Here is a 72,089-nt window from a genome sequence, read left to right on the forward strand (position 1 = left end):
TCTATACTGACCTCCATCAGGTTGCAAATTAAAACTAATTTTTATCTGCATCTACAGTACCTCTGAAAAAATATTTGGGCTTCTAGCAGTGTGTGGGACTTGTTCTATTAGTCCATCTATACTGACCTCCATCAGGTTGCAAACTGAATATATTTTTTTCTGCATCTACCTCTGAAAAAATATTGGGCTTCTAGCTGTGTGTGGGTCTTGTTCTATTAATCCATCTATACTGACCTCCATCAGGTTGCAAACTGAATATAATTTTTTTCTGCATCTAGCTCTGAAAAAATATTTGGCCTTCTAGTAGTGTGTCGGACTTTCTCTATTAGTCCATCTATACTGACCTCCATCAGGTTGCAAATTAAAACTAATTTTTATCTGCATCTACAGTACCTCTGAAAAAATATTTGGGCTTCTAGCAGTGTGTGGGACTTGTTCTATTAGTCCATCTAAACTGACCTCCATCAGGTTGCAAACTGAATATATTTTTTTCTGCATCTACCTCTGAAAAAATATTGGGCTTCTAGCTGTGTGTGGGTCTTGTTCTATTAATAAATCTATACTGACCTCCATCAGGTTGCAAACTGAATATATTTTTTTCTTCATCTAACTCTGAACAAATATTTGGCCTTCTAGTAGTGTGTCGGACTTTCTCTATTAGTCCATCTATACTGACCTCCATCAGGTTGCAAATTAAAACTAATTTTTATCTGCATCTACAGTACCTCTGAAAAAATATTTGGGCTTCTAGCAGTGTGTGGGACTTGTTCTATTAGTCCATCTATACTGACCTCCATCAGGTTGCAAACTGAATATAGTTTTTTCTGCATCTACCTCTGAAAAAATATTGGGCTTCTAGCTGTGTGTGGGTCTTGTTCTATTAATCCATCTATACTGACCTCCATCAGGTTGCAAACTGAATATATTTTTTTCTGCATCTACCTCTGAAAAAATATTTGGCCTTCTAGTAGTGTGTCGGACTTTCTCTATTAGTCCATCTATACTGATCTCCATCAGGTTGCAAACTGAATATAATTTTTTTCTGCATCTAGCTCTGAACAAATATTTGGCCTTCTAGTAGTGTGTCAGACTTTCTCTATTAGTCCATCTATACTGACCTCCATCAGGTTGCAAATTAAAACTAATTTTTATCTGCATCTACAGTACCTCTGAAAAAATATTTGGGCTTCTAGCAGTGTGTGGGACTTGTTCTATTAGTCCATCTATACTGACCTCCATCAGGTTGCAAACTGAATATAGTTTTTTCTGCATCTACCTCTGAAAAAATATTGGGCTTCTAGCTGTGTGTGGGTCTTGTTCTATTAATCCATCTATACTGACCTCCATCAGGTTGCAAACTGAATATATTTTTTTCTGCATCTACCTCTGAAAAAATATTTGGCCTTCTAGTAGTGTGTCGGACTTTCTCTATTAGTCCATCTATACTGACCTCCATCAGGTTGCAAACTGAATATAATTTTTTTCTGCATCTAGCTCTGAAAAAATATTTGGCCTTCTAGTAGTGTGTCTGACTTTCTCTATTAGTCCATCTATACTGACCTCCATCAGGTTGCAAATTAAAACTAATTTTTATCTGCATCTACAGTACCTCTGAAAAAATATTTGGGCTTCTAGCCGTGTGTGGGACTTGTTCTATTAGTCCATCTATACTGACCTCCATCAGGTTGCAAACTGAATATATTTTTTTCTGCATCTACCTCTGAAAAAATATTGGGCTTCTAGCTGTGTGTGGGTCTTGTTCTATTAATCCATCTATACTGACCTCCATCAGGTTGCAAACTGAATATAATTTTTTTCTGCATCTAGCTCTGAAAAAATATTTGGCCTTCTAGTAGTGTGTCGGACTTTCTCTATTAGTCCATCTATACTGACCTCCATCAGGTTGCAAATTAAAACTAATTTTTATCTGCATCTACAGTACCTCTGAAAAAATATTTGGGCTTCTAGCTGTGTGTGGGACTTGTTGTATTAGTCCATCTATACTGACCTCCATCAGGTTGCAAACTGAATATAGTTTTTTCTGCATCTACCTCTGAAAAAATATTGGGCTTCTAGCTGTGTGTGGGTCTTGTTCTATTAATCCATCTATACTGACCTCCATCAGGTTGCAAACTGAATATATTTTTTTCTGCATCTACCTCTGAAAAAATATTTGGCCTTCTAGTAGTGTGTCGGACTTTCTCTATTAGTCCATCTATACTGACCTCCATCAGGTTGCAAACTGAATATAATTTTTTTCTGCATCTAGGTCTGAAAAAATATTTGGCCTTCTAGTATTGTGTCGGACTTTCTCTATTAGTCCATCTATACTGACCTCCATCAGGTTGCAAATTAAAACTAATTTTTATCTGCATCTACAGTACCTCTGAAAAAATATTTGGGCTTCTAGCAGTGTGTGGGACTTGTTCTATTAGTCCATCTATACTGACCTCCATCAGGTTGCAAACTGAATATATTTTTTTCTGCATCTACCTCTGAAAAAATATTGGGCTTCTAGCTGTGTGTGGGTCTTGTTCTATTAATCCATCTATACTGACCTCCATCAGGTTGCAAACTGAATATAATTTTTTTCTGCATCTAGCTCTGAAAAAATATTTGGCCTTCTAGTAGTGTGTCGGACTTTCTCTATTAGTCCATCTATACTGACCTCCATCAGGTTGCAAATTAAAACTAATTTTTATCTGCATCTACAGTACCTCTGAAAAAATATTTGGGCTTCTAGCAGTGTGTGGGACTTGTTCTATTAGTCCATCTATACTGACCTCCATCAGGTTGCAAATTAAAACTAATTTTTATCTGCATCTACAGTACCTCTGAAAAAATATTTGGGCTTCTAGCAGTGTGTGGGACTTGTTCTATTAGTCCATCTATACTGACCTCCATCAGGTTGCAAACTGAATATATTTTTTTCTGCATCTACCTCTGAAAAAATATTGGGCCTTCTAGTAGTGTGTCGGACTTTCTCTATTAGTCCATCTATACTGACCTCCATCAGGTTGCAAATTCAAAATAATTTTTTTCTGCATCTAACCCAGCCAATAGTTTTGGCCTAATACCACAGTTTGGCCACTCAGGTCTGCTCGGTTACCATCCATTGTTTTTTTGTGCAAACAACTCCAGAGTTGTGAATTAGTTAACCACCAAAATGAGTGGAAAAAGGCCTGCTGCTGGTGGAAAGGGGAATAGGCGTGTTGGGAAGGGGAAAAAAGGTTGTGTCCGTGGGGTAGGTGTTAAAGCAACAGTAACATCTGCAGAAGAAAGACCATCTTCCAGCCAAACTAAAATGTCTACTTCTTTTAGCGGACAATGTGATAAGATCCCTTTCTTACGGCCACGCCAATCGCTACAAATTCCAGATGAGGCACAAAAACAGCAGGTGCTTCAACGGATATCAAGTGCTCCTTTAAGTGGGCTCTCCTCCACATCAACTTCAACATCACAAATACTCCAGTCCTCAAAGGTGTCACCCAAATCGCACTTGCTTCCTCACAGCTCCCAAATCTCCAGCTGCCCGTCTGAGTATGAGGTAGAACAGATGGTTGAGTCTGCAGAGCTGTTTACTCATACTATAGCCTGGGAATCAGAGGTCGACTCCAGCGCTTCTGTGAATCCAGACGAGGAAATGATCTGCACTGATGCCCAGAATCTTTATGAGTCGGATCCAGGACCAGACGCAGAAGGTTCTGACCATAATGTAGACCCTCATTCCCAAACTGTAACTCCTGTTGGTGAAGACAATGAGGAAGACGATGATAAGACTCAAATACCTGATTGGAGCGACAACTTTAGTTTTTTGTCAGGGCAGGAACAGGTTGGCTCTGAGGACGACGGGTGTGATAACGCACAGGGTGATGATGATGAGGTCGGAGATCCCACTTACTGTCAACCCACAGTCAGCCAAGAGATGAGGTCAGCAGAGGAGGTGGAGGAAGATGCTAGTGACGACGAGGTCAGGTTGCGCCTTCCTGGACAGAGACGTAGTACTGGAAGCACGTCAACAACTGCATCCTCAAACACAACTCTGCCTCTCACCACAAGTCGTGGTGGCTCTTCAGGTCGCATGGGTGCTAAGCCTTGCATAGCCTGGGCATTTTTTCAGATCGATAAAGATGACCCAACTCGTGTTATCTGTAACATTTGTCAGCAAAAGCTAAGTAGAGGCCAAAAAATACATAGTTTGAGTACTTCATGCATGAACCGGCACATGGACATGAAGCATAAGTTGCAGTGGGAAGCTCAGTGTGCTACAATGCGGCCTAGCCGGCCGGGCCAACCACCGTCTGCCATATCTTGTGCATCCGCGGCCTCTTCATCCTCTGTGACTGGGGGGACAGCAGTCACACCTGTTTTGGGGCGCAGACCTGCCACCTCTTTACCCGCAACAGCCAGCGTGATTGGCAGGTCATCATTTTCTTTGGAGGTGGTAACACCAGCTGGTGTTGAGCGCTGTCCGACATCGATAGCACCACCTTTGGATGAAGGCAACCTAACATGTCCGCCTGCATCTTCCTCACAGACCGGCAGTTTGCCGGGGACACCCTTATCAACCCCGTCTAAGCACAATAGCCAGCCCTCGGTCCCTCAGATGTGGACAAGTAAAAGACCATTTCCTCCTAGCCATGAGAAAGCTAAGAGGTTGAATTTCACCATCTGCAAGCTCTTGGCTACAGAAATGCTGCCTTTCCGCCTGGTGGACACAGAGGATTTTCGAGACCTTATGTCCGTCGCAGTGCCCCAGTACCAGATGCCCAGTCGGCACTACTTCTCAAAGAAAGGTGTGCCTGCGCTCCACCAGCATGTCGCACACAACATCACCGCTTCTTTGAGAAACTCTGTGTGTGACAGGGTGCATTTCACCACAGACACTTGGACGAGTAGGCATGGACAGGGGCGTTACATGTCGCTGACTGGGCACTGGGTAACTATGGTGACAGCAGGACAAGGAGCTGCTGTCCAAGTCTTGCCGTCCCCACGAGTTGTGCGTCAATCCTCTTTATGTCAAAGTTCCTCCACTGCTTCTGCCTCCTCAACCTCCTCTCGGTCTTCCACCTGCACCCAAAGCCTGTCTGGTCATGCCACAAGCTTTCTAACTGCGCAGAAGGGATCCTGCAGACCTCCTTACTATGCTGGCAGTAGGGCTCAACGTCATCAGGCGGTTTTTACATTGAAATGTCTGGGAAATGTGAGTCACACAGCTGAGGAGTTGTGGTCAGCTCTGGAGAACCAATTTCATGAATGGTTGTCTCCACTGGACCTGAAACCAGGGAAGGCCGTGTGCGACAATGCTGCAAACCTGGGTGCGGCCCTTCGCCGGGGCAATGTCACACACGTGCCTTGTATGGCTCACGTGTTGAACCTGGTTGTCCAGCAATTTTTAGCCCACTATCCCAGACTAGATGGCCTTCTGCAGAGGGCACGGTCGCTGTGTGCTCACTTCCGCCGTTCGCATCCCGCAGCTCAGCGACTTACATCTCTACAGAAGTCGTTGGGTCTGCCACTTCACCGGCTAAAATGCGATGTGCCTACCCGGTGGAATTCAACTCTGCACATGTTGCAGCGACTGTGGCAGCACCGACAAGCCCTGGTGCAGTACGTTCTGACGTATAGCCTGGGCCAACGAGATTCAGAGGTGGGGCAAATCACGCTGGAGGAGTGGTCTCAGATCAGGGACCTATGCACCCTTCTGCACAGTTTTGAAATGGCGACGAAGATGTTTAGTGCTGACGATGCCATGATCAGCATGACTATTCCGGTGATTTACATGCTGGAGCACATGTTAAACAGAATTCGGAGTCAGGTGGTGGCACAAGAGGAGGTGGAGGAAGTAGAGGAGGAGGAGTTGTATGCGGAAGGGCTAACATCTGCAAGGTCCAGAAGGTCGGCAGCACCAAGGCGGCAGGCATGTGAGGGTGGGGGAGATGGTTTAACCAGGGCGCATGGTAGCAGCCAAACTAGTGAGGAAGGTGCAGGAGCCCAGGAAGAAGTGGAGGACGAACTGATGGAAGACTCATCAGATGAGGGAGACCTTGATCACATTTCTGTTGTGCGAGGTTGGGGGGAGAGGACAGAGGAAGGAAGCATGATTGTTACCTCGCCACCAACACAACAGGGACTTGGTGCTCCTGGATGCGCAACACACATGAGTGCCTTCTTGCTGCACTACCTGCAACATGACCCTCGAATTGTGAGAATTAGAAATAATCCTGACTACTGGGTTGCCACACTGTTAGATCCCCGGTACAAAAGTAAATTTGCAGAAATTATTCCTGCCATAGAAAGGGATGCACGCATGCAGGAGTATCAGCAGAGACTGTTGCAGAATCTTACATGTGCTTTTCCACAAAACACCAGTGGTGCACGTAGTGAATCTCACAGTTCCAACTTGCCAAACGTGGGACCGTCAAGTGTTCAGCACTCAAACCGTAACAGAACCACAGTATCTGCTAGTAACATCAATTTTGCGGAATCATTTCACCACTTTTTTAGCCCATCCTTTGCAAGGCCACAGGAGACAAGAAGTCTGACACATAGTCAACGCCTAGAGACGATGGTACAGGAGTATCTCCAAGTAAACATTGAAGCCACGACTGTGTCACTGGACCCTTGCTCTTTTTGGGCTTCCAATCTGGATAAATGGCCGGAGCTAGCCACTTACGCCTTGGAGATCTTGTCATGCCCCGCAGCCAGCGTTCTGTCTGAACGTGTGTTCAGCGCTGCTGGTGGTGTGCTGACAGATAAGCGCACGCGGCTCTCCACTGATAATGTAGACAGACTCACGTTCATAAAGATGAACAAATCATGGATCCGAAACGACTTTTCTACCCCTGTGTCATCCTGGGGAGAGTAAAAGCTTGATGATTGGTTAAAATCACCCTACCAAACATTTTAAGCTTTCAAATTACTAATCATGTTTATCTGTATCTTGACTGGAAAATAATTTGGGCTTTGTAGCAGTGTGCAGCACTGATCCTATTAGGCCATCTATAATAAGCTCCACCAGATTTAAAATTAAAAATAATTTTTAGCTGCATCTAGCCCGGAAAATAATTTTGGGGCTCCGAGATGCGCAAGACACATAAGTGCCTTCTTGCTGCACTACCTGCAGCATGACCCTCATATTGTCAGAATTCGAAGTAATCATGACTACTGGGTTGCCACACTCTTAGATCCCCCAAACTTTTCGATCAACCTTTTCATTTTAATAAAGACCAAAAAAATGGTCATTTTTGAAATTATAAGCATTAGCAGGTTGTTAGAACTGAAATCAAACAGTTTTCAACTCAAAACTTTATTCTAGGTGATGTTACATTTTCACATAGGACCCCTTGTTCGAAAGGAGCTTCTGAACTCTCTCGTCCATTGAATTTGTCAGGTTTTGGATGGTTTCTGCTTCAATTGTTTTGCATGAGGACAGAATACCCTCCCAGAGCTGTTGCTTAGATGTGAACTGCCTCCCGCTATCATAGACACTCCTTTTAATGATGCCCCCAAGGTTCGGAATGGGGTAGAGGTCAGGGGAGCATGGGGGTCACACCATAAGTTTGTCCCCTTTTATGTCCATATCAGCCAGAGATGCAGATGTTTTATGTGCAGCATGAGATGGTGCATTATCATGCAGAAAAATGATCTTGCTGTGAAATACACGGTTCTTCTTCTTGAACCATGGCAGGAAGTGCTGTTTGAGAAAATCCACATACATTATGGAGTTCATCTTTAGCGCCTTCAGGGATCCTAAAGGGGCCGACAATCTCTCTCCCCATGATTCCAGCCCAAAACATTACTCCACCTCCTCCTTGTTGGCGCTGTAGCCGTGTTTGCGTGGGGTGTCCATCAACCAGCCATCCTCCACTCCATCCATCTGGACCATCGAGCGCTGCACGGCACTCATCCGTGAACAAAACAGTTTTGAAATCAGTCTTCATGTAATGTTTGGCCCACTGGAGCCGTTTCTGCTTGTGTATAGTGGATAGAGGAGGTCGACAGGATGGCGTATGCACAGCTGCAAACCTCTGAAGGACCCTGCATCTTGTTGTTCGGGGGACGTTGGAGGCACAAGCAGCTTCAAAAACTTGTCTGCTGCTATGACAAGGCTTTTTTGCCGCTGCTCTTTCAACCTGACGTAATTGCCTGTAGGAAAGAGTCCTCAATTTGCCCTTATCAGCACGCACACGTGTGTACTGTGAATCAGCTACATACTTCTTGATTGCCAAGACACTTCATCCTGATCATCGCACAATGTTGATTGTAGTCATGCCTTGACCTAAACACTCCACAATTTGTTGCTTCTCAGCAGCCGACACATCCTTTTTCTTTCCCATTTTGGCAGAAAATGTAGGCTGCTTAATAATGTGAGAGAGCCTTCTTAAGTAGTCTTGCCTTTCATTGGACACACCTGCCAAACTAATTAGCACAGGTGTCTGCAATTGCTTACAGTGATATAAAGAGCCCTGACACACATCACCATCAATGAGTTTAACTGACAAACAAACAAATTCTTCCCTTATCACTCCTAAACACTTTTTGCATAATAATTTGGAACGCGGTGTACATGTGCTTTTCCACAAAACACCAGCGGTTCACGTAGTGAATCTTACAGTTCTAACTTGCCAACCGTGGTCTGTATGGAATTGTTCAATAAAGGGCCCAAAATTAAGATAACATAGATGGGAGAGGTCTCTATGAATAGGAATTCCTAAGTATTTGATACCCTGTGAGGGCCAGGCAAAGGGAAAGTTGGACTGGATGGAATCCTATATGGATTTGGGGAGGGAGACATCGAGGGCCTCAGACTTCGCTGCATTGATTTTAAAATTTTACCATGTAACAAAGTGATCTATTTCAGCCATAACAGCATGGATGGATATATGTGATTGAGTGATATATACTAGGACATCATCAGCAAATAGAGAGCACTTGTACTCGGTGCCTCCCACCTGAATCCACCTAATATTGGGGTTATGGCGAATTGATGAGAGCAGGTGCTCCGTCACTAGGATGTATAAGAGAGGGGACAGAGGACATCCCTGCCTTGTCCCATTGGTGATTGTGAAAGGTGATGAAAATGTTCTGACGCACCCCCTGGGCCTTGGGACACCCGGAGCCGGACCCTTTTTGGTGGATGCTGGTGGTTGTAGTCTTCGTGGCGGCGACCCGGTTCCGTGGCTCAGGGCGGTCAAACCAGTGGCGGAACTATTTATGTGGTTTTGATGTTTAAATGTCCGACTACGCCACCCGTGGATTGCGGTCTGAGTGAACCGCCGCTACAGGGCAGACCGCTGAGGCTGGTGTTGTGGGTGCAGCAGAGCGTAGCATAACTCCCCACGGGAGGAGTATAGCCTCAGGGCAGTGTATGCGGAGGATGGGGGTGATGGTGCAGGGCAGCAGCAGTAACGACACGGAGTCAGTGATGCAGTCCAGGGCCTTTACTCACAGTTCTTATTATCCAGACCACGTCTGCAGGTAACGGCTGCCCACGTCGTACTGTGCTCACCAGGTGAGGGGCTCAGACAACTCCCAGATAAGTTTGGAGCACTTCACAGGACCCCCTTTGTGTGTCCTTTGTCTGGCCTTTCTTACCAACACATCTGTCCGGCTGCCTCGGGCCTCCTCTTGGTAAACTTGGCGCCAGTTTCCCTGACCCTATGTGGTGCCTTCCTAGCGGGTGTAGCGAGGGGCTGCGCCACATAAAATGTCAGAGCCTCCGGTTTCTAGCTGAGGGTCGTTTCCTGCCTCCACTAGTTCGGGGACCGGTCTCCCCCTTTGGCCTGACCCCTCCACGCAGGTGGATTCGGGCGTGCGGTGGCGACTCGCCCGTCCGCACCCCTGGGATCCCTTCATTCCTCGTTCCTGGAGCCTTCTCCGCTCCTCTTCCTTCCTTCTCCCTCTTCCAGGCCTGGTCCTCTGTTACTAGGCCCGCCTCCGGAGCAGAGCTCATGCAGAGCCCCTGCTCCCTGCCACTTCTGCTCAGACTTCTCTGCACTGAACTAAGATGGTGCCCACCTTTTATACTCCCTTCTCAATGCACCCAGGAACTGCTTCCTCCCTGCTCCTGCACTACAGGGTTCCCCTTCCTCAGTGTTCCCTCCCCCCACTCCAGCCAGGGACAGGGACTGTCGTGCCCATCTCAGGGGCATATTGGTCGCCCTGCCCCACGGCAATGTGGTGTAATGCATGCAGGTGTCGGGTCCTGATCCACACTCCATCCTTACCTGAGAGTGAGATATCACACCTCTGGGTGAGGTGCAATACGTCTGTAGCAACCGAGCCCTCAGGGTGCTACAGTTCCATTTATCTTCAGCCTAGGTGACGTATTGCGATACAGGGCCGTGATTTTGGCTATAAAAGGGTCCCCTAGACCCCTACCCCAAGCTTTTTAAGAGAATCATATATGGCGTGCCAGGAGACTCTATGGAATGCTTTCTCAGCATCCAACGAGAGTATCTAATTACAAATTTTTAACTGCATCTAGCCCAGGAAATACTTTGTGCCTAGTAGCAGTGTCTGCTAGTCAGCGGATTATCCCGGCTGTTAAGCAAGCTACACCACCTGTAGTTTAGACACTTAATTTTTTCAAAGGAAATACTTCGGGACCATGGGATACTCAGTGAAGAGCATCAGGAGGCACCCCAAGGCATAGGGGCTGGGACTGGCAGTAGGATGCCTTGCGGTGGACAGCCGAGCTCAATCCTTATAAAAGCTTTTTAACTGCAGCAGCTTTAGTGGACGCTACTGGAGCTGGAATTACGCGGCTGCTGGCATGAGACTTGCCCTCCAATAGATCCTTGTAAATGGATTTAAAGTGTATTCATTCAAATTAGAGAGACAATTTAAATTAAAAAGCTTAGAGCTGCCTCCACCACAGGGGGGCTCGCTCGACCCACCAGCAGACAGGCACCAGTATTGGGAGAGGGGGGCTGGCCATCAGGGTTCACCGCGGCTCTGGCACAAACCCGGCAACACGGAGGTGGCACGGGCAGGAGCGGACTGGCCATATCGGCTTCTCACTTTTTGGATTTTAGAAGGGCATGACATGCCTATATCTGTGTCTCCCCCTCCTTTTACTCCTCCACCTCTTTTATTTTCGCATGACTATATGTACTTGTCACTTTTCCATGTGTTAGTTGTGTCTTCTGAGCAGTTTGTCAGCTTTTGGACACCTTTGAAGGTGTTTTCTATGTGTTTCTATGTGTTTTTGTTTGCCTGCCATTGGTTTTAACGGTGTTCGAAGGTGTTCGACGAACCGAACCGAACTCGAACACTACGGGGGTGGCTCAACACTAATTAAGTGTTCATAAAGAACAAGATGTCATCATACGCTGTATAGATTGGCATTAAGAATAATATAGTGAAACCAATGGATATCTTTTTTAGCTTACCTTTTAGCGATTCAATGTTCACTGCCCTTCTTGACATCACGCTAATTATGTGTTGTTCCATTGGCGTACTGGGTTAATGCACCTGTCTTGGAAATAGGCATTCATGATTTTGAATCCACAAAACCCTTTTTTTCATTTACTTACTAACAAGCTTCCTATATAGGAAATGGAAATTTGCATTGATTTTGGGCTTGAGAAAGTGCAATTGTAAGATATAGAATCTGTATTAAGTATTCATAAAGAACAAGATGTCATCATGCGCTGTATAGATTGGGATTTAGTATAACATAGTGAAACCAATGGATGTCTTTTTTAACTTACCTATAAGTGATTCAATGTTCACTGCCCTTCTTGACATCACATTAAACATGTGATGTTCCAGTGGCTTACTGGGTTAATGCACTTGTTTTGTAAACAGGCATTCATGAGTTCGCATCCACAGAGAGGTTTTTTCATTTACGTACTAATAAGCTTCCTATAGAGCCAATGGAAATTTGCATTGATTTTGGGCTTGAGATAGTGCAATTGTGAGATATAGAATAAGTATTAAATGTTTATAAAGAACAAGATGTCATCATACGCTGTATAGATTGGCATTAAGAATAACATAGTAAAACCAATGGATTTCTTTTTTAACTTACCAATTAGCGATTCAATGTTCACTGCCCTTCTTGACATTGCTTTACACCAGTGATGTTCCAGTGGCTCACTGGGTTAGTTCCCCTGTCTTGTAAACAGGCATTCATGAGTAGAGGTTTTTTTAAATTTTCATACTAATAAGCTTCCTATAGAGCCAGTGGAAATTTGCATTGATTTTGGGCTTGAGATTGTGCAATTGTGAGATATAGAATCTGTATTAAGTGTTCATAAAGAACAAGATGTCATCATACGTTGTATAGATTGGCATTAAGAATAACATAGTGAAACCAATGGATATCTTTTTAACTTACCTATTAGCGATTCAATGTTCACTGCTCTTCTCGACTTCACATTGCACCTGACGTGTTCCAGTGGCTTACTGGGTTGATGCACCTGTGTTGTAAACAGGAATTCATGAGTTCAAATCCACGTGGAGTTTTTTTTAAATTACGTACTAATAAGCTTCCTATAGAGGCAATGGAAATTTGCATTGATTTTGGGCTTGAGATAGTGCAATTGTGAGATATAGAATTTGTATTAATTGTTCATAAAGAACAAAATGTCATCATACACTGTATAGATTGGCATTAAGAATAACATAGTGAAAGCAATGGATTTCTTTTTTAACCTTTGTCCGGCTGAGTAGGTACAATTGTAACTATTCCGTTTTAAAATTGCAATAACTTTTTTTCGAAATGCCGTAGAGGGCTGAAATTTCGTGACATCTCTGTAGTTTTGGTCCAGAATATATTGGCCAAATTTTAATAAAATATCTCCACCCCCTTCCGAGATAAGGTGTCGAGATACTTTTGCATCCATAACAAGCTGCATAGGTACAAATGTACCCTCATATATTTTGAATGAAGATAATGCAAGGAAAAAAGAATAATATTTTTTTTAATGATAATGCTATTTTATTATTATAAACATGTAAAAAAAACTGATCATTTACATTATAAAAGAAAATGTAAGAAACTTTTTTTATTGATTTTCTTCGCAAGTAATGCATGTTGTCTTTGTTACCGAGTGTTCATCGCAAATGGGTTTCACACAAACCACTCAAGACTTTCTAGTCTTACGTTGTTTTCGCCTCAGGTCTCGGCAGACATAGCAACTACCAACAACAGGGGAGGGTCCACGACTACCATGAGGTATTTGAGGGCCAGCTGCTGCTTGCGATGCTACCAGAATGCATTGTCCTAGCACCATTTCTACTGCACCTCGAAGAAAATGGTTTCTCATCATCATTCGGTTTGTATTACGATCTTCAATTGCAGGCATACACAGCTGATTTGCGAGATCTTTCAGGAACATTCTTTGTTGATCCTTTGTCCTGAAGCTTGGATTGTGTTCTCTGTAGATGATGTAGGATGCTAACACAGTGACGTCAATCATATTGTAGAAAAATGCCAGAGGCCAACATAATGTTCGTCGCTTCACAGTGTACTCTCCCAACATTTTATCCATAACATCAACTCCGCCTTTTGTTTTGTTGTAGTATTTTATTATCTCTGGCTTGGCTGCTAGTGTCTCTTCAACTTCTCCAGTCATGTGCATAGATGATAGAAGCACGACTGATTTGTTCTTCTTTGGTACATATGAATTGACTGTTGCATCATGATTGTAGGCAAAATTTGTCGAGTTTACAGGCCTTTCTTTGGCAGGCTGCATGTTGCTTGGTAGGAACCTTTTGTTTTTTCTCACTGTACCAACTAGTGTCATGTTCCAGGAGTTCAATACCTTAGCTAGTTCCATGGTTGTAAAGAAGTTATCGGTGGTGACATTTCTTCCAGAGCCTTTATACGAGCTCACTAGGTACAATACTGTTCATTCACCAATGTTTACTTGTCGAGGACCATCAGTTGGTTTCCCAGTGTAGAGCTGACCTTGTAATGGGTAGGAGTTTGACGAGTCACAAGCCCATAAAATCTTTATGCCATATTTAGCTGGTTTTGAAGGTATATACTGGGTAGATTTAGTATGGCCTCTAAATGGAAATAATTGCTCGTCGACGGTGATACAATTATATGGCTTGTAGGCTCTCTCCAGATTTCTGTTCAGCATTGTCCAGATGTCCCGTATTGGTGCAGCTTTATCTGTTTGCACACGTTCTGCACGTGTATTTTCATTGTCAAATCTGATAAATCTGAGTATCATCTTGAAGCGGTCACGAGACATGGCTGCACGTATAAGAGGCAGAGCAGCAACATTCCACATTTCCTCCAGATTCTCTTTGTTGTCTCTGTGCACACCAGCAGCAATCAGTATGCCCAAAAATGCATGGAGTTCAGTTTCAGTAAATTGCTTGAATGTTTTTTGTGGTGGCCGTTCAGAAGAATCAGGAAAACGTTGTACCAGTTCGTTGTTGTAAGCATCACAAACTCTCTTGGCCTTTCGATTCGTTTCTCGTAATATGATGTCACACATCTCGGGAGTCATGATTGACTTGAATAGCTCTTTTGCTGTATACAGGTTGCTGATTGCTGCAGGGCCACCTCTTTGTCGTAGGACATTACAAGATTTTGTTTGTGCATTTGGCAGTGGATCACTACACCATTGAGTTTTATCCTTAGCAGTCCAAATGTCGCCTGCACTTTGAGGCACAGACTCATCCTCAACACTTTCGTCTGAGTCGTATTCTTTTTCCTGCTCTATGACCATTTCTTGTTCAATGTCTGAATCTTCTTCAGTAACATCCACTTGTGGTACATAGTTTTCATCATTAGATGCAACATATGGTTCTTACTCATGCTCAGAATCAGATTCTTCTAGCATTCGCATTATTTCGTCAGACGTAAATCTGTAAATATGAAAAAATGAAAAATAAATAATTTTCCGAAATACTACACAATACTACATTATTGGCTTTTCACAAAATGATACTAACCTGCAAACACGTTTTCTTGGATTATGGCGGAAACTAGATCCAGCATCACTATCACTCATGATGACTTGGTAGATGAATTTTGGCTTCGTAATTTAGTTCAGTAACACGTGGCAAGTAGAATGAAGCTCGATTCTAAAGTGCAGATTAAAAAGTAAATTATTTCTAGTGATAATTATTTATAAATGTCATTTATATATTATGTAAACCGTATACAGTTTCAGAATTTTCATTCCATCTTCGACTGTTTTTTCGACCAATAGGAAATTTGTAACAGAGCCACCATCTTTATTTTGTGCTGAATATAAGTAAAACATCGTAAAACAAAATTTAGATACTAATTATTATCCATTTTTGGTATAAAAATCATACCTACAGTGATAAGCTTCATACAAAATATATGTAAGCCAAGTCCAGGCTCAAAGACAATTTCTGACTGTTCTGTCCCCACATAAGGCGAATGAAGGTATAACTGGCTGTTAGATGTTGTGAGACTTTCCTACCTTCGTATCCAAGAAATTAAAGACTTCACAAGCCTAGAAATGTGTGTGCTCACAGCAATGAGATGAACAGCAAAATGGCTACTGAGAAGATGGAGGCAGGAAGAGAAGTAGAAGCCACTCCCAGTTTGAATCAACTTAATTGACAGCAACATAAGTGAGCAGTAACAACACTGGCCAATAGATATCAGCATAACATTTGTAGCTGAATGAACTTTAGTTTCTGAAACCAAGTAAAGGAGAAAGTCTTCCCACAGTGGAGGTATATATGAAGGTAAAATTGTACCTCTGCAGCCTGTTAACGTTGTAAAATTATGCAGCCTGACGAAGGTTAAGAATAACATAGTAAAACCAATGGATTTCTTTTTTAATTTATTAGCGATTCAATGTTTACTGCCCTTCTTGACATCACCATGCACCTGTGATGTTCCAGTGGCTTACTAGGTTAAGCACCTCTTTTGTAAACAGGAGTTCATGAGTTTAACTTCATGGAGAGCTTTTTTTCATTTGCTTACTAATAAGCTTCCTATAGAGCCAATGGAAATTTGCATAGATTTTGGGCTTGAGATACTGCAATTGTGAGATATAGAAACTGTATTAAGTGTTCATAAAGAACAAGATGTCATCATATGCTGTACTGATTGGCATTAAGTATAACATTGTGAAACCAATGGATTAATTTTTTAACTTACCTATTAGCGATTCAATGCTCACTGCCCTTCTTGACATCACCAAGCAGCAGTTATGTTCCAGTGGCTTACTGAGTTAATGCGTCTGTTTTGTAAACAGGTGTTCATGAGTTTGACTTCACTGTGAGTTTTTTATCATTTACTTACTAATAAGCTTGCCATAGAGCCAATGGAAATTTGCTTTTATTTTGGGCTTGAGATAGTGCAATCGTGAGATATAGAATGTGTATTAAGTGTTCATAAAGTACAAGATGTCATCATATGCTGTATAGATTGGCATTAAGAATAAAATAGTGAAACCAATGGATTTTTTTTTAAACTTACCCATTAGCGATTCAATGTTCACTGCCCTTCTTGACATCACTATGCTCCTGTGATGTTCCAGTGGCTTACTGGGTTAATGTGCCCTTCTTGTAAGCAGGCATTCATAAGTTCAAGTCCACGTAGAGGTTTTTTTAATTTACATACTAATAAGCTTCCTATAGAGGCAATGGAAATTTGCATTCATTTTGGGCTTGAGATAGTGCAATTGTGAGATATAGAATCTGTATTAAGTGTTCAGAAAGAACAAGATGTCATCATACGCTGTATAGATTGGCATTTAGTATAACATAGTGAAACCAATGGATTTCTTTTTTAACTTACCTATTAGCGATTCAATGTTCACTGCCCTTCTTGACATTGCTTTACACCAGTGATGTTCCAGTGGCTCACTGGGTTAGTTCCCCTGTCTTGTAAACAGGCATTCATGAGTAGAGGATTTTTAAATTTTCATACTAATAAGCTTTCTATAGAGCCAGTGGAAATTTGCATTGATTTTGGGCTTGAGATTGTGCAATTGTGAGATATAGAATCTGTATTAAGTGTTCATAAAGAACAAGATGTCATCATACGTTGTATAGATTGGCATTAAGAATAACATAGTGAAACCAATGGATATCTTTTTAACTTACCTATTAGCGATTCAATGTTCACTGCTCTTCTCGACTTCACATTGCACCTGTCGTGTTCCAGTGGCTTACTGGGTTGAGGCACCTGTGTTGTAAACAGGAATTCATGAGTTCAAATCCACGTGGAGTTTTTTTTAAATTACGTACTAATAAGCTTCCTATAGAGGCAATGGAAATTTGCATTGATTTTGGGCTTGAGATAGTGCAATTGTGAGATATAGAATTTGTATTAATTGTTCATAAAGAACAAAATGTCATCATACACTGTATAGATTGGCATTAAGAATAACATAGTGAAAGCAATGGATTTCTTTTTTAACCTTTGTCCGGCTGAGTAGGTACAATTGTAACTATTCCGTTTTAAAATTGCAATAACTTTTTTTCGAAATGCCGTAGAGGGCTGAAATTTCGTGACATCTCTGTAGTTTTGGTCCAGAATATATTGGCCAAATTTTAATAAAATATCTCCACCCCCTTCCGAGATAAGGTGTCGAGATACTTTTGCATCCATAACAAGCTGCATAGGTACAAATGTACCCTCATATATTTTGAATGAAGATAATGCAAGGAAAAAAGAATAATATTTTTTTTAATGATAATGCTATTTTATTATTATAAACATGTAAAAAAAACTGATCATTTACATTATAAAAGAAAATGTAAGAAACTTTTTTTATTGATTTTCTTCGCAAGTAATGCATGTTGTCTTTGTTACCGAGTGTTCATCGCAAATGGGTTTCACACAAACCACTCAAGACTTTCTAGTCTTACGTTGTTTTCGCCTCAGGTCTCGGCAGACATAGCAACTACCAACAACAGGGGAGGGTCCACGACTACCATGAGGTATTTGAGGGCCAGCTGCTGCTTGCGATGCTACCAGAATGCATTGTCCTAGCACCATTTCTACTGCACCTCGAAGAAAATGGTTTCTCATCATTATTCGGTTTGTATTACGATCTTCAATTGCAGGCATACACAGCTGATTTGCGAGATCTTTCAGGAACATTCTTTGTTGATCCTTTGTCCTGAAGCTTGGATTGTGTTCTCTGTAGATGATGTAGGATGCTAACCCAGTGACGTCAATCATATTGTAGAAAAATGCCAGAGGCCAACATAATGTTCGTCGTTTCACAGTGTACTCTCCCAACATTTTATCCATAACATCAACTCCGCCTTTTGTTTTGTTGTAGTATTTTATTATCTCTGGCTTGGCTGCTAGTGTCTCTTCAACTTCTCCAGTCATGTGCATAGATGATAGAAGCACGACTGATTTGTTCTTCTTTGGTACATATGAATTGACTGTTGCATCATGATTGTAGGCAAAATTTGTCGAGTTTACAGGCCTTTCTTTGGCAGGCTGCATGTTGCTTGGTAGGAACCTTTTGTTTTTTCTCACTGTACCAACTAGTGTCATGTTCCAGGAGTTCAATACCTTAGCTAGTTCCATGGTTGTAAAGAAGTTATCGGTGGTGACATTTCTTCCAGAGCCTTTATACGAGCTCACTAGGTACAATACTGTTCATTCACCAATGTTTACTTGTCGAGGACCATCAGTTGGTTTCCCAGTGTAGAGCTGACCTTGTAATGGGTAGGAGTTTGACGAGTCACAAGCCCATAAAATCTTTATGCCATATTTAGCTGGTTTTGAAGGTATATACTGGGTAGATTTAGTATGGCCTCTAAATGGAAATAATTGCTCGTCGACGGTGATACAATTATATGGCTTGTAGGCTCTCTCCAGATTTCTGTTCAGCATTGTCCAGATGTCCCGTATTGGTGCAGCTTTATCTGTTTGCACACGTTCTGCACGTGTATTTTCATTGTCAAATCTGATAAATCTGAGTATCATCTTGAAGCGGTCACGAGACATAGCTGCACGTATAAGAGGCAGAGCAGCAACATTCCACATTTCCTCCAGATTCTCTTTGTTGTCTCTGTGCACACCAGCAGCAATCAGTATGCCCAAAAATGCATGGAGTTCAGTTTCAGTAAATTGCTTGAATGTTTTTTGTGGTGGCCGTTCAGAAGAATCAGGAAAACGTTGTACCAGTTCGTTGTTGTAAGCATCACAAACTCTCTTGGCCTTTCGATTCGTTTCTCGTAATATGATGTCACACATCTCGGGAGTCATGATTGACTTGAATAGCTCTTTTGCTGTATACAGGTTGCTGATTGCTGCAGGGCCACCTCTTTGTCGTAGGACATTACAAGATTTTGTTTGTGCATTTGGCAGTGGATCACTACACCATTGAGTTTTATCCTTAGCAGTCCAAATGTCGCCTGCACTTTGAGGCACAGACTCATCCTCAACACTTTCGTCTGAGTCGTATTCTTTTTCCTGCTCTATGACCATTTCTTGTTCAATGTCTGAATCTTCTTCAGTAACATCCACTTGTGGTACATAGTTTTCATCATTAGATGCAACATATGGTTCTTCCTCATGCTCAGAATCAGATTCTTCTAGCATTCGCATTATTTCGTCAGACGTAAATCTGTAAATATGAAAAAATGAAAAATAAATAATTTTCCGAAATACTACACAATACTACATTATTGGCTTTTCACAAAATGATACTAACCTGCAAACACGTTTTCTTGGATTATGGCGGAAACTAGATCCAGCATCACTATCACTCATGATGACTTGGTAGATGAATTTTGGCTTCGTAATTTAGTTCAGTAACACGTGGCAAGTAGAATGAAGCTCGATTCTAAAGTGCAGATTAAAAAGTAAATTATTTCTAGTGATAATTATTTATAAATGTCATTTATATATTATGTAAACCGTATACAGTTTCAGAATTTTCATTCCATCTTCAACTGTTTTTTCGACCAATAGGAAATTTGTAACAGAGCCACCATCTTTATTTTGTGCTGAATATAAGTAAAACATCGTAAAACAAAATTTAGATACTAATTATTATCCATTTTTGGTATAAAAATCATACCTACAGTGATAAGCTTCATACAAAATATATGTAAGCCAAGTCCAGGCTCAAAGACAATTTCTGACTGTTCTGTCCCCACATAAGGCGAATGAAGGTATAACTGGCTGTTAGATGTTGTGAGACTTTCCTACCTTCGTATCCAAGAAATTAAAGACTTCACAAGCCTAGAAATGTGTGTGCTCACAGCAATGAGATGAACAGCAAAATGGCTACTGAGAAGATGGAGGCAGGAAGAGAAGTAGAAGCCACTCCCAGTTTGAATCAACTTAATTGACAGCAACATAAGTGAGCAGTAACAACACTGGCCAATAGATATCAGCATAACATTTGTAGCTGAATGAACTTTAGTTTCTGAAACCAAGTAAAGGAGAAAGTCTTCCCACAGTGGAGGTATATATGAAGGTAAAATTGTACCTCTGCAGCCTGTTAACGTTGTAAAATTATGCAGCCTGACGAAGGTTAAGAATAACATAGTAAAACCAATGGATTTCTTTTTTAATTTATTAGCGATTCAATGTTTACTGCCCTTCTTGACATCACCATGCACCTGTGATGTTCCAGTGGCTTACTAGGTTAAGCACCTCTTTTGTAAACAGGAGTTCATGAGTTTAACTTCATGGAGAGCTTTTTTTCATTTGCTTACTAATAAGCTTCCTATAGAGCCAATGGAAATTTGCATAGATTTTGGGCTTGAGATACTGCAATTGTGAGATATAGAAACTGTATTAAGTGTTCATAAAGAACAAGATGTCATCATATGCTGTACTGATTGGCATTAAGTATAACATTGTGAAACCAATGGATTAATTTTTTAACTTACCTATTAGCGATTCAATGCTCACTGCCCTTCTTGACATCACCAAGCAGCAGTTATGTTCCAGTGGCTTACTGAGTTAATGCGTCTGTTTTGTAAACAGGTGTTCATGAGTTTGACTTCACTGTGAGTTTTTTATCATTTACTTACTAATAAGCTTGCCATAGAGCCAATGGAAATTTGCTTTTATTTTGGGCTTGAGATAGTGCAATCGTGAGATATAGAATGTGTATTAAGTGTTCATAAAGTACAAGATGTCATCATATGCTGTATAGATTGGCATTAAGAATAAAATAGTGAAACCAATGGATTTTTTTTTAAACTTACCCATTAGCGATTCAATGTTCACTGCCCTTCTTGACATCACTATGCTCCTGTGATGTTCCAGTGGCTTACTGGGTTAATGTGCCCTTCTTGTAAGCAGGCATTCATAAGTTCAAGTCCACGTAGAGGTTTTTTTAATTTACATACTAATAAGCTTCCTATAGAGGCAATGGAAATTTGCATTCATTTTGGGCTTGAGATAGTGCAATTGTGAGATATAGAATCTGTATTAAGTGTTCAGAAAGAACAAGATGTCATCATACGCTGTATAGATTGGCATTTAGTATAACATAGTGAAACCAATGGATTTCTTTTTTAACTTACCTATTAGCGATTCAATGTTCACTGCCCTTCTTGACATTGCTTTACACCAGTGATGTTCCAGTGGCTCACTGGGTTAGTTCCCCTGTCTTGTAAACAGGCATTCATGAGTAGAGGATTTTTAAATTTTCATACTAATAAGCTTTCTATAGAGCCAGTGGAAATTTGCATTGATTTTGGGCTTGAGATTGTGCAATTGTGAGATATAGAATCTGTATTAAGTGTTCATAAAGAACAAGATGTCATCATACGTTGTATAGATTGGCATTAAGAATAACATAGTGAAACCAATGGATATCTTTTTAACTTACCTATTAGCGATTCAATGTTCACTGCTCTTCTCGACTTCACATTGCACCTGTCGTGTTCCAGTGGCTTACTGGGTTGATGCACCTGTGTTGTAAACAGGAATTCATGAGTTCAAATCCACGTGGAGTTTTTTTTAAATTACGTACTAATAAGCTTCCTATAGAGGCAATGGAAATTTGCATTGATTTTGGGCTTGAGATAGTGCAATTGTGAGATATAGAATTTGTATTAATTGTTCATAAAGAACAAAATGTCATCATACACTGTATAGATTGGCATTAAGAATAACATAGTGAAAGCAATGGATTTCTTTTTTAACCTTTGTCCGGCTGAGTAGGTACAATTGTAACTATTCCGTTTTAAAATTGCAATAACTTGTTTTCGAAATGCCGTAGAGGGCTGAAATTTCGTGACATCTCTGTAGTTTTGGTCCAGAATATATTGGCCAAATTTTAATAAAATATCTCCACCCCCTTCCGAGATAAGGTGTCGAGATACTTTTGCATCCATAACAAGCTGCATAGGTACAAATGTACCCTCATATATTTTGAATGAAGATAATGCAAGGAAAAAAGAATAATATTTTTTTTAATGATAATGCTATTTTATTATTATAAACATGTAAAAAAAACTGATCATTTACATTATAAAAGAAAATGTAAGAAACTTTTTTTATTGATTTTCTTCGCAAGTAATGCATGTTGTCTTTGTTACCGAGTGTTCATCGCAAATGGGTTTCACACAAACCACTCAAGACTTTCTAGTCTTACGTTGTTTTCGCCTCAGGTCTCGGCAGACATAGCAACTACCAACAACAGGGGAGGGTCCACGACTACCATGAGGTATTTGAGGGCCAGCTGCTGCTTGCGATGCTACCAGAATGCATTGTCCTAGCACCATTTCTACTGCACCTCGAAGAAAATGGTTTCTCATCATTATTCGGTTTGTATTACGATCTTCAATTGCAGGCATACACAGCTGATTTGCGAGATCTTTCAGGAACATTCTTTGTTGATCCTTTGTCCTGAAGCTTGGATTGTGTTCTCTGTAGATGATGTAGGATGCTAACCCAGTGACGTCAATCATATTGTAGAAAAATGCCAGAGGCCAACATAATGTTCGTCGTTTCACAGTGTACTCTCCCAACATTTTATCCATAACATCAACTCCGCCTTTTGTTTTGTTGTAGTATTTTATTATCTCTGGCTTGGCTGCTAGTGTCTCTTCAACTTCTCCAGTCATGTGCATAGATGATAGAAGCACGACTGATTTGTTCTTCTTTGGTACATATGAATTGACTGTTGCATCATGATTGTAGGCAAAATTTGTCGAGTTTACAGGCCTTTCTTTGGCAGGCTGCATGTTGCTTGGTAGGAACCTTTTGTTTTTTCTCACTGTACCAACTAGTGTCATGTTCCAGGAGTTCAATACCTTAGCTAGTTCCATGGTTGTAAAGAAGTTATCGGTGGTGACATTTCTTCCAGAGCCTTTATACGAGCTCACTAGGTACAATACTGTTCGTTCACCAATGTTTACTTGTCGAGGACCATCAGTTGGTTTCCCAGTGTAGAGCTGACCTTGTAATGGGTAGGAGTTTGACGAGTCACAAGCCCATAAAATCTTTATGCCATATTTAGCTGGTTTTGAAGGTATATACTGGGTAGATTTAGTATGGCCTCTAAATGGAAATAATTGCTCGTCGACGGTGATACAATTATATGGCTTGTAGGCTCTCTCCAGATTTCTGTTCAGCATTGTCCAGATGTCCCGTATTGGTGCAGCTTTATCTGTTTGCACACGTTCTGCACGTGTATTTTCATTGTCAAATCTGATAAATCTGAGTATCATCTTGAAGCGGTCACGAGACATAGCTGCACGTATAAGAGGCAGAGCAGCAACATTCCACATTTCCTCCAGATTCTCTTTGTTGTCTCTGTGCACACCAGCAGCAATCAGTATGCCCAAAAATGCATGGAGTTCAGTTTCAGTAAATTGCTTGAATGTTTTTTGTGGTGGCCGTTCAGAAGAATCAGGAAAACGTTGTACCAGTTCGTTGTTGTAAGCATCACAAACTCTCTTGGCCTTTCGATTCGTTTCTCGTAATATGATGTCACACATCTCGGGAGTCATGATTGACTTGAATAGCTCTTTTGCTGTATACAGGTTGCTGATTGCTGCAGGGCCACCTCTTTGTCGTAGGACATTACAAGATTTTGTTTGTGCATTTGGCAGTGGATCACTACACCATTGAGTTTTATCCTTAGCAGTCCAAATGTCGCCTGCACTTTGAGGCACAGACTCATCCTCAACACTTTCGTCTGAGTCGTATTCTTTTTCCTGCTCTATGACCATTTCTTGTTCAATGTCTGAATCTTCTTCAGTAACATCCACTTGTGGTACATAGTTTTCATCATTAGATGCAACATATGGTTCTTCCTCATGCTCAGAATCAGATTCTTCTAGCATTCGCATTATTTCGTCAGACGTAAATCTGTAAATATGAAAAAATGAAAAATAAATAATTTTCCGAAATACTACACAATACTACATTATTGGCTTTTCACAAAATGATACTAACCTGCAAACACGTTTTCTTGGATTATGGCGGAAACTAGATCCAGCATCACTATCACTCATGATGACTTGGTAGATGAATTTTGGCTTCGTAATTTAGTTCAGTAACACGTGGCAAGTAGAATGAAGCTCGATTCTAAAGTGCAGATTAAAAAGTAAATTATTTCTAGTGATAATTATTTATAAATGTCGTTTATATATTATGTAAACCGTATACAGTTTCAGAATTTTCATTCCATCTTCAACTGTTTTTTCGACCAATAGGAAATTTGTAACAGAGCCACCATCTTTATTTTGTGCTGAATATAAGTAAAACATCGTAAAACAAAATTTAGATACTAATTATTATCCATTTTTGGTATAAAAATCATACCTACAGTGATAAGCTTCATACAAAATATATGTAAGCCAAGTCCAGGCTCAAAGACAATTTCTGACTGTTCTGTCCCCACATAAGGCGAATGAAGGTATAACTGGCTGTTAGATGTTGTGAGACTTTCCTACCTTCGTATCCAAGAAATTAAAGACTTCACAAGCCTAGAAATGTGTGTGCTCACAGCAATGAGATGAACAGCAAAATGGCTACTGAGAAGATGGAGGCAGGAAGAGAAGTAGAAGCCACTCCCAGTTTGAATCAACCTAATTGACAGCAACATAAGTGAGCAGTAACAACACTGGCCAATAGATATCAGCATAACATTTGTAGCTGAATGAACTTTAGTTTCTGAAACCAAGTAAAGGAGAAAGTCTTCCCACAGTGGAGGTATATATGAAGGTAAAATTGTACCTCTGCAGCCTGTTAACGTTGTAAAATTATGCAGCCTGACGAAGGTTAAGAATAACATAGTAAAACCAATGGATTTCTTTTTTAATTTATTAGCGATTCAATGTTTACTGCCCTTCTTGACATCACCACGCACCTGTGATGTTCCAGTGGCTTACTAGGTTAATGCACCTCTTTTGTAAACAGGAGTTCATGAGTTTAACTTCATGGAGAGCTTTTTTTCATTTGCTTACTAATAAGCTTCCTATAGAGCCAATGGAAATTTGCATAGATTTTGGGCTTGAGATACTGCAATTGTGAGATATAGAAACTGTATTAAGTGTTCATAAAGAACAAGATGTCATCATACGCTGTACTGATTGGCATTAAGTATAACATTGTGAAACCAATGGATTAATTTTTTAACTTACCTATTAGCGATTCAATGCTCACTGCCCTTCTTGACATCACCAAGCAGCAGTGATGTTCCAGTGGCTTACTGAGTTAATGCGTCTGTTTTGTAAACAGGTGTTCATGAGTTTGACTTCACTGTGAGTTTTTTATCATTTACTTACTAATAAGCTTGCCATAGAGCCAATGGAAATTTGCTTTTATTTTGGGCTTGAGATAGTGCAATCGTGAGATATAGAATGTGTATTAAGTGTTCATAAAGTACAAGATGTCATCATATGCTGTATAGATTGGCATTAAGAATAAAATAGTGAAACCAATGGATTTTTTTTTAAACTTACCCATTAGCGATTCAATGTTCACTGCCCTTCTTGACATCACTATGCTCCTGTGATGTTCCAGTGGCTTACTGGGTTAATGTGCCCTTCTTGTAAGCAGGCATTCATAAGTTCAAGTCCACGTAGAGGTTTTTTTAATTTACATACTAATAAGCTTCCTATAGAGGCAATGGAAATTTGCATTCATTTTGGGCTTGAGATAGTGCAATTGTGAGATATAGAATCTGTATTAAGTGTTCAGAAAGAACAAGATGTCATCATACGCTGTATAGATTGGCATTTAGTATAACATAGTGAAACCAATGGATTTCTTTTTTAACTTACCTATTAGCGATTCAATGTTCACTGCCCTTCTTGACATTGCTTTACACCTCCATGTTCCGGTGGCTTACTGGGTTAAAGTGCTTGTCTATTGAACAGGCGTTCATAAGCTCTTACCCATGGAGAGGTTTTTTTCATTTAATTACTAATAAGCTTCCTATATAGGCAATGGAAATTTGCATTGATTTTGGGCTTGAGATAGTGCAATTGTGAGATATAGAATCTGTATTAAGTTTTCAGAAAGAACAAGATGTCATCATATGCTGTATAGATTGTCATTAAGAATAACATAGTATAACCAATGGATTTCTTTTTTACCTTACCTATTAGCAGTCTTACAGCTCATGATGAAGGTGCATTGAGGAGGAGGTGCATTGAGCTCCAGACAGGAAGAGGAGGAGCCTGTTGGTGCTGGGAGTTTGTGCTGCTGTAGGAGCTGGAAAGGAGGGAAAAACATCTCCAGGACTTTTTAATCTGACTCCTTCCCAGCTACAGAGAGAGCACGTGACCGGAAGTGAGAGCGCGCGCGGGGTGTGAGCACGTGGGCTGTGGTGTGGCTGTGGTGAGCGGCGTGCGGCGGGCGGCGAGGTCAGACTCGGCTCACGGCCCTCCGGCGAGGGAGCCAGGCGGAGGTGACCGAGTGGACCGGGTGGACCGGTAGGAGGCGACCGGAGGGACGAGCGCAAGAGAGCGCTGTGATAGCGTGCAGGTCCGGCCGGCGGAGGGCGCCAGGTGGTGGTGACCAGGAGCTGACCAGGAGGATCGGTAAGAGGCGACCGGCGGGGCGAGCGCGCTGTGATAGCGTGCAGCATCCCTAGAAGAGGTGAGTGAGGGGCAGGAGGCCGCGATAAGCGGCCCTACTGAACCCGAGCGTGTACTGTACTGTGTTGTATTTGTATTTGTATTGCAATTGTATTATATTTGAGTGCTCCCCCCCGGCCTTATTTAATTTAATCCTCTGTCCATACTTGATCGATCTCCCCCCTATCCATATTTAATACAACTCCCCCGGCCATCTTTAGTGATCCCCCAGTCCAAATTTAATTGATCACCCCCCGTCCATATTTAAACCACTGATCACCCCCCATCCATATTTAACTGATCCCCCTAACCACATTTAAATTGACCCCCCCGTCCGCATTTAATTGATCCCCCAACCACCCCCGTCCATATTAAATTGATCCCCATGACCACATTTAACTGATCGACCCCCCCAGCCCATAATCAATTGATCCCCCTTGTCCATATTTAATAGATTCCCCCTGTCCACTTTTACTGATCCCCAGTCCCTATTTATTTGCCTTATCCCCATCCATATTTAATTAACCCCCTGTCCATAATTAATTGATTGATTCCCCAGTCCACAATTAATTATTTCCCCAGTCCATATTTATTGATCCCCAGTCCATAGTTAATTGACACACCGTCCATACTTAATTAATCCACCTGACCTACTTAGCTGATTCCCCCGTCCATACTTGATACTTAATTGATCCCCCGTCCATACTTAACTGATCCCCCGCCGATATCTAATTGATACACTTGCACATCCCTAATTGATCCCCGTCCATACACCTATATATAAATAATTGTGTTTTGTACTTGTATATATATATACTGACTGTATCCCCATATTTAGAATGACGTCCATGTTGGCCGGAGCCATGCAGTGTACATCTTGCGCAATGTATGCATTCCGTGAGCAACCGCTTGAGGATCCATACTGCTGCGAGAGATGTGAGCATATCGTGCACTTGGAAGCCCAAATTCTGGATCTAAGTGCTCAGATAGCAATACTGAGGAGCATCGACAACATGGAACGGAGTTTGCTGCTCACCGAGCAGACACTCAATGGGTCAACACTGGGGGTGGAGCATAGTGGGGAAGTGCAGGCTGAACAGGCAGGGAGCTGGATAACAGTTAGGAGGGATAGAGGGAAGAAGTATAGGAAGGCTGGTTCAGAACCGGCATTATTGGAGCACGACAGATCCTCTGACCGCCGGGGGAGTGTATGCTCCAGTAATGAGGGGGAGGGGGGAAGTGTAGGGCAGGCAAGACAGGTCCTGGTAGTGGGTGACTCTATTATTAGGGGGACAGACAGGGCAATCTGTCACAAAGACCGGGATCGCCGAACGGTGTGCTGCCTCCCTGGCGCTCGAGTCCGGCACATCGCGGATCGGGTTGACGGGTTACTGGGTGGCGCTGGCAAAGACCCAGCGGTCATGGTCCACATCGGCACCAATGACAAAGTGAGTGGTAGATGGAGGGTCCTTAAAAATGATTTCAGGGACCTAGGTAGGAAGCTTAGGGCAAGGACCTCCAAGGTAGTTTTCTCAGAAATACAACCAATCCCGCGAGCCACACAGGAGCGCCAACGGGAAGTTAGGGAGGTGAATAAGTGGCCAAAGAGTTGGTGCAAGGCAGAAGGGTTTGGGTTCATGGAGAACTGGGCCAACTTCGCGGTCGGCTACAGGCTCTACCGTAGGAACGGGCTGCACCTCAATGGGAAGGGTGCAGCGGTGCTGGGGAAGAAGCTGGCTAATAGGTTGGAGGAGTTTTTAAACTAGAGACGGGGGGAACCAAGGAAATAGGTGGGATGTGAGGCAAGCAAGGGGGAAGGGGAGAAGTGAATATAATGAGGGTGGAGAGGGGGGTGGGGATAGTACAGTTAGATCGTTAGAGAAGAATAGGATGCTAAATAACCTCAAAGTTTTATCTTGCATGCTGACCAACGCAAGAAGCCGGACCAATAAGGCGGATGAGCTGCGGGCGCTTATATCGGAGGAGAGGTATGACATCTTAGGTATAACAGAGACTTGGCTAGACGATAGCTACGACTGGGCGGTAAATTTATTAGATTATAGTTTATTTAGAAGGGACCGGAAACAGGGGAAAGGCGGAGGAGTCTGCTTATATGTAAAGTCATGTCTAAAGCCGGGTCGAGTCCATGTGGGTAGAGATAGAGGGGGCAAAAAATAATAATAAAATATTACTGGGGGTCTGCTATAAGCCACCAAATATAACAGAGGAGAATGAGAATCTGCTATTAGGACAAATAGACAAAGTAGCAAAACATAATGAAGTGATTGTAATGGGGGATTTCAACTACCCGGATATTGACTGTGAAACAGAAACCTGTAGATCTCAGAAAGGAAAAAAGTTCTTGACAAATATTAAGGATAATTATCTCTCCCAACTAGTGCAGGAACCAACGAGAGGGAAGGCCGTGTTGGACTTAATATTGACTAATAGGCCTGATAGAATAACTGAGGTACAGATAGGGGGGCACCTAGGTAATAGCGATCATAATATTATCGACTTCAAAATGCCCTTCAGTAGGGTTATCAATAAGGGAACAACAAAAACATTAAACTTTAGGAGGGCGAAGTTTGATCAGCTGATAGAAAACCTTCAACTTATTGACTGGGACAAAGTACTTAATCAAAGGAATACGAATAGTAAATGGGAAACCTTCAAAAGAATTCTGAATACTCAGTGCGAGAGGTATATACCGTATGGGAATAAAAGGGCCAGAAATAAGAGGAAACCAATATGGTTGAACAAGAACGTAAAAGGGGCGTTAAATAGCAAAAAAGAGGCATTCAAGAGATTAAAACAGGAAAACAGTAAGGAGGCACTAATGTGTTACAAGGATAAAACGATAACCTGTAAAAAACAAATAAAATTAGCGAAGGAGGAAACAGAGAAACGTATTGCTACGGAAAGTAGATCAAATCCCAAAATGTTCTTTACATATATAAATAGTAAAAGGATTAAATCGGATAATATTGGACCGATAAAAAGTGAGGAAGGCAAAATCATAGAGAAAGATGAGGATAAAGCTAATCTATTAAATAATTTTTTTTCGACAACTTTCACAAAGGAAATAGAACTAACAGGAGAAATGAGAAGTGACAAGCTTAATCCTCCGCTAAGTATGACTAATCTAACCCAAGTTGAGGTACAGAAACGCCTCAGTAACATTAAAATAAACAAATCACCAGGCATACACCCACGGGTACTAAGGGAACTAAGTAATGTGATAGACAGACCGTTATATCTTATATTTAAGGACTCTGTTGAGACTGGGTCTGTACCACTTGATTGGCGACAGGCGAATGTAGTGCCAATATTCAAAAGGGAGCAAAAAGTGACGCTGGAAACTATCGGCCGGTGAGTCTGACGTCCGTTGTGGGCAGAATTTTTGAAAGCTTCATTAAAGAGGCAATTACGGAGCATCTTGATGCTAATAATCTTTTAATCCCGAACCAACATGGATTCATAAGGAATCGCTCCTGTCAAACAAACCCGATTGACTTCTACGAGGAGGGTAGCTCTCGAGTAGATCAGGGGGAACCAGTGGATGTCGTGTATCTCGACTTCTCAAAAGTGTTCGATAGCGTGCCACATAATAGGTTGGTATACAAAATGAGAATGATGGGGCTGGGGGAAAATGTTTACAAGTGGGTAGCAAACTGGCTAAGGGATAGAAGGCAGAGGGTGGTTATAAATGGAATATACTCAGATTGGGTAAGCGTCACTAGTGGGGTACTACAGGGGTCTGTACTAGGCCCAATGTTATTTAATATCTTTATTAACTGCATAGTCAACGGGATAAATAGTAAAATATCGATATTTGCTGATGACACAAAGTTATGTAAAACAATTAATACAAAAGAGGACAGTGCAGACCTACAGAGGGATTTGGATAAGCTGGGTAGGTAGAGCATTAAATGGAAAATGAGGTTTAATGAGGAGAAATGTAAGGTCATACATATGGGAAGGAAAAATGGAAGTCACCAGTACTCACTGAATGGGAAATCATTGGGGAATTCAGAGATGGTGAAGGACTTGGGCATCTTGATTGATAGCAAACTAAATTGGAGTGTCCAAAGTCAGGCCGCTGCTGTAAGGGCAAACAGGGTAATGGGATGTATCAGAAGAGGTATAGCTGCAAAGGATGAGAACATTGTTCTTCCACTGTACAAAGCACTGGTCAGACCACACTTGGAATACTGTGCTCAGTTATGGGCCCCAATATATAGAAAGGATATAAATGAGCTTGAAAAGGTACAAAGGAGGGCAACAAAATTAATAAAGGGAATGGAGGTTGGCAAAACTAGGACTATTCAGCCTGGAAAAGAGAAGGTTGAGGGGGGACATAATAAATGTGTACAAATATGTTAGGGGACAGTATAGAGATCTTGCCCGGGATTTGTTCAAGAGGAGGGATATTACGGTAACAAGAGGGCATTCACTAAGACTGGAAGAGAAAAGGTTTCAGCACCAGCATAGGAAGGGGTTCTTTACGGTAAGAGCAGTGAGAATATGGAATTCACTGAGTGAGGAGACGGTAATGTCGGATTCACTACACCAGTTCAAGCGGGGACTGGATGCATTTCTAGATACCAGGCAGATTTCAGCGTATACTTAAAAATAGAATAAAATAGTAGGTTGATACAGGGATTTATTCTGACTGCTGGTTTCAGAGTCGGGAGGGAATTTTTCCTCAGGTGAAGATTGGCTAAATCATTTGGGGTTTTTGCCCTCCTCTGGATCAACTTTAGCAATTACAGAACTAACAGGTCGAACTTGATGGACGCAAGTCTTTATTCGGCTTTACAAACTATGTTACTATGTTATTAGCGATTCAATGTTCACTGCCTTTCTTGACATCTCTTTACACCTGTGACATTCCAGTGGCGTACTGGGTTGATGCCCCTGTCTTGTAAACACGCATTCATGAGTTCGAGTCCAAGGAGAGCTTTTCTTTCATTTGCTTACTAATAAGCTTCCTATAGAGGCATTGGAAATTTGCATTGATTTTGGGCTTGATATAGTGCAATTGTGAGATATAGAATCTGTATTAAGTGTTCATAAAGAACAAGATGTCATCATACGGTGTATAGATTGACATTAAGAATAACATAGTGAAACCAATGGATTTATTTTTTAACTTACCTATTAGCGATTCAATGTTCACTGCCCTTCTTGACAACACATTTCTCCCGTCAAGTTCTAGTGGCTTACTGTGTTGATGCACCTGTCTTGTCAAAAGGAATTCATGAGTTTGAATCAGCAGGGAGGTTTTTTTTTATTTACGTACTAATAAGCTTCCTATAGAGCCCATGGAAATTTGCATTGATTTTGGGCTTGAGATAGTGCAATTGTGAGATATAGAATCTGTATTAAGTGTTCAAAAAGAACAAGATGTCATCATACGCTCTATAGATTGGCATTAAGAATAAAATAGTGAAACCAATGGATTCCTTTTTTAACTTACCTATTAGCGATTCAATGTTCACTGCCTTTCTTGACATTTCCTTATGCCAGTGATGTTCCAGTAGCGTACTAGGTTAATGCACCTGTGTATTGAATAGGCATTCATAAGTTCAAACACACAGAGAGGTTTCTTTAGTTTACTTACTAATAAGCTTCCTATAGATGCCATGGAAATTTGCATTGATTTTGGGCTTGAGATAGTGCAATTGTGAGATATAGAATCTGTATTAAGTGTTCATAAAGAACAAGATGTCATCATACGCTGTATAGATTGGCATTAAGAATAAAATAGTGAAACCAATGGATTTCTTTTTTAACTAACTTATTAGCGATTCAATGTTCACTGCCCTTCTTGACATCACCTTACACGTGTGATGTTCCAGTGGCTTACTGGGATAATGCATCTGTCTTGTAAACAGACAATCATGAGTTTGAATCCATGGAGAGATTTTTCTTCATTTACTTACTAATAAGCTTCCTATATAGGCAATGGAAATTTTCATTGATTTTGGGCTTGAGATGGTGCAATTGTGAGATATAGAATCTGTATTAAGTGTTCATAAAGATCAAGATGTCATCATATAGATTGGCATTAAGAATAACATAGTGAAGCCAATGGATTTCTTTTTTAACTTACCTATTAGCAATTCAATGTTCACTTCCTTTCTTGACATCTCTTTACACCTGTGATATTCTAGTAGGGTACTGGGTTAATATGCCTGTTTTGTAAACAGTCATTCATGAGTTCATATCCACCGATATTTTTTTTTATTTAATTACTAATAAACTTGCTATAGAGGCTATGGAAATTTTCATTGATTTTGGGCTTGAGATGGTGCAATTGTGAGATATAGAATCTGTATTAAGTGTTCATAAAGATCAAGATGTCATCATATGCTGTATAGATTGGCTTTGAGAATAACATAGTGAAACCAATGGATTTCTTTTTTAACTTACCTATTAGCGATTCAATGTTCACTGCCCTTCTTGACGTTACATAGCACTTGTCATGTTTCAGTGGCTTACTGGGTTGATGCACCTGTCTTGTAAACAGGCATTCATGAGTTTGAATCCACCAATAGCTTTTTTTCCATTTACTTACTAATAAACTTTCTATAGAGGCTATGGAAACTTGCATTGAATTTGGGCTTGAGATACTGCAATTGTGAGATACTGCAATTGTGAGATACAGAATTTGTATTAATTATTCATAAAGAACAAAATGTCATCATACGCTGTATAGATTGGCATTAAGAATAACATAGTGAAAGCAATGGATTTCTTTTTTAACCTTCGTCCGGCTGAGTAGGTACAATTGTAACTATTCCGTTTTAAAATTGCAATAACTTTTTTCCGAAATGCGGTAGAGGGCTGAAACTTCATGACATCTCTGCAGTTTTGGTCCAGAATAAACTGGCCAAATTTCAATAAAATATCTCCACTCCCTTCTGAGATAAGGGGTCGAGATATTTTTGCATCCGTAACAAGCTGCATAGGTACAAATGTACCCTCATATATTTTGAATGAAGATAATGCAAGGAAAAAAGAATAATATTTTTTTTAATGATAATGCTATTTTATTATTATAAACAAGTAAAAAAAACTGATCATTTACATTATAAAAGAAAATGTAAGAAACTTTTTTTATTGATTTTCTTCGCAAGTAATGCATGTTGTCTTTGCTACCGAGTGTTCATCGCAAATGGGTTTCACACAAACCCCACAAGACATTATAGTCTTACGTTGTTTTCGCCTCAGGTCTCGGCAGACATAGCAACTACCAACAACAGGGGAGGGTCCACGACTACCATGAGGTATTTGAGGGCCAGCTGCTGCTTGCGATGCTACCAGAATGCATTGTCTAAGCACCATTTCTACTGCACCTCGAAGAAAATGGTTTCTCATCATCATTCGGTTTGTACTACGATCTTCAATTGCAGGCATACACAGCTGATTTGCGAGATCTTTCAGGAACATTCTTTGTTGATCCTTTGTCCTGAAGCTTGGATTGTGTTCTCTGTAGATGATGTAGGATGCTAACCCAGTGACGTCAATCATATTGTAGAAAAATGCCAGAGGCCAACGTAATGTTCGTCGTTTCACAGTATACTCTCCCAACATTTTATCCATAACATCAACTCCGCCTTTTGTTTTGTTGTAGTATATTATTATCTCTGGCTTGGCTGCTAGTGTCTCTTCAACTTCTCCCGTCATGTGGATAGATGATAGAAGCACGATTGATTTGTTCTTCTTTGGTACATATGAACAGACTGTTGCATCATGATTGTAAGCAAAATTTGTCGAGTTTACAGGCCTTTCTTTGGCAGGCTGCATGTTGCTAGGTAGGAACCTTTTGTTTTTTCTCACTGTACCAACTAGTGTCATGTTCCAGGAGTTCAATACCTTAGCTAGTTCCATGGTTGTAAAGAAGTTATCGGTGGTGACATGTCTTCCAGAGCCTTTATACGAGCTCACTAGGTAGAATACTGTTCGTTCACCAATGTTTACTTGTCGAGGACCATCAGTTGGTTTCCCAGTGTAGAGCTGACCTTGTAATGGGTAGGCGTTTGACGAGTCACAAGCCCATAAAATCTTTATGCCATATTTAGCTGGTTTTGAAGGTATATAATGGGTAAATTTAGTATGGCCTCTAAATGGAAATAATTGCTAGTCGACGGTGATACAATTATATGGCTTGTAGGATCTCTCCAGATTTCTGTTCAGCATTGTCCAGATGTCCCATATTGGTGCAGCTTTATCTGTCTGCACACATTCTGCACGTGTATTTTCGTTGTCAAATCTGATAAATCTGAGTATCATCTTGAAACGGTCATGAGACATGGCTGCACGTATAAGAGGCAGAGCAGCAACATTCCACATTTCCTCCAGATTCTCTTTGTTGTCTCTGTGCACACCAGCAGCAATCAGTATGCCCAAAAATGCATGGAGTTCAGTTTCAGTAAATTTCTTGAATGTTTTTTGTGGTGGCCAATCAGAAGAATCAGGAAAACGTTGTACCAGTTCTTTGTTGTAAGCATCACAAACTCTCTTGGCCTTTCGATTCGTTTCTCGTAATATGATGTCACACATCTCGGGAGTCATGATTGACTTGAATAGCTCTTTTGCTGTATACAGGTTGCTGATTGCTGCAGGGCCACCTCTTTGTCGTAGGACATTATGAGATTTTGTTTGTGCATTTGGCAGTGGATCACTACACCATTGAGTTTTATCCTTAGCAGTCCAAATGTCGCCTGCACTTTGAGGCACAGACTCATCCTCAACACTTTCGTCTGAGTCGTATTCTTTTTCCTGCTCTATGACCATTTCTTGTTCAATGTCTGAATCTTCTTCAGATAGTGATGCTGGATCTAGTTTCCGCCATAATCCAAGAAAACGTGTTTGCAGGTTAGTATCATTTTGTGAAAAGCCAATAATGTAGTATTGTGTAGTATTTCGGAAAATTATTTATTTTTCATTTTTTCATATTTACAGATTTACGTCTGACGAAATAATGCGAATGCTAGAAGAATCTGATTCTGAGCATGAGGAAGAACCATATGTTGCATCTGATGATGAAAACTATGTACCACAAGTGGATGTTACTGAAGAAGATTCAGACATTGAACAAGAAATGGTCATAGAGAAGGAAAAAGAATACGACTCAGACGAAAGTGTTGAGGATGAGTCTGTGCCTCAAAGTGCAGGCGACATTTGGACTGCTAAGGATAAAACTCAATGGTGTAGTGATCCACTGCCAAATGCACAAACAAAATCTCGTAATGTCCTACGACAAAGAGGTGGCCCTGCAGCAATCAGCAACCTGTATACAGCAAAAGAGCTATTCAAGTCAATCATGACTCCCGAGATGTGTGACATCATATTACGAGAAACTAATTTAAAGGCCAAGAGAGTTTGTGATGCTTACAACAACGAACTGGTACAACGTTTTCCTGATTCTTCTGAACGGCCACCACAATATAATACGCTGTATTCATTGGCATTAAGAATAACATTGTGAAAACAATGGATTTCTTTTTTAACTTACCTATAAGCGATTCAATGTTCACTGCCCTTCTTGACATCATGAAGCACCTGTGATGTTCCAGTGGCTTACTGGGTTAAAGTGCCTGTCTTGTAAACATGAGTTCGACTTCATGGATAACTTTTTTTCATTTGCTTACTAATAAGCTACCTATAGAGCCAATGGAAATTTGCATTGATTTTGTGCTTGGGATAGTGCAATTGTGAGATATAGAATCTATATTAAGTGTTCATAAAGAACAAGATGTCATCATATGCTGTACTGATTGGCATTAAGAATAAAATAGTGAAACCAATGGATTTCTTCTTTAAATTACCTATTAGCGATTCAATGTTCACTGCCCTTCTTGACATCACCATGCACCAGTGATGTTCCAGTGGCTTACTGGTTTATGTGCCTGTCTTATAAAAATGAGTTCATGAGTATGACTCCATGGAGAGTTTTGTTTTATTTACTTACTAATAAGCTTCCCATAGAGCCAATGGAAATTTGCATTGATTTGGGGATTCAGAAAGTGCAATTGTGAGATATAGAATCTGTATTAAGTGTTCATAAAGAACAAGATGCCATCATATGCTTTATAGATTGGCATCAAGAATAACATAGTGAAACCAATGGATTTCTTTTCTAACTTACCTATTAGCGATTCAATGTACACTGCCCTTCTTGACATCACCATGCACATGAGATTTTCCTGTGGCTTACTAGGTTAATGCACCTGTGTTGTAAACAGGTATTAAAGAGTTTGACTCCATGGAGAGCATTTTTTTAGTTACTTACTAATAATCTTCCTATCGAGCCAATGGAAATTTGCATTTATTTCCGTCTTCAGATAGCGCAATTGTGAGCTATAGAATCTATATTAAGTGTTCATAAAGAACAAGATGTCATCATACGCTGTACTGATTGGCATTAAGAATAAAATAGTGAAACCAATGGATTTCTTTTTTAACTTACCTATTAGCGATTCAATGTTCACTGCCCTTCTTGACATCAACAAGCACCTGTGATGTTTCAGTGGCTAACTGGGTTAATGCACCTTTCTTGTCAACCAGTGTTCATGAGCTCAACTCCACAGTGTGTCTTTTATCATTTACTTACTAATAAGCTTCCCATAGAGCCAGTGTAAATTTGCTTTGATTTTGGGCTTGAGATAGTGCAATCGTGAGATATAGAATGTGTATTAAGTGTTCATAAAGAACAAGATGTCATCATATGCTGTATAGATTGGCATTAACCTTGTTGTCTTCAGTCAAAATTGACTGATTTTGAACTTTAATATTTTTTAAAATATGCAAGATGCGGTTCTGAAACTTGTAGTTGATTGACTATTCCTCATTTGAAGGGTTCTTACTATGCGCATTGTTATTAGTGTTGAGCCACCCCCGTAGTGTTCGGGTTCGGTTCGGTTCGTCGAACACCGGGATGTTCGAGGAACTGTTAGTCGAACTGTTCGTCGAACACCTTAGAACACCGTCGAACACCGTTAAAACCAATGGCAGGCAAACAAAAACACATAGAAACATATAGAAAACACCTTCAAAGGTGTCCAAAAGCTGACAAACTGCTCAGAAGACGCTTTCTTTAAAAAAGCCGGCCGGCAATTCAGCAGCGGCTTACACCGGTACCCGACAATTTAGACAAGAAGGAATAGAGCCTCACACATAGATTAGATAGATAGAAACATGTCAGTCACACATATAAGAAGCACAGTGACAGTGTTGCTTACTGTACTTGTCATTTAGTGTAAAGGATTTATTAAAAAATATAATAGTGTTTTCATGCACTGTCTCTTTAAAAAAGCCGGCCGGCAATTCAGCATCTGTACCCGACAATTTATAACAGACAGAATAGAGCTTCACACATAGATTAGATAGATAGAAACATGTCAGTCAAATATATATGAAGTACAGTGATAGTGTTGGTTACTGTACTTGTCATTTAGTATTAAAATAAAGGATTTATTATTAAAAAAAATTGGCGTGGGGTTCCCCTTAATTTTAGTCTCTAGCGGAGGTTAAGCAGACAGCTGGGGCAGATGTTTGAAGCCTGGGAAGGGGGTAATACCCACGGAGCTTCCCAGGCTACTAATATCAGCCCCCAGCTGAATACATAGACTTTACTAGCTATTAAAATGGGGGACCCCCCCAAAAAAATGACGTGGGGTCCCCCCTAATTTAATAGCTAGCAAAGGCTAGGCAGACAGCTGGGGGCTGATATTAATAGCCCAGGAAGGGTGCCATGAATATTGGCCCCCTCCCAGGCTAGAAACACCAGCTGTCAGCCGCCCCAGAAATGGCGCATTCATATGATGCGCCAATTCTGGCACTTAGCCTCGCTCTTCCACGCTGCCCTGTAGCGGTGGCAGGGGGTAATAGGGCTGGGGTTGATGTCAGCTTATAATGCCAGCTGACATCAAGCCCAGGTTAGTAATGGAGAGGCGTCTATAAGACACCCCCATTACTAACCCCATAGTCAAAGTTAAAAGAAAACACAAACACCCAGAATAAAGTCCTTTAATTGAAATAAAGACACAATCCTTTATTGTTCTAAATTAAACCATACTTACCATCATGCCCATTCCAGCTGAAGCCAACGATCTCCTGCAATAAAAGAAAAATAATAAAGCAACATCATCCTTACCTTTCCATGGTTCCCACGACAGCTTCAGCTCTGCTACATCGAGATGACAGGCTGGACCGCAGCAGAATGCTGCCATCCAGCCTGTCATCCCGCAGACACTGAGAAGCGCAGGCTTGCTTGCGCTCTGCAGTGTCTGGCTGTGACGGCATAAAGATGAGACGAGTTCATGTCCAATGAACTCGGCGCACCTCATGCACGTCACTGACAGTGTGGGAAAATTCTCACGCTGAAGCGCTGAGTGCAGGAGAATTCTCCCACGCTGTCAGTGACGTGCATAAGGTGAGCTCATGTCCAATGAACTCAGCTCACCTCCTGCACGTCACTGACAGCGTGGGAGAATTCTCCTGCACTCAGCGCTTCAGCGTGAGAATTCTCCCACGCTGAAGCGCTGAGTGCAGGAGAATTTTCCCACGCTGTCAGTGACGTGCATAAGGTGAGCTCATGTCCAATGAACTCAGCTCACCTCCTGCACGTCACTGACAGCGTGGGAGAATTCTCCTGCACTCAGCGCTTCAGCGTGAGAATTCTCCCACGCTGTAAGTGACGTGCATGAGGTGAGCCGAGTTCATTGGACATTAACTCGGCTCATCTGGATGCCCTCACAGAGAGACACTGTGGAGCGCAAGCAAGCCTGCGCTTCTCAGTGTCTGCGGGATGACAGGCTGGATGGCAGCGTTCTGCTGCGGTCCAGCCTGTCATCTCGATGTAGCAGAGCTGAAGCTGTCGTGGGAACCATGGAAAGGTAAGGATGAGGTTGGTTTATTATTTTTCTTTTATTGCAGGAGATCGTTGGCTTCAGCTGGAATGGGCGTGACGGTAAGTATGGTTTAATTTAGAACAATAAAGAATTGTGTGTTTATTTCAATTAAAGGACTTTTTTCTGGGTGTTGTGTTTTTTTTAAATACTTTACTAGAAATTCATGGTGGTCATGTCTAATATTGGCGTGACCCCATGAATTTTGGGCTTAGGGCCAGCTGATAATGCCAAGCTGGCCCTAACCCCTTTATTACCCAGTGAGCCACCGCATCAGGGCCCTGGATGAGTTGGGTACAGCGCCAGAAGATGGCGCTTCTATGAACGCGCCATTTTCCGGGGTGGCTGCGGACTGCAATTTGCAGCGGGGGTGGCCCAGAAAGCTTGGGCCTCCCTGGGCTGCGGATTCCAGCCCCCAGCTGCATAGTTGTACCTGGCTGGACACAAAAACAGGGCGAAGCCCCACGTCAATTTTCTTTAAATTATTTCATGAAATAATTAAGAAAAAAAGGGCTTCCCTATATTGTTGTGTCCGGCCAGGTACAAATAGGCAGCTGGTGGTTGGGGGCAGCCCGTTCCTGCCTGCTGTACCTGACTGGACACAAATATAGTGCGAAGCCCCACGTCAATTTTTTTTAATTATTTCATGAATTTCCTGAAATAATTTAAAAAAATTGAAGTGGGGCTTCGCACTATATTTGTGTCCAGCCAGGTACAGCAGGCAGGAATGGGCTGCCCCCAACCACCAGCTGCCTATTTGTACCTGGCCGGACACAACAATATAGGGAAGGCCTTTTTTTCTTAATTATTTCATGAATTTCATGAAATAATTAAAAAAAAAATACGTGGGGCTTCGCCCTATTTTTGTGTCCAGCCAGGTACAACTAGGCAGCTGGGGGCTGGAATCTGCAGCGCAGGGAGGCCCAAGCTTTCTGGGCCCCCCCGCTGCAAATTGCAGTCCGCAGCCACCCCGGAAAATGGCGCGTTCATAGAAGCGCCATCTTCTGGCGCTGTACCCAACTCATCCAGGGCCCTGGTGCGGTGGCTCACTGGGTAATAAAGGGGTTAGGGCCAGCTTGGTATTATCAGCTGGCCCCAAGCCCAAAATTCATGGGGTCACGCCAGTATTAGACATGACCGCCATGAATTTCTAGTAAAGTATTTAAAAAAAACACAACACCCAGAATAAAGTCCTTTAATTGAAATAAACACACAATTCTTTATTGTTCTAAATTAAACCATACTTACCGTCACGCCCATTCCAGCTGAAGCCAACGATCTCCTGCAATAAAAGAAAAATAATAAACCAACCTCATCCTTACCTTTCCATGGTTCCCACGACAGCTTCAGCTCTGCTACATCGAGATGACAGGCTGGACCGCAGCAGAACGCTGCCATCCAGCCTGTCATGCCGCAGACACTGAGAAGAGCAGGCATGCTTGCGCTCCTCAGTGTCTCGCTGTGACGGCATCCAGATGAGCCGAGATCATGTCCAATGAACTCGGCTCACCTCATGCACGTCACTGACAGCGTGGGAAAATTCTCACGCTGAAGTGCTGAGTGCAGGAGAATTCTCCCACGCTGTCAGTGACGTGCATGAGGTGAGCTCATGTCCAATGAACTCAGCTCACCTCATGCACCTCACTGACAGCGTGGGAAAATTCTCCTGCACTCAGCGCTTCAGCGTGAGAATTCTCCCACGCTGTAAGTGACGTGCATGAGGTGAGCCGAGTTCATTGGACATGACCTCGGCTCATCTTTATGCCGTCACAGAGAGACAATGTGGAGCGCAAGCAAGCCTGCGCTTCTCAGTGTCTGCGGGATGACAGGCTGGATGGCGGCGTTCTGCTGCGGTCCAGCCTGTCATCTCGATGTAGCAGAGCTGAAGCTGTCCTGGGAACCATGGAAAGGTAAGGATGAGGTTGCTTTATTATTTTTCTTTTATTACAGGAGATCGTTGGCTTCAGCTGGAATGGGCGTGACGGTAAGTATGGTTTAATTTAGAATAATAAAGAATTGTGTGTTTATTTCAATTAAAGGACTTTATTCTGGGTGTTTGTGTTTTTTTTAATTTTGACTATGGGGTTAGTAATGGGGGTGTCTTATAGACGCCTCTCCATTACTAACCTGGGCTTGATGTCAGCTGGCATTATAAGCTGACATCAACCCCAGCCCTATTACCCCCTGCCACCGCACCAGGGCAGCGTGGAAGAGCGAGGCTAAGTGCCAGAATTGGCGCATCCTATGAATGCGCCATTTCTGGGGCGGCTGACGGCTGGTGTTTCTAGCCTGGGAGGGGGCCAATATTCATGGCTCCCTTCCTGGGCTATTAATATCAGCCCCCAGCTGTCTGCCTAGCCTTTGCTAGCTATTAAATTAGGGGGGACCCCACGTCATTTTTTTTGGGGGGTCCCCCATTTTAATAGCTAGTAAAGGCTATGTATTCAGCTGGGGGCTGATATTAGTAGCCTGGGAAGCTCCGTGGGTATTACCCCCTTCCCAGGCTTCAACCATCTGCCCCAGCTGTCTGCTTAACCTCCGCTAGAGACTAAAATTAAGGGGAACCCCACGCCAATTTTTTTAATAATAAATCCTTTATTTTAATACTAAATGACAAGTACAGTAACCAACACTATCACTGTACTTCATATATATGTGACTGACATGTTTCTATCTATCTAATCTATGTGTGAAGCTCTATTCTGTCTGTTATAAATTGTCGGGTACAGATGCTGAATTGCCGGCCGGCTTTTTTAAAGAGACAGTGCATGAAAACACTATTATTTTTTTTAATAAATCCTTTACACTAAATGACAAGCACAGTAAGCAACACTGTCACTGTACTTCATATATATGTGACTGACATGTTTCTATCTATCTAATCTAGGTGTGAAGCTCTATTCTGTCTGTTATAAATTGTCGGGTACAGATGCTGAATTGCCGGCCGGCTTTCTTAAAGAGACGGTGCATGAAAACACTAATATTTTTTTTGATAAATCCTTTACACTAAATGACAAGTACAGTAAGCAACACTGTCACTGTACTTCGTATATATGTGGCTGACATGTTTCTATCTATCTAATCTATGTGTGATTCTCTATTCCTTCTATTCTAAATTGTCGGGTACCGCTGCTGAATTCCCGGCCGGCTTTTTTAAAGAGACAGTGCATGAAAACACTAATATTTTTTTTGATAAATCCTTTACACTAAATGACAAGTACAGTAAGCAACACTGTCACTGTACTTCGTATATATGTGGCTGACATGTTTCTATCTATCTAATCTATGTGTGATTCTCTATTCCTTCTATTCTAAATTGTCGGGTACAGATGCTGAATTGCCGGCCGGCTTTTTTAAAGAGACGGTGCATGAAAACACTATTATTTTTTTTGATAAATCCTTTACGCTAAATGACAAGTACAGTAAGCAGCACTTTCACTGTACTTCGTATATATGTGGCTGACATGTTTATATCTATCTAATCTATGTGTGAAGCTCTATTCTTTCGGTTCTAAATTGTCGGGTACCGGTGTATGCCCCGGATGAATTGCCGGCTTTTCATGTTTCACTGTTGGCACTGTTCCCATCGATTTGGGCAATCACTGTAATGCCACAACCACCATGGCTGTGGCATTACAGTGAGTGGCAGACAATCCCTGCATGATTGGTGCTCTAAATAGCACCAGACATGCAGGACACGCTTTTGGTGCACGAACAGTTATCGAACATAACCTCGAACAGCCGAATTTTTTGCAAATTGTTCGGGTTCGTCGAACAACTCGAACACCGCCCAAAACAGCTCGAATTTGAGATTGGCGAACAGTTCTAGTCGAACACCGCTCATCTCTAATTGTTATATAAATTTTTTTATGTTTACTTTTTGCTCCACAATTTTTTATACACTTGTACTCTTCGGTCATATATGACCGATAGTCTTTTATAGTGATCTTTAGCCATTTTATGAGTAAAATAAAGGAGCTATAATCTCATTTTGGACTATATATTACATCTACTACTATTTATCAATTTATTTAGGTCCTTTTGGTCCATGCAGATTTACACATACATACATTTTCTCATTACAATACTGCTGATGGATTACCTTCAAGTATAGTTATGTGCCAAATATTTTTACCCTGCTGTTCCTGTAAAATAGTTCAATTCGGTTCTCAACATTTCATATTGTAAATGAACATATTCTCTTTTTTTACTTGTGTTCCCTGATCTAATTTCTGTGAAATGCTGACCTGAAAGAGTACTAATAAATTCTGTCTGAAAAGTGTGTTTGCTTTACTCTGAGCTCTTATCCTAAAGGGTGGGGGTGGGGTTTATTTTATCCTATCAGTAGACAATTGCCATAGTAGTCTATACAGTTTAATTTTCAGTCCAGCTGGAGAGAGAGCAGAAAGGACATATACAGACAACAGAGTTCTAAAGGATCATCTTTACAGGTATGTAGCAGATAAACTTTTTTTTATTGTCAAAGTATTCAATTCTTTTGATTAGATGGTATAGTGTAAAGCAGCAATTGATAGAATGAGTGCATGCTTATATGGATGGTCTTGTTTGCGATGCTCCAGCATCACAATCGCAGTGAATTTCTCAATGTGTGATGGGGCCCTAATTGTGTTTATTGCTGTAAAACTGGTAATAGTTTGTTCTCTCATTGTATTATTATTTTTTATGTATATTTTAAGTTTTTATTCCAGAGTGTTGCGTCTTTTCCTAATGAGAAAACGTATAATGACTGAAAAAGATTTGGAGGACTTTGTAAACGCCTCTAATTCTGATGATGATGATGATGCCCCGCCTGAGAATGTGTCAGAAGAGGAGGACCACATAAGTGATGGGGAATCCAATGCAGAGCAATCTGATTCTGAAGTGGAATCTGATGAGGAAACCCAGACAACTAGTGGGATCCAAGAAATCCTTTCAAAGAACAAAGATGTCATTTGGAACCTGCAGCCTTTTACTCAGTCTGGTAGAATGTCTTCTAAAGATGTCATAAAAGGTACACCTGGTCCTACCAGGTATGCTATATCAAGAATTGATGACATACAATCTGCATTCAAATTGTTTATAAATATTACCATACAAAACATCATAATCCAAATGTCCAACATTGAGGGACAACAAGTTTATGGCGAGAAATGGAATACTTTAGATTTGACAGCTCTAAATGCTTTCATAGGATTTCTACTGTTAGCAGGAGTCTACAGGTCATGCGGTGAGTCAACCAGTAGTTTATGGGATTCAGAAACTGGTCGCCACATATTTAGGGCCACAATGTCTGTGAAAAGATTTCATCAAATTTCAAGAGTCCATCATTTTGATAATAAAAGCAATCGAATTGAAAGAAGACCCACAGACAAACTTGCCCCTATTAGAGATTTGTGGAACAAATGGGTAGAAAATCTACTAATATTTTATAATCCTGGTGACAATGTGACTGTAGATGAGCAATTAGTCTCATTCAGAGGTAGGTGTCCATTCAGGCAGTATATTCCAGGTAAGCCTGCAAAGTACGGCATCAAAATATGGACTCTGTGCGACAGCAAAAGTGCGTACGCTCTAAATGCACAGGTATACATAGAAAAACAAGCTGGAGAAAGAGCCGAAAAAAATCAAGGCATGCGAGTAGTCTTGGATTTGACCCAGGGACTCAAAGGACAAAATGTCACATGCGACAATTTTTTTACATCATATCAATTAGGGCAGATGTTGATGAAAAGAAAAATGACCATGTTGGGTACTATTATAAAAAATAAGCCAGAACTGCCACAAGGTATTCTCAGTAAGAGAGACATTTATAGTTCTATGTTTTATTTTACTAAGGATACCACAGTAGTTTCTTACGTCCCAAAAAAACACAAGCAGGTAATTCTGATGAGCACAATTCATCATGATAGTGAAATCAGTAATAGAGATGACAGAAAACCGGACATCATTTTAGAATATAATGCTACAAAAGGGGCTGTTGATACTCTAGATCAACTGATAGGCACTTACACCTGTAAGCGCAAAACAAATCGGTGGCCAATAGTGATTTTTTACAGTATGATTGATGTGTCAGCATACAATGCATTCGTGCTATGGAAGGAAATAGACCCAAATTGGAACAAAAATAAACTATATAAGAGAAGACTTTTTATAGAGGAGTTGGGAAAATGACTAGTTAGCCCATATATTGAAGAACGAAAGGTAACATCCAGAGCTGATGGAGCGGCAGCCATTGTCCACAGGATCCAACAGCAAGATAAAGAAAGTGAACCAACAGCTTACACCAGCACTGCTACAATACCCACGGATGCCACCAGCAACCCAACCAGCCTAAAACGGAAACTATGCGACTTCTGTCCAACATCAAGTAATCACAAATCAAATGTGATATGTTACAGATGTGGAAAATATTTATGCAAAAGACATGTCAATTATACCTGTGACAATTGCAAACAGTAAATTTTGCACCAAGGGACTTATTTATCATTTTACATGAAAAAAACTGAACTGTTAATTTTTATTTTTTTTTTTGTTGGAAAATAATATAATTACATTTAGTTTATTGTTATTAGTTATAGTTTACAGTTGGAAGAATAATTATTTTTGCATGTGCAAATATGCAATATGCATAAATATTCCAATAAAGCAATGTAAAATGTTTTGACACAAAAAAAAATAAAAAGTAAGTTTTTCTTTCCATTTTTCATTTGTTTTTAAACAACCAGTTTTACATACAATATAATACTGCAAAAATTATTCAATTAAAACACTTAAATTAGCTAAAAATCAAGACTTTATTAGGTCCGGTCAAAAATGACCGGAAGATAACAAGTGTATAGTGGTAACAAGGAGAATAGCAGGGTTAAGAATAATATAGTGAAACCAATGGATTTCTTTTCTAACTTAACTATTAGCGATTCAATATTCACTGCCCTTCTTGACATTTCTAAGCGCCTGTGATGTTCCAGTGGCATACTGTGTTGATGCGCCTTTCTTGTACACAGAAGTGAATGGGTTCAACTCCATGGAGAGCTTTTTTTTATTTACTTACTAATAAGCTTCATATAGAGCGAATAACATAGTGAAATCAATGGATTTCTTTTTTAACTTACCTATTAGAGATAAAATGTTCACTGCCGTTCTTGACATCCTCAAGCACCCGTGTTGTTCCAGTGGCTTACTGTGTTGATGCGCCTGTTTTGTAAACAGGAGTGTGTGGGTTCAACTCCATGGAGAGCATTTCTTCATTTACTTACTAATAAGCTTCCTATAGAGCCAATGGAAAATTGCATTGATTTTGGGCTTGGGATAGTGCAATTCTGAGATATAGAATCTGTATTAAGTGTTCATAAAGAACAAGATGTCATCATATGCTGTACTAATTGGTATTAAGAATTACATTGTGAAACCAATGGATTTCTTTTTTAACTTACCTATTAGCGATGCAATGTTCACTGCCCTTATTGACATCAACTTACACCTGAGATGTTCCAGTGGCTTACTAGGTTAATGCACCTGTCTTGTAAACAGGTATTAATGAGTTTGACTGCATGGAGAGCCTCGTTTCACTTACTTACTGATAAGCTTTCTTTAGAGCCAGTGGAAATTTGCATTGATTTTGGGCTTCAGACAGTGCAATCGTGAGATATAGAATGTGTATTAAGTGTTCATAAAAAACAAGATGTCATCATATGCTGTATAGATTGACATTAAGAATAACATTGTGAAACCAATGGATTTCTTTTTTAACTTACCTATTAGCGATTCAATGTTCACTGCCCTTCTTGACATATCACAGCACCTGTGATTTTCCAGTGGTCTACTGGGTTAATGTGCCTGTCTTGTAAACAGGAGTTCATGAGTTTGACTTTATGGAGAACTTTTTTTCATTTACTTACTAATAAGCTTCCTATAGAGCCAATGGAAATTTGCATTGATTTTAGGCTTCAGAAAGTGCAATTGTGAGATATAGAATCTGTATTAAGTGTTCATAAAGAACAAGATGTCACCATACGCTGTACTGATTGGCATTAAGAATAACATTGTGAAACCAATGGATTTCTTTTTTAACTTACCTATTAGCGATTCAATGTTCACTGCCCTTCCTGACGTCCTCAAGCACCCGTGATGTTCCAGTGGCTTACTGAGTTAATGCGCCTTACTTGTGAATAAAGATGAGCGTTGTTCTACTCGAGCTGTTCGCCAATCTCAAATTCGAGCTGTTTTGGGCGGTGTTCGACGAACAGGAACGATTTTAGAAAAATTCGGCTGTTCGAGGTTATGTTCGATAACTGTTCGTGCACCAAAATCATAACTGGATTTTTTCTCAGTAATGATGAAAATTAATGTTAATACGCAGTTTGAGTGTACAGCGGGGTGGGGGGAGGGGCAGGGGATGGATCTCTGCAGGAATAATGAAGAACTCCATTTTTTTTTCTCTTTCCCGCATTTACAGTGGGGAGGTGCAATCTGTCAGCCTATCAGCAGCGCACACACGGAGCGAAGTGCTTTTTTTCACACAAGCAAGGGCATGTGTCATTGGCAGTGTATGTCACATGTCCTTGCCCTATAAGACCCAGCCATTTTCCCTGTCGCCACCATTTTCTCACTGCTGCAGCTGCGTGTTAGACGGCACCGCTGTTGCTGTGTGCGCTATACCTTGTTAATTTCAAGCCAATTTTCGCACAAATCTACAGATAGCTTGGGAGTAGGGAATAGTTGTGATTGCAGTCCTTTTAAGGACTAGGTTACAGCATTTCCTACGACTTTTATCAGGCAGGTCTGTGCTCTTAAATAGATAGATTGTGGGAGTAAAGACTAATTGTAATTGCAGTCCTTTTCAGGACTAGGTTACATCAGTTCCTATCAGTTTTTGCCAGGCAGGTCTGTGCCAGTGCTGTGCAAGTTTTTTTCACAGCATTTGGCTGAATCTAGCAAAGCTAATCCTTTTTGGCCTATTGCAGAGTGTGTTAGTCAGTGGAGTAGCCTATCTGTGTTGCAAGATATACCACCTGTGTATAGAATACCAATTTTTTTACTGCACCTAGTGAAGTAAAATCTTTTGGGCATAGCATCATTCTATTAGTCCATCTATACTGACCTCCATCAGGTTGCAAATTGAATATAATTTTTTTCTGCATCTAGCTCTGAAAAAATATTTGGGCTTCTAGCAGTGTGTGGGACTTGTTCTATTAGTCCATCTATACTGACCTCCATCAGGTTGCAAACTGAATATAATTTTTTGTCTGCTTCTAGCTCCGTAAAAATATTTGGCCTTCTAGCAGTGTGTGGGACTTTCTCTATTAGTCCATCTATACTGACCTCCATCAGGTTGCAAATTAAAAATAATTTTTATCTGCATCTACCTCTGAAAAAATATTTGGGCTTCAAGCTGTGTGTGGGACTTGTTCTATTAGTCCATCTATACTGACCTCCATCAGGTTGCAAACTGAATATAATTTTTTTCTGCATCTAGCTCTGAAAAAATATTTGGCCTTCTAGCAGTGTGTGGGACTTTCTCTATTAGTCCATCTATACTGACCTCCATCACGCTGCAAATTCAAAATAATTTTTTGTCTGCATCTAGCTCTGAAAAAATATTTGGGCTTCTAGCAGTGTGTGGGACTTGTTCTATTAGTCCATCTATACTGACCTCCATCAGGTTGCAAACTGAATATAATTTTTTTCTGCATCTAGCTCTGAAAAAATATTTGGGCTTCTAGCAGTGTGTGGGACTTGTTCTATTAGTCCATCTATACTGACCTCCATCACGCTGCAAATTCAAAATAATTTTTTGTCTGCATCTAGCTCTGAAAAAATATTTGGGCTTCTAGCTGTGTGTGGGACTTGTTCTATTAGTCCATCTATACTGACCTCCATCAGGTTGCAAACAGAATATAATTTTTTTCTGCATCTAGCTCTGAAAAAATATTTGTCCTTCTAGCAGTGTGTGGGACTTTCTCTATTAGTCCATCTATACTGACATCCATCAGGTTGCAAATTAAAAATAATTTTTATCTGCATCTAGCTCTGAAAAAATATTTGGCCTTCTAGCAGTGTGTGGGACTTGTTCTATTAGTCCACCTATACTGACCTCCATCAGGTTGCAAATTCAAAATAATTTTTTGTCTGCATCTAGCTCTGAAAAAATATTTGGCCTTCTAGAAGTGTGTGGGACTTTCTCTATTAGTCCATCTATACTGACCTCCATCAGGTTGCAAACTGAATATATATTTTTTCTGCATCTACCTCTGAAAAAATATTTGGGCTTCTAGCTGTGTGTGGGACTTGTTCTATTAGTCCATCAATACTGACCTCCATCAGGTTGCAAACTGAATATAATTTTTTTCTGCATCTACCTCTGAAAAAATATTTGGGCTTCTAGCTGTGTGTGGGACTTGTTCTATTAGTCCATCTATACTGACCTCCATCAGGTTGCAAACTGAATATAATTTTTTTCTGCATCTAGCTCTGAAAAAATATTTGGCCTTCTAGCAGTGTGTGGGACTTTCTCTATTAGTCCATCTATACTGACATCCATCAGGTTGCAAATTAAAAATAATTTTTATCTGCATCTAGCTCTGAAAAAATATTTGGCCTTCTAGCAGTGTGTGGGACTTGTTCTATTAGTCCACCTATACTGACCTTCATCAGGTTGCAAATTCAAAATAATTTTTTGTCTGCATCTAGCTCTGAAAAAATATTTGGCCTTCTAGTAGTGTGTGGGACTTTCTCTATTAGTCCATCTATACTGACCTCCATCAGGTTGCAAACTGAATATATTTTTTTTCTGCATCTACCTCTGAAAAAATATTTGGGCTTCTAGCTGTGTGTGGGACTTGTTCTATTAGTCCATCTATACTGACCTCCATCAGGTTGCAAACTGAATATAATTTTTTGTCTGCATCTACCTCTGAAAAAATATTTGGGCTTCTAGCTGTGTGTAGGACTTGTCCTATTAGTCCATTTATACTGACCTCCATCAGGTTGCAAATTGAATATAATTTTTTTCTGCATCTAACCCAGCCAATAGTTTTGGCCTAATACCACAGTTTGGCCACTCAGCTCTGCTCGGTTCCCATCCATTGTTTTTTTGTGCAAACAACTCCAGAGTTGTGAATTAGTTAACCACCAAAATGAGTGGAAAAAGGCCTGCTGCTGGTGGAAAGGGGAATAGGCGTGTTGGGAAGGGGAAAAAAGGTTGTGTCCGTGGGGTAGATGTTAAAGCAACAGTAACATCTGCAGAAGAAAGATCATCTTCCAGCCAAACTAAAATGTCTACTTCTTTTAGCGGACAATGTGATAAGATCCCTTTCTTACGGCCACGCCAATCGCTACAAATTCCAGATGAGGCACAAAAACAGCAGGTGCTTCAACGGATATCAAGTGCTCCTTTAAGTGGGCTCTCCTCCACATCAACTTCAACATCACAAATACTCCAGTCCTCAAAGGTGTCACCCCAATCGCACTTGCTTCCTCACAGCTCCCAAATCTCCAGCTGCCCGTCTGAGTATGAGGTAGAACAGATGGTTGAGTCTGCAGAGCTGTTTACTCATACTATAGCCTGGGAATCAGAGGTCGACTCCAGCGCTTCTGTGAATCCAGACGAGGAAATGATCTGCACTGATGCCCAGAATCTTTATGAGTCGGATCCAGGACCAGACGCAGAAGGTTCTGACCATAATGTAAACCCTCATTCCCAAACTGTAACTCCTGTTGGTGGAGACAATGAGGAAGACGATGATGAGACTCAAATACCTGATTGGAGCGACAACTTTAGTTTTTTGTCAGGGCAGGAACAGGTTGGCTCTGAGGACGACGGGTGTGATAACGCACAGGGTGATGATGATGAGGTTGGAGATCCCACTTACTGTCAACCCACAGTCAGCCAAGAGATGAGGTCAGCAGAGGAGGTGGAGGATGATGCTAGTAATGACGAGGTCAGGTTGCGCCTTCCTGGACAGAGACATAGTACTGGAAGCACGTCAACAACTGCATCCTCAAACACAACTCTGCCTCTGACCACAAGTCGTGGTGGCTCTTCAGGTCGCATGGGTGCTAAGCCTTGCATAGCCTGGGCATTTTTTCAGATCGATAAAGATGACCCAACTCGTGTTATCTGTAACATTTGTCAGCAAAAGCTAAGTAGAGGCCAAAAAATACATAGTTTGAGTACTTCATGCATGAACCGGCACATGGACATGAAGCATAAGTTGCAGTGGGAAGCTCAGTGTGCTACAATGCGGCATAGCCGGCCGGGCCAACCACCGTCTGCCATATCTTGTGCATCTGCGGCCTCTTCATCCTCTGTGACTGGGGGGACAGCAGTCACACCTGTTTTGGGGCGCAGACCTGCCACCTCTTTACACGCAACAGCCAGCGTGATTGGCAGGTCATCATTTTCTTTGGAGGTGGTAACACCAGCTGGTGTTGAGCGCTGTCCGACATTGATAGCACCACCTTTGGATCAAGGCAACCTAACATGTCCGCCTGCATCTTCCTCACAGACCGGCAGTTTGCTGGGGACACCCTTATCAACCCCGTCTAAGCACAATAGCCAGCCCTCGGTCCCTCAGATGTGGACAAGTAAAAGACCATTTCCTCCTAGCCATGAGAAAGCTAAGAGGTTGAATTTCACCTTCTGCAAGCTCTTGGCTACAGAAATGCTGCCTTTCCGCCTGGTGGACACAGAGGATTTTCGAGACCTTATGTCCGTCGCAGTGCCCCAGTACCAGATGCCCAGTCGGCACTACTTCTCAAAGAAAGGTGTGCCTGCGCTCCACCAGCATGTCGCACACAACATCACCGCTTCTTTGAGAAACTCTGTGTGTGACAGGGTGCATTTCACCACAGACACTTGGACGAGTAGGCATGGACAGGGGCATTACATGTCGCTGACTGGGCACTGGGTAACTATGGTGACAGCAGGACAAGGGGCTGCTGTCCAAGTCTTGCCGTTCCCACGAGTTGTGCATCAATCCTCTTTATGTCAAAGTTCCTCCACTGCTTCTGCCTCCTCAACCTCCTCTCGGTCTTCCACCTGCACCCAAAGCCTGTCTGGTCGTGCCACAAGCTTTCTAACTGCGCAGAAGGGATCCTGTACACCTCCTTACTATGCTGGCAGTAGGGCTCAACGTCATCAGGCGGTTTTTACTTTGAAATGTCTGGGAAATGTGAATCACACAGCTGAGGAGTTATGGTCAGCTCTGGAGAACCAATTTCATGAATGGTTGTCTCCACTGGACCTGAAACCAGGGAAGGCCGTGTGCGACAATGCTGCAAACCTGGGTGCGGCCCTTCGCCGGGGCAATGTCACACACGTGCCTTGTATGGCTCACGTGTTGAACCTGGTTGTCCAGCAATTTTTAGCCCACTATCCCAGACTAGATGGCCTTCTGCAGAGGGCACGGTCGCTGTGTGCTCACTTCCGCCGTTCGCATCCCGCAGCTCAGCGACTTACATCTCTACAGAAGTCGTTGGGCCTGCCACTTCACCGGCTAAAATGCGATGTGCCTACCCGGTGGAATTCAACTCTGCACATGTTGCAGCGACTGTGGCAGCACCGACAAGCCCTGGTGCAATACGTTCTGACGTATAGCCTGGGCCAACGAGATCCAGAGGTGGGGCAAATCACGCTGGAGGAGTGGTCTCAGATCAGGGACCTATGCACCCTTCTGCACAGTTTTGAAATGGCGACGAAGATGTTTAGTGCTGACGATGCCATTATCAGCATGACTATTCCGGTGATTTACATGCTGGAGCACATGTTAAACAGAATTCGGAGTCAGGTGGTGGCACAAGAGGAGGTGGAGGAAGTAGAGGAGGAGGAGTTGTATGCGGAAGGGCTAACATCTGCAAGGTCCAGATGGTCGGCAGCACCAAGGCGGCAGGCATGTGAGGGTGGGGGAGATGGTTTTACCAGGGCGCATGGTAGCAGCCAAACTAGTGAGGAAGGTGCAGGAGCCCAGGAAGAAGTGGAGGACGAACTGATGGAAGACTCATCAGATGAGGGAGACCTTGATCACATTTCTGTTGTGCGAGGTTGGGGGGAGAGGACAAAGGAAGGAAGCATGATTGTTACCTCGCCACCAACACAAAAGGGACTTGGTGCTCCTGGATGCGCAACACACATGAGTGCCTTCTTGCTGCACTACCTGCAACATGACCCTCGAATTGTGAGAATTAGAAATAATCCTGACTACTGGGTTGCCACACTGTTAGATCCCCGGTACAAAAGTAAATTTGCAGAAATTATTCCTGCCATAGAAAGGGATGCACGCATGCAGGAGTATCAGCAGAGACTGTTGCAGAATCTTACATGTGCTTTTCCACAAAATACCAGTGGTGCACGTAGTGAATCTCACAGTTCCAACTTGCCAACCGTGGGACCGTCAAGTGTTCAGCTCTCAAACCGTAACAGAACCACAGTATCTGCTGGTAACATCAATTTTGCGGAATCATTTCACCACTTTTTTAGCCCATCCTTTGAAAGGCCACAGGAGACAAGAAGTCTGACACATAGTCAACGCCTAGAGACGATGGTACAGTAGTATCTCCAAGTAAACATTGAAGCCATGACTGTGTCACTGGGCCCTTGCTCTTTTTGGGCTTCCAATCTGGATAAATGGCCGGAGCTAGCCACTTACGCCTTGGAGATCTTGTCATGCCCCGCAGCCAGCGTTCTGTCTGAACGTGTGTTCAGCGCTGCTGGTGGTGTGCTGACAGATAAGCGCACGCGGCTCTCCACTGATAATGTAGACAGACTCACGTTCATAAAGATGAACAAATCAAGGATCCAAAATGACTTTTCTACCCCTGTGTCATCCTGGGGAGAGTAAAAGCTTGATGATTGGTTAAAATCACCCTACCAACCATTTTAAGCTTTCAAATTACTAATCATGTTTATCTGTATCTTGGCTGGAAAATAATTCGGGCTTTGTAGCAGTGTGCAGCACTGATTCTATTAGGCCATCTATAATAAGCTCCACCAGATTTAAAATTACTAATCATGTTTATCTGTATCTTGACTGGAAAATATTTGGGCTTTGTAGCAGTGTGCAGCACTGATCCTAGTAGGCTATCTATACTAAGCTTCACCAGATTTAAAATTAATAATAATTTTTAGCTGCATCTAGCCCGGAAAATAATTTTGGGGCTCCGAGATGCGCAAGACACATAAGTGCCTTCTTGCTGCACTACCTGCAACATGACCCTCATATTGTCAGAATTCGAAGTAATCATGACTACTGGGTTGCCACACTCTTAGATCCCCCAAACTTTTCGATCAACCTTTTCATTTTAATAAAGACCAAAAAAATGGTCATTTTTGAAATTATAAGCATTAGCAGGTTATTAGAAACTGAAACCAAACAGTTTTCAACTCAAAACTTTATTCTAGGTGATGTTACATTTTCACATAGGACCCCTTGTTCGAAAGGAGCTTCTGAACTCTCTCGTCCATTGAATTTGTCAGGTTTTGGATGGTTTCTGCTTCAATTGTTTTGCTTGAGGACAGAATACCCTCCCAGAGCTGTTGCTTAGATGAGAACTGCCTCCCGCCATCATAGACACTCCTTTTAATGATGCTCCAGAGGTTCTGAATGGGGTAGAGGTCAGGGGAGCATGGGGGTCACACCATAAGTTTGTCCCCTTTTATGCCCATATCAGACAGAGATGCAGATGTTTTATGTGCAGCATGAGATGGTGCATTATCATGCAAAAAAATGATCTTGCTGTGAAATACACGGTTCTTCTTCTTGAACCATGGCAGGAAGTGCTGTTTGAGAAAATCCACATACATTATGCCGTTCATCTTTAGCGCCTTCAGGGATCCTAAAGGGGCCGACAATCTCTCTCCCCATGATTCCAGCCCAAAACATTACTCCACCTCCTCCTTGTTGGCGCTGTAGCCGTGTTTGCGTGGGGTGTCCATCAACCAGCCATCCTCCACTCCATCCATCTGGACCATCGAGCGCTGCACGGCACTCATCCGTGAACAAAGCAGTTTTGAAATCAGTCTTCATGTAATGTTTGGCCCACTGGAGCCGTTTCTGCTTGTATGAAGTGGATAGAGGAGGTCGACAGGATGGCGTATGCACAGCTGCAAACCTCTGAAGGACCCTGCATCTTGTTGTTCGGGGGACGTTGGAGGCACCAGCAGCTTCAAAAACTTGTCTGCTGCTATGACAAGGCTTTTTTGCCGCTGGTCTTTTAACCTGATGTAATTGCCTGTAGGAAAGAGTCCTCAATTTGCCCTTATCAGCACGCACACGTGTGTACTGTGAATCAGCTACATACTTCTTGATTGCCAAGACACTTCATCCTGATCATCGCACAATGTTGATTGTAGTCATGCCTTGACCTAAACACTCCACAATTTGTTGCTTCTCAGCAGCCGACACATCCTTTTTCTTTCCCATTTTGGCAGAAAATGTAGGCTGCTTAATAATGTGAGACAGCCTTCTTAAGTAGTCTTGCCTTTCATTGGACACACCTGCCAAACTAATTAGCACAGGTGTCTGCAATTGCTTACAGTGATATAAAGAGCCCTGACACACATCACCATCAATGAGTTTAACTGACAAACAAACAAATGCTTCCCTTATCACTCCTAAACACTTTTTGCATAATAATTTAGAACACAGTGTACATGTGCTTTTCCACAAAACACCAGTGGTTCACGTAGTGAATCTTACAGTTCTAACTTGCCAACCGTGGTCTGTATGGAGTTGTTCAATAAAGGGCCCAAAATTAAGATAACATAGATGGGAGAGGTCTCTATGAATAGGAATTCCTAAGTATTTGATACCCTGTGAGGGCCAGGCAAAGGGAAAGTTGGACTGGATGGAATCCTATATGGATTTGGGGAGGGAGACATCGAGGGCCTCAGACTTCGCTGCATTGATTTTAAAATTTGACCATGTAACAAAGTGATCTATTTCAGCCATAACAGCATGGATGGATATATGTGATTGAGTGATATATACTAGGACATCATCAGCAAATAGAGAGCACTTGTACTCGGTGCCTCCCACCTCAATCCACCTAACATTGGGGTTATGGCGAATTGATGAGAGCAGGTGCTCCGTCACTAGGATGTATAAGAGAGGGGACAGAGGACATCCCTGCCTTGTCCCATTGGTGATTGTGAAAGGTGATGAAAATGTTCTGATGCACCCCCTGGGCCTTGGGACACCCGGAGCCGGACCCTTTTTGGTGGATGCTGGTGGTTGTAGTCTTCGTGGCGGCGACCCGGTTCCGTGGCTCAGGGTGGTCAAACCAGTGGCGGAACTATTTATGTGGTTTTGATGTTTAAATGTCCGACTACGCCACCCGTGGATTGCGGTCAGAGTGAACCGCCGCTGCAGGGCAGACCGCTGAGGCTGGTGTTGTGGGTGCAGCAGAGCGTAGCATAACTCCCCACGGGAGGAGTATAGCCTCAGGGCAGTGTATGAGGAGGATGGGGGTGATGGTGCAGGGCAGCAGCAGTAACGACACGGAGTCAGTGATGCAGTCCAGGGCCTTTACTCACAGTTCTTATTATCCAGACCACGTCTGCAGGTAACGGCTGCCCACGTCGTACTGTGCTCACCAGGTGAGGGGCTCAGACAACTCCCAGATAACTTTGGAGTGCTTCACAGGACCCCCTTTGTGTGTCCTTTGTCTGGCCTTTCTTACCAACCCTTCTGTCCGGCTGCCTCGGGCCTCCTCTTGGTAAACTTGGCGCCAGTTTCCCTGACCCTATGTGGTGCCTTCCTAGCGGGTGTAGCGAGGGGTTGCGCCACATAAAATGTCACAGATTCCGGTTTCTAGCTGAGGGTCGTTTCCTGCCTCCACTAGTTTCGGGGACCGGTCTCCCCCTTTGGCCTGATCCCTCCACGCAGGTGGATTCGGGCGTGCGGTGGCGACTCGCCCGTCCGCACCCCTGGGATCCCTTCATTCCTCGTTCCTGGAGCCTTCTCCGCTCCTCTTCCTTCCTTCTCCCTCTTCCAGGCCTGGGCCTCTGTTACTAGGCCCGCCTCTGGAGCAGAGCACATGCAGAGCCCCTGATCCCTGCCACTTCTGCTCAGACTTCTCTGCACTGAACTAAGATGGTGCCCACCTTTTATACTCCCTTCTCAATGCACCCAGGAACTGCTTCCTCCCTGCTCCTGCACTACAGGGTTCCCCTTCTTCAGTGTTACCTCCCCCCACTCCAGCCAGGGACAGGGACTGTCGTGCCCATCTCAGAGGCATATTGGTCGCCCTGCCCCACGGCAATGTGGTGTAATGCATGCAGGTGTCGGGTCCTGATCCACACTCCATCCTTACCTGAGAGTGAGATATCACACCTCTGGGTGAGGTGCAATACCTCTGTAGCAACCGAGCCCTCAGGGTGCTACAGTTCCATTTATCTTCAGCCTAGGTGATGTATTGTGATACAGGGCCGTGATTTTGGCTATAAAAGGGTCCCCTAGACCCCTACCCCAAGTTTTTTAAGAGAATCATATATGGCGTGCCAGAAGACTCTATGGAATGCTTTCTCAGCATCCAACGAGAGTATCTAATTACAAATTTTTAACTGCATCTAGCCCAGGAAATACTTTGTGCCTAGTAGCAGTGTCTGCTAGTCAGCGGATTATCCCGGCTGTTAAGCAAGCTACACCACCTGTAGTTTGGACACTTAATTTTTTCAAAGGAAATGCTTCGGGACCACGGGATACTCAGTGAAGAGGATCAGGAGGCACCCCAAGGCATAGGGGTTGGGACTGGCAGTAGGATGCCTTGCGGTGGACAGCCGAGCTCGATCCTTATAAAAGCTTTTTAACTGCAGCAGCTTTAGTGGACGCTACTGGAGCTGGAATTACGCGGCTGCTGGCATGAGACTTGCCCTCCAATAGATCCTTGTAAATGGATTTAAAGTGTATTCATTCAAATTAGAGAGACAATTTAAATTAAAAAGCTTAGAGCTGCCTCCACCACAGGGGGGCTCGCTCGACCCACCAGCGGACAGGCTCCAGTATTGGGAGAGGGGGGCTGGCCGTCAGGGTTCACCGTGGCTCTGGCACAAACCCGGCGACATGGAGGTGGCACGGGCAGGAGCGGACTGAACGTGTCGGCTTCTCACTTATTGGATTTTAGAAGGGCATGATATGCCTATATCTGTGTCTCCCCCTCCTTTTACTCCTCCACCTCTTTTCTTTTCGCATGACTATAGGTACTTGTCACTTTTCCATGTGTTAGTTGTGTCTTCTGAGCAGTTTGTCAGCTTTTGGACACCTTTGAAGGTGTTTTCTATGTGTTTCTATGTGTTTTTGTTTGCCTGCCATTGGTTTCAACGGTGTTCAAAGGTATTCAAAGGTATTCGACGAACAGTTCGACAAACACACGGGTGTTCGATGAACCGAACCGAACTCGAACACGACGGGGGTGGCTCAACACTACTTGTGAATAGGAGTTCATGGGTTGAGCTCCATGGAGAGCCTTTTCTCATTTATTTACTAATAGGCTTTCTATAGAGCCAATGTAAATTTGCATTGATTTTGGGCTTGCGATAGTGCAATTGTGAGATATAGAATCTGTATTAAGTGTTCATAAAGAACAAGATGTCATCATACGCTGTACTGATTTTAATTAAGAATAACAGAGTTAAAACAATGGATTTCTTTTTTAACTTACCTATTAGCGATACAATGTTCACTGCCCTTCTTGACATCCTCAACCACCTGAGATGTTTCAGTGGCTTACTTTGTTAATGTGCCTGTCTTGTAAACAGGAGTGCATGGGTTCAACTCCATGGAGAACTTTTTTTCATTTAATTTCTAATAAGTTTCCTATAGAGCCAATGGAAAGTTGCATTGATTTTGTGCCTGGGATAGTGCAATTGTGAGATAAAGAATCTGTATTAAGTGTTCATAAAGAACAAGATGCCATCATACGCTGTACTGATTGGCATTAAGAATAACATAGTGAAACCAATGGATTTATTTTTTAACTTACCTATTAGCGATTCAATGTTTACTGCCCTTCTTGACATCATCAAGCACCTGTGATGTTCCAGTGGCTTACTGGGTTAAAGTGACTGTCTTGTAAGCATGAGTTTGACTTCATGGAGAGCTTTTTTTCATTTGTTTACTAATGAGCTACCTATAGAGCCAATGGAAATTTGCATTGATTTTGGGCTTGGGATAGTGCAATTGTGAGATATAGAATCTGTATTAAGGGTTCATAAAGAGCAAGATGTCATCATATGCTGTACTGATTGGCATTAAGAACAAAATCGTGAAACCAATGGATTTATTTTTAAATTATCTATTTCACTGCCCTTCTTGACATCACCAAGCACCTGTGATGTTTGAACGGCTTACTGGGTTATATCTTCTGTCTTGTAAACATGAGTTCGACTTCATGGATAGCTTTTTTTCATTTACTTACTAATCAGCTTCCTATAGAGCCAATGGAAATTTGCATTGATTTTGGGCTTGAGATAGTGCAATTGTGAGAAATAGAATATGTATTAAGTGTTCATGAAGAACAAGATGCCATCGTACGCTGTACTGATTGGCATTAAGAATAACATAGTGAAACCAATGGATTTCTTTTTTAACTTACCTATTAGCGAATCAATGTTCAATGCCCTTCTTGACATCACCATGCATCTGTGATATTCCAGTGGATTACTGGGTTACTGCACCTGTCTGGTAAACAGGTGATTCAAATAGTGTGGGATCCTATATATTTTTGTTCAGCCAATTCCTTCAACCATTTCTTGTTTAAGAGTAACAGGATGTTTTTCAATGGCTAAAATCAATGAATATTGTCATTGCACAAACAGTCATTTCTCTGATTGGAAAGGTGGAATTCTGAATTTTTTTGCCTTTTCCTGCTCCTTTTAGCATGCTATAGAAGATTCAAAGAGGGTAAGCTGCTATCTGTTTGCATTCAGCCAATACCTTCATCCATTTCTGGTATATGAGTAACAGGATGGTTTTCAATGGCTAAAATCAGTGAATAATGTCATTGCTGAGTCATTTCTTTGCTTTGAAAGGTGGAATTCTGAAATTTTTTGCTTTTTCCTGCTCATTTTAGTATGCTAAAGAAGATTCAAAGAGTGTGAGCTGCTATCTATTTGAGTTCAGCCAATACCTACATCCATTTCTGGTATATGAGTAACAGGACGATTTTCAATGGCTAAAATGAGTGAATAATGTCATTGCACAAACAGTCATTTCTCTGCTTGGAAAGGTGGAATTCTGAAATATTTTGCTTTTTCCTGCTCATTTTAGTATGCTAAAGAAGATTCAAAGAGTGTGAGCTGCTATCTATTTGAGTTCAGCCAATACCTACATCCATTTCTGGTATATGAGTAACAGGACGATTTTCAATGGCTAAAATGAGTGAATAATGCCATTGCACAAACAGTTAATTCTCTTCTTGGAAAGGTGGAATTCTGAAATTTTTTGCTTTTTCCTGCTCCTTTTAGCATGCTAAAGAAGATTTAAAGGAGGTGAGCTGCTATCTGTTTGCTTTTAGCCAATACCTTCAACCATTTCTGGTATATGAGTAACAGCACGTTTTTCAATGGCTAAAATCAATGAATAATGTCATTGCACAAACAGTCATTTCTCTGCTTGGAAAGATGGAATTCTGAAATTTTTTGCCTTTTCCTGCTCCTTTTAGCATGCTATGGAAGATTCAAAGAGGGTGAGCTGCTATCTGTTTGTATTCAGCCAATACCTTCATCCATTTCTGGTGTATGAGTAACAGGACGGTTTTCAATGGCTAAAATCAATGAATAATGTCATTGCACAAACAGTCATTTCTCTGCTTGGAAAGGTGGAATTCTGAAATTTTTTGCTTTTACCTGCTCCTTTTAGCATGCTAAACAAGATGCAAACATGGGGAGCTGCTATCTGTTTGCGTTCAACCGATACCTTCAACCATTTCTGGTGTATGAGTTTCAGGATGTTTTTCAATGGCTAAAATCAATGAATAATGTCATTGCTCAAAAAGTCATTTCTCTGCTTTGAAAGGTGGAATTCTGAAATTTTTTGCTTTTTCCTGCTCCTTTTAGCATGCTAAAGAAGATTCAAAGAGGGTGAGCTGCTGTTTGCGTTCAGCCAATTCCTTCAATCATTTCGGGTAGATGAGTAACAGGACGTTTTCAATGGGTAAAATCAATGAATAATGTCATTGAACAAACAGTCATTTCTCTGCTTCAAAAGGTGGAATTCTGAATTTCTTTTTCTTTTTCCTGCTTCTTTTAGCATGCTAAAGAATATTAAAAGAGGGTGAGCTGCTTTCTGTTTGCATTCAGCCAATACCTTCATCCTTTTCTGGTATATGAGTAACAGGACGGTTTTCAATGGCTAAAATCAATGAATAATGTCATTGCACAAACAGTCATTTCTCTGCTTGGAAAAATGGAATTCTGAAATTTTTTGCCTTTTCCTGCTCCTTTTAGCATGCTATGGAAGATTCAAAGAGGGTGAGCTGCTATCTGTTTGTATTCAGCCAATACCTTCAACCATTTCTGGTATATGAGTAACAGCACGTTTTTTAATGGCTAAAATCAATGAATAATGTCATTGCACAAAAAGTGATTTCTCTGCTTTGAAAGGTGGAAATCTGAAATTTTTTGCTTTTTCCTGCTACTTTTAGCATGCTAAAGAAGAGTCAAAGAGGGTGAGCTGCTATCTGTTTGCGTTCAGCCAATACCTTCAACCATTTCTGGTATACGAGTGACAGGACGGTTTTCAATAGCTAAAATCAATGAATAATGTCATTGCACGAACAGTCATTTCTCTGCTTGGAAAGGTGGAATTCTGAATTTTTTTGATTTTTTCCTGCTCGTTTTAGCATGCTAAAGAAGATTCAAAGAGGGTGAGTTGCTATATGTTTGCATTCAGTGAATACCTTAAAAACATTTCCAGTATATAAGAAAAATGACGGTATTCAATGGCTAAATTGAATGAATAATGTCATTACACAAACAAATATTTCTCTGCTTGGAAATGTCGAATTCTGAAATTTTTTGCTTTTTCCTACTCCTTTTAGCATGCTAAAGAAGATTCAAAGAGGGTGAGCTGCTATCTGTTCGTGTTCAGCCTATACCTTCAACCTTTTATGGTATATGAGTAACAGGACGGTTTTCAATGGCTAAAATCAATGAATAATGTCATTGCACAAACAGTCATTTCTCTGCTTGGAAAGTTGGAATTCTGAAATTTTTTGCTTTTTCCTGCTCCTTTTAGTATGCTAAAGAAGATTCAAAGAGTGTGAGCTGCTATCTGTTTGCGTTCAGCCAATACCTTCATCCATTTCTGGTATATGAGTAACAGGACGGCTTTCAAATGCTAAAATGAATGAATAATGCCTTTGCACAAACAGTCAATTCTCTGCTTGGAAAGGTGGAATTCTGAAATTTTTTGCTTTTCCCTGCTCCTTTTAGCATGCTAAAGAATATTTAAAGAGGGTGAGCTGCTATCTGTTTGCGTTCAGCCAACACCTTCAACCATTCCTGGTATAAGAGTAACAGGACGTTTTTCAATGGCTAAAATCAATGAATAATGTCATTGCACAAATAGTCATTTCTCTGCTTGGAAAGGTGGAATTCTGAAATTTTTGCTTTTTCCTGCTCCTTTTAGAATGCTAAAGAAGATTCAAAGATGGTGGGCTGCTATCTGTTTGCGTTCAGCCAATACCTTCAACCCTTTCTGGTATAAGATTAACAGGAAATTTTTCAATGGCTAAAATCAATGAATAATGTCAATGCGCAAACAGTCGTTTCTCTGCTTGGAAAGGTGGAATTCTGAAATTATTTTGCTTTTTCTTGCTCCTTTTATCGTGCTAAAGAAGATTCAAAGAGGGTGAGTTGCTGTCTGTTTCCATTCAGCCAATACCTTCAACCATTTCTGGTATATGAGTTTCAGGATGTTTTTCAATGGCTAAAATCAATGAATAATGTCATTGCTCAAAAAGTCATTTTTCTGCTTTGAAAGGTGGAATTCTGAAATTTTTTGCTTTTTCCTGCTCCTTTTAGCATGCTAAAGAAGATTCAAAGAGGGTGAGCTGCTGTTTGCGTTCAGCCAATTCCTTCAATCATTTCGGGTAGATGAGTAACAGGACGTTTTCAATGGGTAAAATCAATGAATAATGTCATTGCACAAACAGTTATTTCTCTGCTTCGAAAGGTGGAATTCTGAATTTCTTTTTCTTTTTCCTGCTTCTTTTAGCATGCTAAAGAATATTCAAAGAGGGTGAGCTGCTTTCTGTTTGCATTCAGCGAATACCTTCATCCATTTCTGGTATATGAGTAACATTACGGTTTTCAATGGCTAAAATCAATGAATAATGTCATTGCACAAACAGTCATTTCTCTGCTTGGAAAGATGGAATTCTGAAATTTTTTGCCTTTTCCTGCTCCTTTTAGCATGCTATGGAAGATTCAAAGAGGGTGAGCTGCTATCTGTTTGTATTCAGCCAATACCTTCATCCATTTCTGGTGTATGAGTAACAGGACGGTTTTCAATGGCTAAAATCAATGAATAATGTCATTGCACAAACAGTCATTTCTCTGCTTGGAAAGGTGGAATTCTGAAATTTTTTGCTTTTACCTGCTCCTTTTAGCATGCTAAAGAAGATGCAAACATGGGGAGCTGCTATCTGTTTGCGTTCAACCGTTACCTTCAACCATTTCAGGTGTATGAGTTTCAGGATGTTTTTCAATGGCTAAAATCAATGAATAATGTCATTGCTCAAAATGTCATTTCTCTGCTTTGAAAGGTGGAATTCTGAAATTTTTTGCTTTTTCCTGCTCCTTTTAGCATGCTAAAGAAGATTCAAAGAGGGTGAGCTGCTGTTTGCGTTCAGCCAATTCCTTCAATCATTTCGGGTAGATGAGTAACAGGACGTTTTCAATGGGTAAAATCAATGAATAATGTCATTGAACAAACAGTCATTTCTCTGCTTCAAAAGGTGGAATTCTGAATTTCTTTTTCTTTTTCCTGCTTCTTTTAGCATGCTAAAGAATATTAAAAGAGGGTGAGCTGCTTTCTGTTTGCATTCAGCCAATACCTTCATCCTTTTCTGGTATATGAGTAACAGGACGGTTTTCAATGGCTAAAATCAATGAATAATGTCATTGCACAAACAGTCATTTCTCTGCTTGGAAAAATGGAATTCTGACATTTTTTGCCTTTTCCTGCTCCTTTTAGCATGCTATGGAAGATTCAAAGAGGGTGAGCTGCTATCTGTTTGTATTCAGCCAATACCTTCATCCATTTCTGGTATATGAGTAACAGGATGTTTTTCAATGGCTAAGATCAATGAATAATGTCATTGCACAAAAAGTCATTTCTCTGCTTTGAAAGGTGGAAATCTGAAATTTTTTGCTTTTTCCTGCTACTTTTAGCATGCTAAAGAAGATTCAAAGAGGGTGAGCTGCTATCTGTTTGCGTTCAGCAAATTCCTTCAACGATTTCTGGTATATGAGTGACAGGACGGTTTTCAATGGCTAAAATCAATGAATAATATCATTGCACAAATAGTCATTTCTCTGCTTGGAAAGGTGGAATTCTGAATTTTTTTGCTTTTTTCCTGCTCGTTTTACCATGCTAAAGAAGATTCAAAGAGGGTGAGTTGCTATATGTCTGCATTCAGCCAATACCTTCAACCATTTCTGGTATTTGAGTAACAGGATGTTTTCCTATGGCTAAAATCAATGAATAATGTCATTGCACAGTCATTTCTCTGCTTGGAAAGATGGAATTCTGAAATTTTTTGCCTTTTCCTGCTCCTTTTAGCATGCTATGGAAGATTCAAAGAGGGTGAGCTGCTATCTGTTTGTATTCAGCCAATACCTTCATCCATTTCTGGTATATGAGTAACAGGACGGTTTTCAATGGCTAAAATCAATAAATAATGTCATTGCGCAAACAGTCATTTCTCTGCTTGGAAAGGTGGAATTCTGAAATATTTTTATTTTTCCTGCTCATTTTAGTATTCTAAAGAAGATTCAAAGAGTGTGAGCTGCTATCTGTTTGAGTTCAGCCAATACCTTCATCCGTTTCTGGTATATGAGTAACAGCACGTTTTTCAATGTCTAAAATCAATGAATAATGTCATTGCACAAATAGTCATTTCTCTGCTTGGAAAGGTGGAATTCTGAATTTTTTTGCTTTTTCCTGCTCCTTTTAGCATGCTAAAGAAGATTCAAAGATGGTGGGCTGCTATCTATTTGTGTTCAGTCCAAACCTTCAACCATTTCTGGTATAAGGGTAACAGGACGGTTTTCAATGGCTAAAATCAATGAATAATGTCAATGCACAAACAGTCATTTCTCTGCTTGGAAAGGTGGAATTCAGAAATTTTTTGCTTTTACCTGCTCCTTTTAGCATGCTAAAGAAGATGCAAACATGGGGAGCTGCTATCTGTTTGCGTTCAACCGATAACTTCAACCATTTCTGGTATATGAGTAACAGGATGTTTTTCAATGGCTAAGATCAATGAATAATGTCATTGCACAAAAAGTCATTTCTCTGCTTTGAAAGGTGGAAATCTGAAATTTTTTGCTTTTTCCTGCTACTTTTAGCATGCTAAAGAAGATTCAAAGAGGGTGAGCTGCTATCTGTTTGCGTTCAGCAAATGCCTTCAACGATTTCTGGTATATGAGTGACAGGACGGTTTTCAATGGCTAAAATCAATGAATAATATCATTGCACAAATAGTCATTTCTCTGCTTGGAAAGGTGGAATTCTGAATTTTTTTGCTTTTTTCCTGCTCGTTTTACCATGCTAAAGAAGATTCAAAGAGGGTGAGTTGCTATATGTCTGCATTCAGCTAATACCTTCAACCATTTCTGGTATTTGAGTAACAGGACGTTTTCCTATGGCTAAAATCAATGAATAATGTCATTGCACAGTCATTTCTCTGCTTGGAAAGGTGGAATTCTGAAATTATTTTGCTTTTTCCTGCTCCTTTTAGCCTGCTAAAGAAGATTCAAAGAGGGTGAGCTGCTATCTGTTTTCGTTCAGCCAATACATTCAACCATTTCTGGTGTATGAGTAACATGACCGTTCTCAATAGCTAAAATCAATGAATAATGTAAATGCACAAACAGTCATTTCTCTGCTTGGAAAGGTGGAATTCTGAAATTGTTTGCTTTTTCCTGCTCCTTTTAGCATGCTAAATAAAATTCAAAGAGGGTGAGCTGCTCTCTGTTTGCATTCAGCCTATACCTTCAACCATTTCTGGCACATGAGTAGTGTTGAGCCACCCCCGTAGTGTTCGAGTTCGGTTCGGTTCGGTTCGTCGAACACCCGTATGTTCGCCAATCTGTTCATCAAACTGTTCGTCGAACACCTTCGAAAACCATTAAAACCAATGGCAGGTAAACAAAAACACATAGAAAGCTGACAAAGTGCTCAGAAGACACAACTAACACATGGAAAAGTGACAAGTACATATAGTCATGTGAAAAGAAAAGAGGTGGAGGAGTAAAAGGAGTGGAAGACACAGATATAGACATGTCATGCCCTTCTAAAAGCAAAAAAGTGTGAAGCCGACACGGCCAGTCCGTTCCTGCCCGGGCGACCTTCTTGTCGCCGGGTTTGTGCCAGAGCCACGGTGGACCCTGACGGCCAGCCCCCCTCTCCCAATACTGGTGTCTGTCCGCTGGTTTGTCGAGCGAGCCCCCCTGTGGTGGAGGCAGGTCTAATCTTTTTAATTTAAATTGTCTCTTTAAATTGAAGGAGTACTCTTTAAATCCTTTTACAAGGATCTATTGAAGGGCAAGTCTCATGCCAGCAGCCGCAGTAATTCCAGCTAAAGTAGCGTCCACTAAAGCTGCTGCAGTTTAAAAGCTTTTATAAGGATCGAGCTTGGCGGTCCACCGCAAGGCGTCCTACTGCCTGTCCCAGCCCCTATGCCTTGGGGTGCCTCCCCGATGCTCTTCACTGAGTGTCCCGGTGGCCCAAACCATTTCCTTTGAAAAAATTAAGTGTCCAAACTACAGGTGGTGTAGCTTGCTTAACAGCTGGGATAATCTGCTAACTAGCAGACACTGCTACTAGGCACAAAGTATTTCCTGGGCTAGATGCAGTAATTTGTAATTAGATACTCTCTTTGGATGCTGAGAAAGCATTCCATAGAGTCTCCTGGCACGCCATATATTATTCTCTTAAAAAGCTTGAAGTAGGGGTCTAGGGGACCCTTTTATAGCCAAAATCACGGCCCTGTATCGCAATACGTCACCTAGGCTGAAGATAAATGGAACATTTTCATCACCTTTCATAATCACCAATGGTACAAGGCAGGGATGTCCTCTGTCCCCTCTCTTATACATCCTAGTGACGGAGCACCTGCTCTCATCAATTCACCATAACCCCAATATTAGGTGGATGGAGGTGGGAGGCACCGATTACAAGTTCTCTACATTTGCTGATGATGTCCTAGTATATATCACTCAATCACATATATCCATCACTGCTGTTATGGCTGAAATAGATCGCTTTGCTACATGGTCAAATTTTAAAATGAATGCAGCGATGTCTGAGACCCTCGATGTCTCCCTCCCCAAATCCATACAGGATTCCATCCAGTCCAACTTTCCCTGTGCCTGGCCCTCACAGGGTATCAAATACTTAGGAATTCGTATTCATAGAGACCTCTCCCATCTATGTTATCTTAATTTTGGGCCCTTTATTGAACAACTCCATACAGACCACGGTTGGCAAGTTAGAACTGTAAGATTCACTACGTGAACCACTGGTGTTTTGTGGAAAAGCACATGTACACTGTGTTCCAAATTATTATGCAAAAAGTGTTTAGGAGTGATAAGGTAAGAATTTTTTTGTTTGTCAGTTATACTCATTGATTGTGATGTGTGTCAGGGCTCTTTATATCACTGTAAGCAATTGCATACACCTGTGCTAATTAGTTTGGCAGGTGTGTCCAATGAAAGGCAAGACTACTTAAGAAGGCTGTCCCACATTATTAAGCAGCCTACATTTTCTGCCAAAATGGGAAAGAAAAAAGATGTGTCGGCTGCTGAGAAGCAACAAATTGTGGAGTGTTTAGGTCAAGGCATGACTACAACCAACATTGCCAAGACACTTCATCCTGATGATCGCACAATCAAGAAGTATGTAGCTGATCCACAGTACACATGTGTGCGTGCTGATAAGGGAAAATTGAGGACTGTTTCCTACAGGCAATTACGTCAGGTTAAAAGAGCAGCGGCAAAAAAGCCTTGTCATAGCAGCAGACAAGTTTTTGAAGCTGCTGGTGCCTCCAACGTCCCCCGAACAACAAGATGCAGAGTCCTTCAGAGGTTTGCAGCTGTGCGTAAGCCATCCTGTCGACCTCCTCTATCCACTTCACACAAGCAGAAACGGCTCCAGTGGGCCAAACAATACATGAAGACTGAGTTCAAAACTGTTTTGTTCACTGATGAATGCCGTGCAACGCTCGATGGTCCAGATGGATGGAGTGGAGGATGGCTGGTTGATGGACACCCCATGCAAACACGGCTACGGCGCCAACAAGGAGGAGGTGGAGTAATGTTTTGGGCTGGAATCATGGGGAGAGAGATTGTCGGCCCCTTTAGGATCCCTGAAGGGGTAAAGATGAACTCCATAATGTATGTGGAGTTTCTCAAACAGTACTTCCTGCCATGGTTCAAGAAGAAGAACCGTGTAATCCGCAGCAAGATCATTTTCATGCATGATAATGCATCGTCTCATGCTGCACATTACACATCTGCATCTCTGGCTGATATGGGCATAAAAGGGGACAAACTTATGGTGTGACCCCCATGCTCCCCTGACCTCAACCCCATTCAGAACCTCTGGAGCATCATCAAAAGGAGTGTCTATGATGGCGGGAGGCAGTTCACATCTAAGCAACAGCTCTGGGAGGGTATTCTGTCCTCATGCAAAACAATTGAAGCAGAAACCATCCAAAACCTGACAAATTCAATGGGCGAGAGAGTTCAGAAGCTCCTTTCGAACAAGGGGTCCTATGTGTAAATGTAACATCACCTAGAATAAAGTTTTGAGTTGAAAATTGTTTGATTTCAGTTTCTAATAACGTGATAATGCTTAGAATTTCAAAAATGACCATTTTTTTGTTCTTTATTAAAATGAAAAGGTTGATCAAAGAATGTGGGGGATCTAAGAGTGTGGCAACCCAGTAGTCAGGATTATTTAGAAATCTGACAATCTGAGGGTAATGTTGCAGGTAGTGAAGCAAGAAGGCACTCATGTGTCTTGCGCATCTATGAGCCCCAAAATTTTTTTCCGGGCTAGATGCAGCTAAAAATTATTATTAATTTGAAAGTTGGTGGAGCTTAGTATAGATGGCCTAATAGAATCAGTACTGCAAACTGCTACAAAGCCCAAATTATTTTCCAGCCAAGATACAGATAAACATGATTAGTAATTTTAAATCTGGTGTAGTTTAATATAGATGGCCTAATAGAATCAGTACTGCACACTGCTACAAGGCCCAAATTATTTTCCAGCCAAGACACAGATAAACATGATTAGTAATTTGAAAGCTTAAAATGGTTGGTGAGGTGATTTTAACAAATCATCAAGCTTTTACTCTCCCCAGGATGACACAGGGGTAGAAAAGTCGTTTCAGATACATGATTTGTTCATCTTTATGAATGTGAGTCTGTCTACATTATCAGTGGAGAGCCGCGTGCGCTTATCTGTCAGCACACCACCAGCAGCGCTGAACACATGTTCAGACAGAACTCTGGCTGCGGGGCATGACAAGATCTCCAAGGCGTAAGTGGCTAGCTCCGGCCATTTATCCAGATTGGAAGCCCAAAAAGAGCAAGGGTCCAGTGACACAGTCATGGCTTCAATGTTTACTTGGAGATACTCCTGTACCATCGTCTCTAGGCGTTGACTATGTGTCAGACTTCTTGTCACAATTCGAGGGTCATGTTGCAGGTAGTGCAGCAAGAAGGCACTCATGTGTCTTGCGCATCCAGGAGCACCAAGTCCCTGTTGTGTTGGTGGCGAGGTAACAATCATGCTTCCTTCCTCTTCCCTCTCCCCCCAACCTCGCACAACAGAAATGTGATCAAGGTCTCCCTCATCTGATGAGTCTTCCATCAGTTCATCCTCCACTTCTTCCTGGGCTCCTGCAAATTCCTCACTAGTTTGGCTGCTACCATGTGCCCTGGTAAAACCATCTCCCCCACACTCACATGCCTGCCACCTTGGTGCTGCCGACCGTCTGGACCTTGCAGATGTTAGCCCTTCCGCATACAACTACTCCTCCTCTACTTCCTCCACCTCCTCTTGTGCCACCACCTGACTCCGAATTCTGTTTAACATGTGCTCCAGCATGTAAATCACCGGAATAGTCATGCTGATAATGGCATCGTCTGCGCTAAACATCTTGGTCGCCATTTCAAAACTGTGCAGAAGGGTGCATAGGTCCCTGATCAGAGACCACTCCTCCAGCATGATTTGCCCCACCTCTGGATCTTGTTGGCCCAGGCTATACATCACAACGTATTGCACCAGGGCTTGTCGGTGCTGCCACTGTCGCTGCAAAATGTGCAGAGTTGAATTCCACCAGGTAGGCTCATCGCATTTTAGCCGGTGAAGTGGCAGGCCCAACGAATTCTGTAGAGATGTAAGTTGCTGAGCTGCGGGATGCGAACGGCGGAAGTGAGCACACAGTGACCGTGCCCTCTGCAGAAGGCCATCTAGTCTGGGATAGTGGGCTAAAAATTGCTGGACAACCAGGTTCAACACGTGAGCCATACAAGGCACGTGTGTGACATTGCCCCGGCGAAGGGCCGCACCCAGGTTTGCAGCATTGTCGCACATGGCCTTCCCTGGTTGCAGGTCCAGAGGAGACAACCATTCATGAAACTGGTTCTCCAGAGCTGACCACAACTCCTCAGCTGTGTGACTCACATTTCCCAGACATTTCAAAGTAAAAACCTACTGATGACATTAAGCCCTGCTGCCAGCATAGTAAGGAGGTGTGCAGGACCCCTTCTGCGCAGTTAGAAAGCTTGTGGCATGACCAGACAGGCTTTGGGTGCAGGTGGAGGACCGAGAGAAGGTTGAGGAGGCAGAAGCAGTGGAGGAACTTTGAGATAAAGAGGACTGACGCACAACTTGTTGGGACGGCAAGACTTGGACAGCAGCCTCTTGTACGGCTGTCACCATAGTTACCCAG

Source organism: Phyllobates terribilis, unplaced genomic scaffold (genome assembly GCF_046119375.1).
Source record: "Phyllobates terribilis strain yellow unplaced genomic scaffold, ASM4611937v1 Scaffold_57__1_contigs__length_8443340, whole genome shotgun sequence".
Taxonomy (NCBI): domain Eukaryota; kingdom Metazoa; phylum Chordata; class Amphibia; order Anura; family Dendrobatidae; genus Phyllobates; species Phyllobates terribilis.